Source organism: Nicotiana tomentosiformis, chromosome 4 (genome assembly GCF_000390325.3).
Source record: "Nicotiana tomentosiformis chromosome 4, ASM39032v3, whole genome shotgun sequence".
Lineage (NCBI taxonomy): Eukaryota > Viridiplantae > Streptophyta > Magnoliopsida > Solanales > Solanaceae > Nicotiana > Nicotiana tomentosiformis.
The window spans coordinates 101,211,614-101,283,702 of record NC_090815.1 but is presented as its reverse complement, the minus strand read 5'-3'; the positions used below and the strand labels follow the sequence as shown (position 1 = coordinate 101,283,702).

At 41.0% G+C, this 72,089-nt stretch overlaps 1 long non-coding RNA gene across 1 annotated transcript in view; it reads right to left on the bottom strand.

Moving 5' to 3' along the window:
* Window positions 1-70,109: 70,109 nt before the first annotated feature.
* Window positions 70,110-72,089, bottom strand: part of LOC138910669 (uncharacterized) — a 2,503-nt gene continuing 523 nt past the window's right edge. Inside the window, exons 1-3 of the long non-coding RNA XR_011415816.1 lie at window positions 71,873-72,089; window positions 71,470-71,538; window positions 70,110-70,288 (exon numbers count right to left, since the gene is read on the bottom strand). The exon at window positions 71,873-72,089 is cut by the window's right edge and continues 523 nt beyond it. This is a non-coding gene — a long non-coding RNA (uncharacterized lncRNA). The remainder of the gene's footprint in view (window positions 70,289-71,469; window positions 71,539-71,872) is intronic.

Sequence of the window (72,089 nt, the reverse complement as noted above, 5' to 3'; positions counted from 1 at the left end):
TAGTGACGAGGTCATGTCAAGGCCCTACCAGAGTAAATATAAAAAATTAAACAGTAAAAGATATAAGTAGAATTTACGATAACACAGTTAAAGAAATTCTCGAAAATTTAACAGTTAAGGGAGCCCTCGGCTCAAAACAAGGTAAACACAGTAGGAAATCTCTTGGGATACCGTCCCGTAGTTTCAAATGAATATGCAGTACAGGGGGATCTCCCGGAATACGTCCGTAGTCCCAAAGTAAATATGCAGTGCTGGGGGATCTCCCGAAATACGTCCGTAGTCTCAAAGTAAATATGCAGTACAGGAGGATCTCCCGGAATACGTCCGTAGTCCCAAAGTAAATATGCAGTACAGGAGAATCTCCCGGAATACGTTCGTAGTCCCAAAGTAAATATACAGTACAGGGGGATCTCCCAAAATACGTCCGTAGTCCCAAAGTAAATATGCAGTACAGGAGGGTCTCCCGGAATACGTCCGTAGTCCCAAAGTAAATATGCAACGCAAGATGAAATGACAGGTATGACATCGAGTTATACAGTTTATACTGGACACAGATAAGGCAAATAAGGACTTAACTGAACATGACACACAGAATGTCAATTAAGCAGTTAAAACACGTAAGCATGCTTTTCTAGTCTAAATTACATAACTAAACATATTAGTACAATTAATAAGAGAAGCAATTTATGATTTAAAAAGGTTAAACATGATTTTTGCAATAATAGCCCGTGTACGTACTCGTCACCTCACGTACACGACGCCCACACACCAAATAATATCAAGATATCCTAAGAGGAAAGTCCCCAACACAAGGTTAGGCAAGCCACTTACCTCGAACCGCTCAAATCAACTTGATATCACGTTCTTGCCATGAGTATCCGACTCCAAAGGGCCCGAATCTATTCAAAACAGTACAATACCATCAATACGCGCTAATAGAATGAATCCCACAAGAAAAACTATAAAATTAGGCCAAAACCCGAAATTGGCTCAAACCCAGCCCCCAGGGCCCACGTCTCAAAACCCAACAAAATTCACGAAACTAGAAAGCTCATTCACTTACGAGTCTAACCATATCAAATTTACTAAAATCTGACACAAAATGGTCCTCCAATCCACAATTCAAACTGCCAAATCCCTAGTCTCCAACTTCCAATTTTTACCTTAAATACACATTAACTAGGTGGAAAAATATATGGCAAGGCAAGATTATTGACCAAAAATAAGCACAAGGAACTTATTTCAAGAAATGCCTCGAAAATACTCTCAAAAATCGCCCCAACCCGAGTTTGCAAAGCCAAAAATGATAAATAATCGCGAAGCCCTTCGGTTTTAATCACTGTCCAGGTATTTCCGCACCTGCGGAACCTAGGCTCGCACGTGCGGGTGCGCTTGTGCGGAAAACTTGCGCATCTGCGCAACTCACTTGCCCCCTCTGCCTTCGTACCTGCGACGAAAGGACCACATCTGCGCCCTCGCGAACGCGGAGTCCCTTCCGCTTCTGCGCATGTGCGAACATCCTTGCGCATTTGCGGGCATCGCAGATGCGGAAACTTCCTCGCACCTGCGACCCCAGGCCAACTCTCGATTTATCGCATCTGCGCTTTCATCTCCGCATGTGCGGCTCGCGCACCTGCGGTCTTTTTTTCGCAGGTGAGAAAACACCAGAACCAGCAGAGTTCAGAAATTCCTCTAAGTCCAAGTTTTCACCCGTTAAGCATCCGAAATACACCCGAGGCCCCCGGGACCTCAACCAAACATACCAACCAATCCTAAAACACCTTACGAACTTAGTAGAGCCTTTAAACCACGTCGAACAACACCAAAATCATGAATTAATCACGGATTCAAACCTAAGAATTTAAAGTTTTCCAAATTCTACAAACGACGTCGAACCACATCAAATCTAGTCCGAATGACCTCGAATTTTACACACAGGTCACATATGAAATTACAAACCTACAGCCACTTTCAGAATTCCATTCCGAGCTCGATATAAAAATTTCCACTATCAGTCAAAATCGCCGAAAAACTAGCTTCCGCCAATTCAAGCCTAAATCTACTACAGACCCCCAAAACACATTCCGGACATGCTCCTAAACCCAAAATCACCTAACGGAGCTAACGGAACTGACGGAATTCTATTCCGGTATCGTCTTCACATAGTTCCGACTATGGTCCAAATCCTAAGGCTTAAGCTCTCATTTAGGGACTAAGTGTCCCAACACACTCCGAAACTCAAAACCAATCATCCCAGCAAGTCACAATAGCAGAAAAAAATTTGGGGAAAGTATCTAATAGGGGATCGGGGCTATTACTCTCAAAACGACCGGCCGAGTCGTTACATAATTAAATCTTTAAATATTAGGAAATTAATTATATGCTTATTCCTAAATATTAGGCAAATCATTAAATGATTGTCCCTAAATATTAGAAAAATAAGTAAATGACTAACCTACATATTAGAAAAATGACTAAAATTACTACTTTGTCTAATATAAAATATATTCTTAAAGGGTATAAAAGGCGAACCATATTTCGCTAAGAGTTTTAATCTATCTATCTATCTATCTATCTATACTATATTAAAAGCATAAATTCCTTTAGCGAAATGTCGTTCGCCTTTTTTACCATTTATAAATAAATTTCACATTGGACAAATTCATAAATAAATAATTTTCCTAATTTTAAGGACTTTGAAATCAACTAAAATTTTCTTTTCTAATTTGAATTATGTAGGAACTCCTAATATTTAGGGATACAAAATCAAGAATTGTTTTACTTATATAAGTCATTTTCTTATTTAAATGGTTACCTATAGTAGGACGTAAAATAAACATAGTTCAATTACGACATAACAATTATTAGTTAATTGTTTTAGCTAGGGCACGTAAAAAAAGTGCATGCAGTACATATTTGTAACGACCCGATCGGTCGTTTTGAGAATAATAGCCTCAATCCCTTATTAACTGCTTTCCCCATATCTATTTCTGCTATTGTGACTTGCCGGGATGATTGGTTTTGAGTTTCGGAGTGTTTTGAGACACTTAGTCCCTAAATGAGAGCTTAAGCCTTAGGATTTGGACCGTAGTCGGAACTGTGTGAAGATTACTCCGGAATGGAATTCTGCCGATTTCGTTATCTCCGTTAGGTGATTTTGGGTTTAGGGGCATGTCCGGATTGTGTTTTGGAGGTCCGTAGCTCATTTAGACTTAAAATGGCGAAAGTCGAATTTTGGGAGTTTTGGGCCGGTAGTGGAAATTTTGATATCGAGGTCGGAATCCGATTCCGAAAGTTGGAATAAGTCCATAATATTGAATATGACTTGCGTGCAAAATTTGGGGTCAATCGGACGTGGTTTGATAGGTTTTCGGCATCAGTTGTAGAATTTTAAAGTTTCAAGTTCTTTAAGTTTGAATTGGAAGGTGATTCGTGATTTTAGCATTTTTTTTATGTGATTTGAGAGCTCGAATAAGTTCGCATGGTGTTTTAGGACTTGTTGGTATATTTGGTTGAGGTCTTGGGGGCCTCAGGTGAGTTTCGGATGCTTAACGGATCACTTTTGGACTTTGCAAGATAGCAGATTTCTGGTGTTCTGTTGCAGGCATTTTCTTCATTGCGTTCGCGAGGGAGTCCTCGCATTCGCGTAAGGTATCTGGGAAGGGCAGCTGAATTACTCTTCGCGTCCACGATGTCTCTCTCACGTTCGCGAAGGTGTGGAACCTCGAAGCTATGCATTCGCGACATGGTCCTCGCGTTTGCGAAGAAGAACTGGAGGCAGGCGAGATTTCGTGCTTCGCGTTCGCGATGGAGATCCCGCGTTCGCGAAGGGTCAAGCTGAGTGGTCTTCGCGTTCGCGACATGTGAATCGCGTTCGCAATGGAGGATTTTTGGGCCGAAGTAAATTGTACTTCGCGAATGCGAGGGTGTGGCTGCGTTCACGAAAAGGAAGTGTCTGGGCAGTATTAAAGTTTCCAAAAACGGGGGTTATGCCATTTTTATAAAAAACTTGAGTTGGGAGCTCAGATTTTGGACGAGGGATTTTCAGAGATATCGATTGAGTAATGATTCTTAACTCTTTTATGGTTATATTCCACTAATCTATTATCACAACCCGAAATTCCCACCTTCGGACCGTGATGGCGCCTAACATTTCACTTGCTAGGCAAGCCAACGTTAGAATAATATTAACCAATTTTTAAACAATCTTTAAATTATTAATAATGAAAGAAACAAATGCGGAAGCAAAGTTTGAAATATAGTGAAATAATCCATAAAAATGACGGTGTCTAAATACCATCCCAGAGTTGGTGTCAAAGGTGCACGATCTTCTAGAATAAATACAAATAAAGGTCTGAATAATATAGAGCTGTCTGAAAATAAACACACAGCTTAAGTAAAATAGAAGGGGACTTCAGAACTGCGGACGCCATGCAGTTATACCTAAAGTCTCCTTTGGTAGAAAAAATCCGAGCAAGTCTATGGTACGCCACTGGGACCAACTCCAAAATCTGCACAAGAAGTGCAGAGTGTAGTATGAGTACAACCGACCCCATGTACTGGTAAGTACTGAGCCTAACCTCGACGAAGTAGTGACGAGGCTAAGGCGGGTCACTTACATTACCTGTATGCAATATTAGTAACATCAACAATAATAGAAATAAATCAGGTAACTCATTTATAATAATTGAAGCCAACTCATCAGTCATAACCAATTATCATTTCCATCAATTCTATTGCAGTGTGCAACCCGCTCTCACAATATATTCACATTCAATTCTCTTGCAGCGTGAAACCCGCTCTCATAATATATTCACATTCTATTCTGTTGCAGCGTGCAACCCGCTCTCACAATATATTCATTTTAATCAAGTCTGTTGCGGCGTGTAACCCGATCCTCCAATATGGACTTTTAATAAGTCTGTTGCGGCGTGCAACCCGATCCTCCCGATCCTCCAATATGGACTTTTAGTAAGTCTGTTGCGGCGTGCAACCCGATCCTCCAATATATTCATTATAATCAATCCTGTTGCGGCGTGCAACCCATGCCTCCAACATTTCTATTTACCAATTCTTATAGAAGAAATTTTTCCAATAAATGTAACAATTAATATAAAATTATAAGACAACAAGCATACAGTAATTATGATTTAATCATGATACAAACAATGACAAATAGCAAATTATTATGGAAATCAGGGAGAAAATAGGCAATTTAATATTTAATATGCTAAATGTCAAATAACAATTAAAACACATAATTCAAATGACATGTAACAATTAATGCAGGAATTCAAGAATTAATATTTGACAAAGAATAAGAGAGAAACAATTATTATAATAATTAATTTATGATTTAAAATAATTTAGGATTTTTCAAGTAAGCATGCAGACAATTAATTTGACGATGTATAAACACTCGTCACCTCGCCTATACGTCGTTCACATGCAATTCATATAATAAATAATTTAAGGGTTCTATTCCCTCAAGTTAAGGTTAACTACCACACTTACCTCGCTTTGCAAATTCCAATCAATTATTCAACCACAGCTTTTCCTTTTAAAATTGTCTCTGAAAGCTTCAAATCTATTCACAAACAATTCGATATATTCAATACTAATCATAGGAATTAATTCCATATGAATTTATAAATTTTTCGGATAAAAATCCGAAATTCATTTAAATATTTGATAGTGGGACCCATGTCTCAAATTTCGAAAAAAACTCGCGAAATCCGAACACCCGTTCCGATACGAGTTCAAAATACAAAAATTATCCAATTCCGATGTCAAATGGACCTTCAAATCTTAAATTTTCATTTTTGGAAGATTTTAGAAAATTTTGATTTTTCTTCCATAAATTCACGGATTCGTGATATAAATGAGTATGAAATCATGAAATATAATCAATATAGGATAAGGAACACATACCCCAATGTTTTCCCGTGAAAATCGCCCAAAATTCGCCTTACCCGAGCTCAAAATGGAAAAGGGTTGAAAATGGGACGAATCCCATTTTTCAGAACTTAAGTTCTGTTTCTCGAACTTTTACCCTTCACGAACGCGGTCAGTGCCTCGTGTTCGCGAAGCACAAATTCCTACTGCCCAAATTTTACTCTTCGCGAACGCGAAACTTGTCTGGCTTGGCCTTCGCGAACGCGAGATGCCCTTCGCGAACGCGAAGCTTCGCATCCCAAGCCTCCGCGAACGCATTCTTTCTGTCACGAACGTGAAGCACAAAATGTGCCAGTCCCAATTTGCTCTTCGCGAACGCGAGACTCCACTCGCGAACACGAAGAAGGAAACCAGAAGCAGGTTCTGCAGTTTTCTCAAGTCCAAAAATGATCCGTTAACCACCCGAAACCAACCCGAGCCTTCGGGGCTCCAAACCAAATATGCACTCAAGTCCTAAAACATCATACGAACTTGCTCGCGCGATCAAATAGCCAAAATAACACCAAGAACTATGAATCAGACACCAAATCAAAGAAAATTTTCAAGAAAACTTTAAAACTTATATTTTTACAATCGGGCGTCCGAATCACGTCAAATCAACTCCGATTCTCACCAAATTTGGCAGACAAGTCATAAATATTATAGTGGACCTATACCGTGCTCCGGAACCAAAATACGGACCCGAGGTCAATAAATCCAACATCAGTAATATCTTAGAAATTATTAAGCTTTCAAGCTTTTAAATTTTCATCAAAATTCCATATCTCGAGCTAGGGACCTCGGAATTCGATTGAGTTTTAAAGCTCTATTTCACATTTTAATCCATTTTTCACATAAAAACTTACCGAAAAATTGTACGGACTATGCATGCAAGTCGAGGAATGATAAATGGTGCTTTTAGAGGTCTTAGAACACAGAATTACTTATTAAATTTAAAGATGACATTTTGGATCATCACATTCTCCACCTCTAAAACAAACGTCCGTCCTCGAACGGAGTTAGAAAAAGTACCTGAGCTGGAGAAAAGGTGTGGATATTTACTCCGCATGTCCGACTCGGACTCCCAGGTAGATGCCTCTACCAGCTGACCTCTCCATTGCACTCTAACTGAAGGATAACTCTTAGACCTCAACTGTCGTACCTGCCGGGCTAGAATAGCCACCGGCTCCTCCTCGTAAGTCAAATCTTTGTCCAATTGGACTGAGCTGAAATCTAACACATGGGACGGATCACCATGATATTTCTGGAGCATAGACACATGGAACACCGGATGAACCACTGATAAACTAGGTGGTAATGCAAGCATGTAGGCTACTTCACCCACCCTTTCAAGAATTTCAAAGGGTCCGATATACCTAGGGCTCAACTTGCCCTTCTTTCCGAACCTCGTTACACCTTTCATAGGTGAAACCCGGAGCAATATTCTTTCTCCAACCATGAATGCAATATCACGAACTTTATGGTCGGCATAACTCTTTTGCCTAGACTGAGCTGTGCGAAGTCGATCCTAAATAATCTTGACCTTATCCAAGGCATCCTGTACCAAATCGGTACCCAATAACCGAGCCTCTCCCGGTTCAAACCAACCAACTGGCGATCGTCATCGCCTTCCATATAATGCCTCATATGGAGCCATTTGAATGCTCGACTGGTAGCTATTATTATAAGAAACTCCGCAAGTGGCAAGAAATGATCCCAAGAACCTCCAAAGTCTATAACACAAGCGCAAAGCATATCTTCTAATATATGAATAGTGCGCTCTAACTGTCCGTCTGTCTGTGGATGAAATGTTGTACTCAACTCCACCCGCATGCCTAACTCACGCTGTACAGCCCTCCAGAAATGTGATGTAAACTGCGTACCTCGATCTGAAATAATAGACACGGGCACCGTGAAGGCGGACAATCTCACGAATGTAAATTTCAGCTAACCTCTCTGAAGAATAGGTAACTGCCACTGGAATGAAATGTGCTGACTTGGTCAACCTTTCCACAATGACCCAAACTATGTCAAATTTTCTCTGAGTCTGTGGGAGCCCAACAACAAAATCCATAGTGATACGCTCCCACTTCCACTCAGGAATTTCTAACTTATGAAGTAAACCACCAGGTCTCTGATGCTCATACTTAACTTGCTGACAATTCAGACACCGAGCTACATATGCAACTATATCCTTTTTCATTCTCCTCCACCAATAATGTTGCCGCAAATCTTGATAAATTTTAGCGGTACCTGGATGAATAGAATACCTGGAACTGTGTGCCTCTTCAAGAATTAATTCACGAAGCCCATCCACATTAGGCACACAAATACGGACCTGTATTCGCAAAACACCATCTTCCCCTACAGTAACCTGTTTGGCATCACCGTGCTGCACCGTGTCCTTAAGGACAAGTAAATGAGGATCATCATACTGCCTCTCTCTGATGCGCTCATATAAAGAAGACCGATCGGCTATGCAAGCTAGAACCCGACTGGGTTTTAAAACATATAACCTCACGAACTGATTAGCCAAAGTCTGAACATCTGCAGTTAATGGCCTCTCACCAACCGGAATATACGCAAGACTGCCCCATACTCACACCTTTTCTACTCAAAGCATCGGCCACCACATTGGCCTTTCCGGGGTGATACAAAATGGTGATATCTCAACAACTCCAACCATCTTTTCTGCCTCAAATTAAGATCTTTTTGTTTGAACAGATACTGAAGGCTACGATGATCAGTAAATACCTCACACGAGACACCGTAGAGGTAATGCCTCCAAATCTTCAGCGCATGAACAATGGCTGCCAATTCTAAGTCATGAACAGGATAATTCTTCTCGTGAACTTTCAACTGCCGCGACGCATATGCAATTACCTTGCCATCTTGCATTAATACTACACCAAGCCCAATGTGAGATGCGTCACAATATACCATATATGATCCTGAACCTGTGGGTAATACCAATACTGGCACCGTAGTCAAAGCGATCTTGAGCTTCTGAAAGCTCAACTCACACTCGTCTGACCATCTGAATGGGACACCTTTCTGGGTCAATCTGGTCAATGGGCTTGCTATAGATGAAAATCCTTCCACGAACCGACGATAATAACCTGCTAAACCCAGGAAACTCCGGATCTTTGTAACTGAAGTAGGTCTAGGCCAATTCTGAACAGTCTCAATCTTCTAAGGATCCATCTTTATGCCTTTTGCCGATACAACATGCCCCAAAAAGGCAACTGAGTCTAACCAAAACTCACATTTTGAAAACTTGGCATATAACTGATTATTCTTCAAGGTGTGAAGTACACTTCGAAGATGCTGCTCATGATCCTCTCTAATGCAGGAATAAATCAAGATATCATCAATGAATACAACCACAAAAGAATCCAAATAAAGCTTGAACACCCGATTCATCAAATCCATAAATGTTGCTGGGGCATTTGTCAAACCAAATGACATCACTAGGAATTCGTAATACCCATACCGAGTTCAAAAAGTTGTTTTAGGGATATCAGATGCCCTAATCTTAAACTGATGGTAGCCAGACCTTAAATCGATCTTCGAAAATACCTTGGCACCCTGAAGCTGATCAAATAAGTCATCAATTCTTGGTAGCAGATATTTGTTTTTGATAGTGGCCTTGTTTAACTGCCGATAATCTATACACATCCGCATAGAACCATCTTTCTTCTTCACAAATAATACTGGTGCACCCAAGGGTGAGACACTGGGTCTAATAAATCCTTGATCAAGCAAGTCTTGTAACTGCTCTTTCAATTCTTTCAACTCCGCCGGGGCCATACGATATGGTGGAATAGAAATGGGCTGAGTGCCCGGGGCCAAATCAATACAGAAGTCAATATCTCTGTCGGGTGGCATCCCCGACATATCTGCAGGAAATAATTCTAGAAATTCACGAACAACTTGTACTGAGTCCATGGAAGGGACATCCGCACTAGGATCGTGAATATAAGCCAAATATGCTAGACACCCTTTCTCTACCATACGACGAGCTTTCATATAAGAAATAACCCTGCTGGCAGAATGACCAGGAGTTCCTTTCCACTCTAACCGAGATAACCCCGGCATAGCTAGGGTCACTGTCTTGGCATGACAATCCAATATAGCATGATAAGGGGATAGCCAATCCATACCCAAGATGACATCAAAATCTACCATATCAAGAAGTAGAAGATCCACACTAGTCTCAAGGTTACCAATAGTAACCACACAAGAATGATAGACATGATCTACTACAATAGAGTCTCCCACCGGTGTAGATACACACACAGAAGCACTCAGAGAATCACAAGGCACAATCAAATATGAAGCAAAATAGGACACATAGGAATAAGTAGATCCTGGATCAAATAGAACTGAAGCATCTCTATGGAAAACTGGAATAATACCTGTGATCACAGCATCAGATAACTCGGCCTCAGGCCTAGCTGGAAAAGCATAAAATCGGGACTGGGCCCCACCACTCTGAACTGCATCCCTAGGACGGCCTCTGACTGGCTGGCTTCCACCTCTAACAGCCTGACCTCCACCTCTAATGGCCTGACCTCCACCCCTAATAGCCCGACCTCTACCTTTAGCTGCCTGACCCCTACCTCTAGCTGGCTGGGCAGGCGGTGAAGCAACCGGTGCCGGTATGATGGCACGAGAATCTTGCCGAGATCTGTTACTCGCCAATCTAGGGCAATACCTCCTGATGTGACCAATGTTACCACACACATACTGATACCGTGGCTGCTGAAGCTGAAGCTGACACAGATGGGTCGGATAACCACTGTAGTAACTCTGGAGTGGTGGTGCACTGATAGGAGCTGAATGTGCACTGAATGCTGGCTGCCTAGAGTAAGGCATAATAGGACCGTGACTCCTTGAAGCACTGGGAGATACATGAATTGCTAAACGGTCTAGGAGGATGACCCTTACCAAAATTACCTCTGCCTCCAGACGAGGCACCACTAAAACCACCGAATTGACGAGGCCTCTTATCGGACCTCTGCCCTCTTTCTTGTGCAAGAACCATCTCGATCCTCCTTGCGACTTTAGCAGCCGCCTAAAAAGAAATTTCACTTCTGGTCTCCTTGGACATCTGAAGTCTGATAGGGTGAGTGAGTCCCTCAATAAAACTCCTCACTCTCTCTCCCTCCGTAGGTAGTAAAAGAAGAGCATGACGGGCCAAATCCACAAAACGGGACTCATACTGAGTAACAATCATACTGCCCTGCTATAGACAATCAAATTGCTTGCGGAATTCCTCCCTCAGTGTGATAGGAAGGAACTTCTCCAGAAATAGCTGAGAGACTTGCTCCCAGGTAAGTGCAGGTGATCCGACTGGTTGGGTCAATGTACAATCTCTCCACCACCTCTTGGAGGAACCCGTCATCTGAAATACAGAAAAATCAACCCCATTGGTCTCAACTATACCCACAGCGTTCAAGATAATCCTGTGGGTCCTCAGAAGGTGTACCACTGAAGTGAACTGGAAAGAGCTTAGTAAACTTATCTAGTCTCAATAAGGCCTTAAAAGACATGGCGGGCCTATCACCGGTCTGTGCCGCAACAACTGGCTGAACTATCCCATCTGGTGGGGCTGCTGGAGCCTGATTTTGGGGAGCCATCTGCTCCGGAGCGGGAGTAGTGGGAGTTTGTGCTCCTCCCCCAGCCTGTGAAATGGCTGGTGCCACTGGAAATGTACAATTCTGGGCCACGCCCTCCATAAGACTCACCAATCGGACTAGAGCGTCCTGAAGCACTGGAGTGGCTATGAATCCCTCCGGGACCTGAACTGGTCCAGCTGGTACATTCTGAACTGGGACCTCCTCCTGAAGGTCTACCTGAGGTTCTACAACAGGTGCAGCTGCTCGAGCTATGGACTGAGCTCTACCTGGGCCTCTAGCACGTCCTCGGCCTCGACCTCTACCCATGGCCATAATTGTCACCAGGGGTTCTGGTCCCTGTCAATCGGTAGAGGTATTACGTGGTCTCACCATCTGCGAGAGAATAAGAGTAGAATGGTTCAATCATCGATGACAGAATAAAATCGCACGACATAATAAGAAAGAAGTGATATTGTTCCTAAACTTCATAGCCTCTAAGAGATAATTACAGATGTCTCCGTACCGATCCTTCAGACTCTACTAAGCTTACTTGTGACTCGTGAGACCTATGTAACCTAGTGCTCTGATACCAACTGTCATGACCCGAAATTCCCAGTTTCGGACCGTGATGGCGCCTAACATTTCACTTGCTAGGCAAGCCAATGTTAGAATAATATTAACCAATTTTTAAATTATTAATAATCAAAGAAACAAATGCGGAAGCAAAGTTTGAAATATAGTGAAATAATCCATAAACACGACGGTGTCTAAATACCATCCCAAAATTGGTGTCATAAGTGCACGAGCTTCTAGAATAAATACAAATAAAGGTCTGAATAAAATAAAGTTGTCTGGAAATAAACACACAGCTGAAGTAAAATAGAAGGGGACTTCAGAACTACGGACGCCATGCAATTATACCTCAAGTCTCCTCTGGTAGCTGAAATCCGAGCAAATCTATGGTACGCCGCTGGGACCAACTCCAAAATCTGCACAAGAAGTGCAGAGTGTAGTATCAGTATAACCGACCCCATGTACTGGGAAGTGCTGAGCCTAACCTCGACGAAGTAGTGACGAGGATAAGGCGGGTCACTTACATTACCTGTACGCAATATTAGTAACAGCAACAATAATAGAAATAAATCAGGTAACTCATTTATAATAATTGAAGCCAACTCAGCAGTCATAACCAATTATCATTTCCATCAATTCTGTTGCAGCGTGCAACCCGCTCTCACAATATATTCACATTCAATTCTGTTGCAGCGTGCAACCCGCTCTCACAATATATTCACATTCGATTCTGTTGCAGCATGCAACTCGCTCTCACAATATATTCATTTTAATCAAGTCTGTTGCGGCGTGTAACCCGATCCTCCAATATGGACTTTTAATAAGTATGTTGCGGCGTGCAACCCGATCCTCCAATATGGACTTTTAGTAAGTCTGTTGCGGCGTGCAACCCGATCCTCCAATATATTCATTATAATCAATCATGTTGCGGCGTGCAACCCACTCCTCCAAAATTTCCATTTACCAATTCTTATAGAAGAAATTTTTCCAATAAATGTAACAATTAATATAAAATTATAAGATAACAAGCATACAGTAATTATGATTTAATCATGAAACAAACAATGACAAATAGCAAATTATTATGGAAATCTGGGAGAAAATAGGCAGTTTAATATTTAATATGCTAAATGTCAAATAACTATTAAAACACATAATTCAAATAGCATGTAATAATTAATGCAGGAATTCAAGAATTAATATTTGACAAAGAATAGGAGAGAAATAATTATTATATTAATTAATTTATGATTTAAAATAATTTATGATTTTCAAGTAAGCAGGCAAACAATTAATTTGACGACGTATAGACACTTGTCACCTCGCCTATACATCGTTCACATGCAATTCACATAACAAATAATTTAAGGGTTCTATTCCCTCAAGTCAAAGTTAACCACGACACTTACCTCGCTTTGTAAATTTCAATCAATTATTCAACCACAGCTTTTGCTTTTAAATTTGTCTCCGAAAGCTTCTAATCTATTCACAAACAATTCGATATATTCAATACTAATCATAGGAATTAATTCCATATGCATTTACAAATTTTCCGGATAAAAATACGAAATTCATTTAAATATTTGACAGTGGGACCCACATCTCAAATCCCGGAAAAACTCATGAAATCCAAACACCCGTTCCGATACGAGTTCAACCACACAATAATTATCCAATTCCAATGTCAAATGGACCTTCAAATATTAAATTTTCGTTTTTGGAAGATTTTAGAAAAATCTGATTTTTTTCCATAAATTCATGGATTCATGATAAAAATGATTATGAAGTCATGAAATATAATTAATATAGGATAAGGAACACTTACCCCAATATTTTTCCGTGAAAATCGCCCAAAATTCGCCTTACCCGAGCTCAAAATGGAAAAGGGTTGAAAATGGGACGAATCCCATTTTTCAGAACTTAAGTTCTGTTTCTGGGACTTTTACCCTTCGCGAACGCGGTCAGTGCCTCGCGTTCGCGAAGCACAAATTCCTACTGCCCAAATTTTACTCTTCGTGAACACGAGGGCTACTTCGCAAACGCGAAGCTTGCCTAGCGTGGCCTTCGCGAACGCGAGATGCCCTTCGCGAACGCGAAACTTCGCATCCCAAGCCTTAGCGAACGCGTTCTCTCTGTCGGGAACGCGAAGCACAAAATGTGCCAGCCCCAATTTTCTCTTCGCGAACGCGAGACTCCACTCGCGAACGAGAAGAAGGAAACCAGAAGCAGGTTCTACAGTTTCCTCAAGTCCAAAAATGATCCGTTAACCACCCGAAACCAACCCGAGCCCTCGGGGCTCAAAACCAAACATGCACCTAAGTCCTAAAATATCATACGAACTTGCTCGCATGATCAAATCACCAAAATAACACCAAGAACTACGAATCGGACACCAAATCAAAGGAAATTTTCAAGAAAACTTTAAAACTTATATTTTTACAACCGGGCGTCCGAATCACGTCAAATCAACTCCGATTCTCACTAAATTTCTTAGACAAGTCATAAATATTATAGTGGACCTATACCGGGCTCCGAAACCAAAATACGGACCCGAGGTCAATAAATACAACATCAGTAATATCTTAGAAATTATTAAGCTTTCAAGCTTTTAATTTTTCATCAAAATTCCATATGTAGAGCTAGGGACCTCGGAATTCGATTCTGGGAATACGCCCAAGTCCCAAATCACGATACGGACCTACCGGAATTGTTAAAACACTGATCTGGGTCCGTTTCTCAAAATATTGACCAAAGTCAACTTAGTTGAGTTTTAAAACTCTATTTCACATTTTAATCCATTTTTCACATAAAAACTTTCCGGAAAATTGTACGGACTGCGCACGCAAGTCGAGAAATGATAAATGGTACTTTTCGAGGACTTAGAACATAGAATTACTTATTAAATTTAAAGATGACATTTTGGGTCATCACATCTATGCTTGAATTCATCGTTTAATTTCGGATTTGGGGTGAAAAATTGAGAAAACTTCTTAGGCCGAATTTTGGGGTTTTGATCGAGATTTTGGTATCGGATTTGAACAATTTTGGTACGAGTAAACTCAGGAGTGAATGGGTGTTCATATTTTGTGACGTTTACTCAATTTTCGAGACATGGGCCCCCACAGGCAAGTTTTGAGCTAATTTCGGAATTTTTGTTAAAATGTTTATTTCATTAATTAGATGAGTCTATTATGGTTGTATTTATGATATGTAATTGCTTTTGGCTAGATTTGGGCCATTCGGAGCTGAATATTTGTGGGAAAGGCATTGTGACCGATTGATTGAGCTTGGTTCGAGGTAAGTGGCTTGCCTAACTTTGTGTGGAGGGAAATCCCCTTAAGATTTGAAACTATTGTGATATGTGAGCACCGTGTACGTGAGGTGACGAGTACGTACAAGGGCTAGTTGTGGTAAAGCTCGATTTTCTTACTGAGCAGCAACATGCTTTCTTGTTATTTTGAGTTATACCATTTTAATGAGTACAAATCTATTTTATTCTTAATTAGGTTATTCCAATATGTGTAGCTATCATGTTTAGTCTATTACAACATGTCTACATGTCTTAATTGTTTATGTGAATTATGTGCATCATGCTTAGTGAATTTCCCGCTTCTTCCCTGACTGGTACCTAGCCTAAATTGTAAACGTTTTGTGATGTAGTTGTATTTCTATCTTTCGCGCTGCATATTTACTTTGGGACTACGAAACGGTATTCCGGGAGATTCCCCTGTCTTGCATATTTAAATTGGGACTACGGACGTATTCTGGGAGATCTCCCTATCTTGCATATTTATTTTGGGACTACGGACGTATTCCGGGAGATCCCCCAGCACTGCGTATTTACTTTGGGACTACGGACGTATTTCGGGAGATCCCCATTTACTACATATTCATTCGGGACTACGGGACGCTATCCCGGGAGATTCCACATTGTGTATACCTTGTTCTGAGCCGAGGGTTCCCTTGACTGTTAAATTTTTTTGAAAATTTTCTTTAATTGTTTACCGTAAAACTTACTTATATCTTTTTACTGTTTAATTTATTATATTTATTCCGGTAGGGCCTTGACCTGACCACGTCACTACTCAACCGAGGTTAGGCTTCGCACTTACTGGGTACCGATTGTGGTGTACTCATGCTACTCTCTGCACATGTTTTCGTGTGCAGATCCAGGTGCACCTTATTAGCCGCACTATCAGTGAGTCGGGATAGCTTTAGATACTTCAAGGTATATCTGCCGCGTGCGCAGACCTCGGAGTCCCCTTCTACTCTTTCTCATGTCCATTATTTTCTGTATCTTCCTTGTTAGATTATGATGTAGAGAGATACTAGACTTTTCCTTCTGTAGTTTGTGATTCACGATATTTCGGGTTTTGGGGACTGTTGTGTATTTTGAATAGTTGGTTAAATTTATATTTTTATTTCATTATTCCACAAAGTGTTAGGCTTACCTAGTTGTAGAGACTAGGTGCCGTCACGACGTCACACGGAGGGAAAATTGGGTCGTGATAAGTTGGTATCAAAGCTCTAGGTTTGTAGGTGTCGTGAGTCACAAACCGGTTTATTAGAGTATCGTGGATCGGTACGGAGACGTCTGTACTTATCTTCAGGAGGCTATGGAACTGTTAGGAAAATTTCACTACTTTGATTCCCTGTCGTGCAAAAATTGTTGACTTCAAAGATTCTAAACTTCTGTATTTTATTCTCTCACAGATGGTGAGGACACGTACAAGCGGATCTGATGACCAGGCACCCGCGCCCCCTGCTAGAGCCGCGAGAGGCCGGGGCCAGGGTAGAGGCCAAGGACGTCCACGTGGTGCAGTCAGAGCACTCGCACGAGCTGCTACAGAAGAGCCCCCAGTAGCTCAAGCTGGAAGGCAGACACCTGAGATACTTGTTGCTGTACCAGCCCTCCAGGAGACTCTAGCCCAGTTTCTGAGCATGTTCAGCACCTTAGCTCAGGCTGGATTGATTCCACTTGCTCCTGCCACATCTCAGGCCGGGGGAGGAGCACAGACTCTCGTCGCCGATACTCCAGAGCAGTGGGTTCAGGTCGACCAGGTTCCAGAGGTTGTACCAATGTAGCCGGTAGCTCCAGCTTAGCCCGAGATTAGGGCAGCAGCTTCTGAGGTGGAGCAGCTTAGACTTGAGAGGTACAAGAAGTACCACCCACCTACTTTCAGTGGACTAGCTTCAGATGATGCTTTGGGTTTTCTTGAGGAGTGTCATCGTATTCTTCGCACTATGGACATTGTGGAGACGAGTGGGGTTTCTTTCACCGCTTTCCAGCTAAGGGGAGCGACATATTAGTGGTGGCGTGCCTATGAGCTGAGTAGTCTGGACGAGGCAGCCTCACTCACTTGGACTCAATTTTTAGAGATGTTCTTGCGTGAGTATGTTCCCTAGAGCCTCAGGGATGCTTGGCGTGCAGAGTTTGAGCAGCTGTGCCATGGTGCTATGACTGTGTCAGAGTATGCAGTCCACTTCAGTGATTTGTCCTGACATGCACCGGCCTTGGTTGCCACAGTTTGAGAGAGGTTCGATGATTTATTGAGGGACTCTACCCCAGTATCAAGATTAGTATGGCCAGGGAGTTGGAGATGGATATTTATTATCAGCAAGTTATGAGTATCGCTAGGAGATTGGAGGGGATGCTTGCCCGGGACAGAGAGGAGAGAGAGGCCAAAAGGTCTCGAGAGACTGGTCATTTATGATGACCCAAAATGTCATCTTTAAATTTAATAAGTAATTCTGTGTTCTAAGACCTCGAAAAGCACCATTTATTATTCCTCGACTTGCGTGCACAGTCCGTAAACTTTTCCGGAAAATTTTCATCTGAAAAATGAATTAAAATATGAAATAGAGCTTTAAAACTCAAGTGAGTTGACTTTCATCAACATTTTTAGCAAACGGACCCGGATTAGTATTTTGATAGTTCCGGTAGCTCCGTAACGTGATTTGGGACTTGGGCGTATGCCCGGAATTTAATTTGGAGGTCCCTAGCTCAAGTTATGACCATTTAACGGAACTAGCAATTTAAAGGTTAAAGATTTCAAGTTTGACCACGGGGTTGACTTTTTGATATCGGAGAGGGAATCCGATTCTGAAAATTTGAACAGCTCCGTTATGTCATTTATGACTTATGTGCCTAATTTGAAGTCATTCCGGATTCATTTAATATGTTTTGGCACGAGATTTGCAAATTGAAAGTTTAAAACTCAATGTTTGAATCGGGGTGTGAATTATAATTTCAGCGTTGTTTGACGTGATACGAGACCCCGAATAAGTCCGTATTATGTTACTGGACTTGTTGGTATATTCGTACGGGGTCCCGAGTACCCCGAGAGTGATACGGATTGAAATCGAATCAAGAACTAGACAAAAGCAAAATCTGTATTTTTCCTTCTGCTGTAATCGCACCTGCAGATTTTTCTCGAAGGTGCGAGTCCGCAGAAGCGAGTCTTCAATCGCAGATGCGCCCGGGTGTGGCTGGGCAAAAGTCCGCAGGTTCGAAAACCTGCACGCACCCGCGCGTCCGCAGAAGCGGACCAAATGATCGCAGAAGCGAAGGCAGCGCAGGTGCGCATTTTTCCTCCGCAGGTTCGAGGCCTCGCCTGGCAGCCCCATTTCACAGATGCAAGATTTTTCTCGCAGATGCGAGCTCGCATGTGCGAGCCCAGGCACCGCAAGTGCGTAAATGCCTGGGCAGTGTATATATCGAAGAGTCCGACATTTTTACTCATTTTGAGCTCGGTTAAGGCGAAGTTTAGGGCGATGTTCACGGGAAACATTGGGATAAGTATTAATTATCCTATATTGATTATATTTCATGATTTCATACTCGTTTTTATTATGAATCCGTGAATTTATGGAAGAAAAATCTTCCAATCCGTGAATTGGACAATTTTTGTATGGTTGAACTCATATCGGAACGGGTGTTTGGATTTCGCGAGTTTTTCCGAGATTTGAGATATGGGTCCCACTGTCGAATATTTAAATAAATTTTAGATTTTTATCAGGAAAATTTGTAAATTCATATGGAATTAATTCCTATGATTAGTATTGAATATATCGAATTGTTTGTGAATAGATTTGAACCTTTCAGAGACAAATTTAAAAGGAAAAGTTGTGGTTGAATAATTGATTGGAATTTTCAAAGCGAGGTAAGTGTCGTGATTAACCTTGACTTGAGGGAATAGAACCCTTAAATTATTTGTTATGTGAATTGCTTGTGAACGACGTATATGCGATGTGACGAGTGTCTATACGTCGTCAAATTAAATGTTTGCCTGCTTACTTGAAAAATCATAAATTAATTATTATAATATTTGTTTCTCTCCTATTCTTTGTCAAATATTAATTCTTGAATTCATGCATTAATTGTTACATGCTATTTGAATTATGTGTTTTAATTGTTATTTAACATTTAGCATATTAAATATTAAACTACCAAATTTCTCTGTGATTTTCATAATAAATTGTTATTTGTCATTGTTTGGTTCATAAATAAATTATAATTATTGGGTGCCTTGATGCTTAATAATTTCTCATTGGACATGGTATCTATTGGAGTAAGTTTTATTACATTTATGAGTTGTTTAAAATTATATTGGGGGAACGGGTTGCACGCCGCAACGGGAATGAAAGTGTGTATATATATATATTGGGGGATCGGATTGCACGCCGCAATAGACTTGTTTAAAACTCAATATTGGGGGATCGGATTGCACGCCGCAATAGACTTATTTAAAAGTCAATATTGGGGGATCGGATTGCACGCCACAACAGACTTATTTAAAAGTCTATATATATACTTGATTGAAATAAATATATGACAGACTTGATTAAAAGGAATATATTGGGAGAGCGGATTGCACGCTGCAACAGAATTGAATGTGAATATATTGTGAGAGCGGGTTGCACGCTTCAACAGATTTGGGTGAAATAATAATGGATTATGACTGCTGAGTTGGCTTCAATTATTATAAATTAGTTACCTAATTTATTTTTATTATTTGTTGTTGTTATTAATATTGCGTACAGGTTAATGTAAGTGAACCGCCTTAGCCTCGTCACTACTTCGTCGAGGTTAGGCTCAACACTTACCAGTACATGGGGTCGGTTGTACTGCTACTACACTCTGCACTTCTTGTACAGATTTCGGAGTTGGTCCCAGCGGCGTGCCATAGACTTGCTCGGATTTCAGCTACTCGGAGGAGACTTGAGGTATAACTGCATGGCGTCTACAGTTCTGAAGTCTCTGTCTATTTTACTTTAGCTGTGTGTTTATTTCCAGACAGTTTTATTTTATTCAGACCTTTATTTGTATTATTCTAGAAGCTCGTGCACTTGTGAGACCAATTCTGGGATGGTATTTAGACACCGTTGTTTTTATGGATTATTCACTAGATTTCAAACTTTGATTCCGCATTTGTTTCTTTGTTATTAATAAATTTAAAATTTTTTTAAAAACGGATAATATTATTCTAACATTGGCTTGCCTAGCAAGTGAAATGTTAGGCGCCATCATGGTCCGAAGGAAATTTTGGGTCGTGACTGTTGGTGTCAGAGCACTAGGTTACATAGGTCTCACGAGTCACGAGCAAGTTTAGTAGAGTCTGAAGGATCGGTACGGAGACGTCTGTACTTATCTCTCAGAGGCTATGAAGTTTAGGAACAATATCACTTCTTTCTTATTCTGTCGTGCGATTTTATTATATCATCAATAATTGAACCATTCTACTCTTATTCTCTCGCAGATGGTGAGAACACGTAATACCTCTACCGATGGATAGGGACCAGAACCCTCGGTGGCAAATATGGCCAGGGGTAGAGGTTGAGGCCGAAGTCGTGCTAGAGGCTGAGGTAGAGCTCTGTCCAGAGCTCGAGCAGCTGCACCTGTTGTAGAACCTCAGGTAGACCTTCAGGAGGAGGTCCCAGTTCAGAATGTACTAGTTGGACCAGTTCAGGTCCCGGAAGGATTCATAGCCACTCCAGTGCTTCAGGACGCTCTAGTACGATTAGTGAGTCTTATGGAGGGTGTGGCCCAGAATGTTACATTTCCAGTGGCACCAGCCGTCTCACAGGCTGTGGGAGGAGCGCAAACTCCCACTACTCCCGCCCCAAAGCAGATGGCTCCTCAGAATCAGGCTCCAGCAACCCGCCAGTTGGGGTAGTTCAGCCAGTTGTTGCGGCACAGACTGGTGATAAGCCCGCCATGTCTTTTGAGGCCTTATTGAGACTGGATAAATTCACTAAGCTCTTTCCAGTTCACTTAAGTGGTACAACTTCTGAGGACCCACAGGATTATCTTGAACGCTGCCACGAGGTGCTGTGGAACATGGGTATAGTTGAGACCAATGGGGTAGATTTCGCTGTATTTCAGATGACGGGTTCCGCCAAGAGGTGGTGGAGAGATTATACATTGAACCGACCAGTCAGATCACTTGCACTTACCTGAGAGAGGAATTCCGCAAGCAATTTAAGTGTTTACAGCAGGGCAGTATGACTGTTACTCAGTATGAGTCCCATTTTTTGGATTTGTCCCGTCATGCTCTCCTTTTACTACCTACGGAGGGAGAGAGAGTGAGGAGGTTCTCACCCTATCAGACTTCAGATGGCCAAGGAGACCGGAAGTGAGATTTCTTTTCAGGCAGCTGCTAATGTCGCAAGGAGGATCGAGATGGTTCTTGCATAGGAAAGAGGGCAGAGGTCCGATAAGAGGCCTCGTCAGTTCGGTGGTTTCAGTGGTGCCTCGTCTGGAGGCAGAGGTAATTTTGGTAAGGGTCATCCTCCCAGACCATTTCATTGAGCACTTCATGTATCTGCCAGTGCTTCAGGGAGTCACGATCCTATTATGCCTTACTCTGGGCAGCTAGCATTCAGTGCACATTCAGCTCCTATCAGTGCACCACCACTCCAGAGTTACTACAGCGGTTATCCGGCCCATTTGGGTCAGCTTCAGCTTCAGCAGCCACGACATCAGGATGGGTGTTATGAGTGTGGAAACATTGGTCACATCAGGAGGTATTGCCCTAGATTGGCGAGTAACAGATCTCGGCAAGATTCTCGTGCCATCAGGAGGTGTTGCTTCACTGCCTGCTCAGCCCGCTAGAGGTAGGGGTCAGGCAGCTAGAGGTGGAGGTCAGGCTATTAGAGGTGGAGGTCAAACAGTTAGAGGTGGAGGCCAGCCAGTTAGAGGCCGTCGTAGAGACGCAATTCAGAGTGGTGGGGCCGAGACCCGATTTTATGCTTTTCCAGCTAAGCCTGAGGCCGAGTCATCTGATGTTGTGATCACAGGTATTATTCTAGTTTTCCATAGAGATGCTTCAGTTCTATTTGATCCAGGATCTACTTATTCCTATGTGTCCTCCTATTTTGCTTCATATTTGGTTGTGCCTTGTGATTCTCTGAGTGCTTCTGTGTGTGTATCTACACTGATGGGAGACTCTATTATAGTAGATCATGTTTATCGTTCGTGTGTGGTTACTATTGGTAATCTTGAGACTAGTGTGGATCTTCTATTTCTTGATATGGTAGATTTTGATGTCATCTTGGGTATGGATTGGATGTCTCCTTATCATGCTATATTGGATTGTCATGCTAAGACAGTGACCCTAGCTATGCCGGGGTTACCTTGGTTAGAGTGGAAAGGAACTCCTGGTCATTCTGTCAGCAGGGTTATTTCTTATATGAAAGCTCGACGTATGGTAGAGAAAGGGTGTCTAGCCTATTTGGCTTATATTCGTGATCCCAGTACGGATGTTCCTTCTATGGACTCAGTACCAGTTGTTCGTGAATTTTCAGAAGTATTTCATGCAGATTTGCTGGGGATACCACCCGACAGAGATATTGACTTCTGTATTGATTTGGCTCCGGGCACTCAGCCCATTTCTATTCCACCATACCGAATGGCCCTGCTAGAGTTGAAAGAATTGAAAGAGCAGTTACAAGACTTGCTTGATCATGGATTCATTAGACCTAGTGTCTCGCCCTGGGGTGTACCAGTATTATTTGTAAAGAAGAAAGATGGCTCTATGCAGATGTGTATAGATTATCGGTAGTTGAACAAGGCCACTATCAAAAACAAATATCCGCTGCCAAGAATTGATGACTTATTTGATCAGTTTCAGGGTTCCAAGGTATTTCCGAAGATCGATTTGAGGTCTGGTTACCATCAGTTGAAGATTAGGGCATCTAATGTCCCTAAAATAGCTTTTCGAACTCGGTATGGGCATTACGAATTCCTAGTGATATCATTTGGGTTACCAAATGCCCCAGCAGCATTTATGGATTTGATGAATCGGGTGTTAAAGCCTTATTTGGATTCTTTTGTGGTTGTATTCATTGATGATATCTTGATTTATTCCAGCTGTCGAGAGGAACATGAGTAGCATCTTCGAAGTGTGCTTCACACCTCGACGAATAATCAGTTATATGCCAAGTTTTTAAAATGTGAGTTTTGGTTAGACTCAGTTGCCTTTTTGGGGCATGTTGTATCCGCAGAAGGCATAAAGGTGGATCCTAAGAAGATTGAGGCTGTTCAGAATTGGCCTAGACCTACTTCAGGTACAGAGATCCGGAGTTTCCTAGGTTTAGCAGGTTATTATCGTTGGTTCGTGGAAGGGTTTTCATCTATAGCAAGCCCATTGACTAGATTGACCCAGAAAGGTGTCCCATTCAGATGGTCAGGCGAGTGTGAGAAGAGCTTTCAGAAGCTCAATACTGCTTTGACTACGGTGCAAGTATTGGTATTACCCACAAGTTCAGGATCGTATACGGTATATTGTGACGCATCTCACATTGGGCTTGGTGCAGTATTAATGCAAGATGGCAAGGTAATTGCATATGTGTCGCGGCAGTTGAAAGTTCACGAGAAGAATTATTCTGTTCATGACTTAGAATTGGTAGCCATTGTTCATGCGCTGAAGATTTGGAGGTATTACCTCTACGGTGTCTCGTGTGAGGTATTTACTGATCATCGTAGCCTTCAGTATCTGTTCAAACAAAAAGATCTTAATTTGAGGCAGAGAAGATGGTTGGAGTTGTTGAAAGACTATGATATCACCATTTTGTATCACCCCGAAAAGGCCAATGTGGTGGCCGATGCTTTGAGTAGAAAGGCTGTGAGTATGGGCAGTCTTGCATATATTCCGGTTGGTGAGAGGCCTTTAGCTACAGATGTTCAGATTTTGGCTAATCAGTTCGTGAGGTTAGATGTTTCAGAACCCAGTCGGGTTCTAGCTTGCACAGTCGCTCGGTCTTCTTTATATGAGCGCATCAGAGAGAGGCAGTATGATGATCCTTATTTACTTGTCCTTAAGGACACGGTGCGGCATGGTGATGCCAAACAGGTTGCTGTGGGGGAAGATAGGGTTCTGCGAATGCACGGTCGTATTTGTGTGCCTAATGTGGATGAACTTCGTGAATTAATTCTTGAAGAAGCACACAGTTCCAGGTATTTTATTCATCCAAGTACCACCAAAATGTATCAAGATTTGCAGCAACATTATTGGTGGAGGAGAATGAAAAAGGATATAGTTGCATATGTAGCTCAGTGTCTGAATTGTCAGCAAGTTAAGTACGAGCATCAGAGACTTGGTGGTTTACTTCATAAGTTAGTAATTCCTGAGTGGAAGTGGGAGCGTATCACTATGGATTTTGTTGTTGGGCTCCCACGGACTCAGAGAAAATTTGACACAGTTTGGGTCATTATGGAAAGGTTGACCAAGTCAGCGCATTTCATTCCAGTGGCAGTTACCTATTCTTCAGAGAGGTTAGCTGAAATTTACATTCGTGAGATTGTTCGCCTTCACGGTGTGCCCGCGTATATTATTTCAGATCGAGGCACGCAGTTTACCTCACATTTCTAGAGGGTTGTACAATGTGAGTTAGGCACGCGGGTGGACTTGAGTACAACATTTCATCCACAGACAAACGGACAGTCAGAGCGCACTATTCAGATATTGGAAGATATGCTCTGTGCTTGTGTTATAGACTTTGGAGGTTCTTGTAATCATTTCTTGCCACTTGCGGAGTTTGCTTATAATAATAGCTACCAGTCGAGCATTCAGATGGCTCCATATGAGGCATTATATGGAAGGCGATGCCGATCGCCAGTTGGTTGGTTTGAACCGGGAGAGGCTCGGTTGTTGGGTACCGATTTGGTATAGGATGCCTTGGATAAGGTCAAGATTATTCAGGATCGACTTTGCACAGCTCAGTCTAGGCAAAAGAGTTATGCCGACCATAAAGTTCGTGATATTGCATTCATGGTTGGAGAAAGAATATTGCTCTGGGTTTCACCTATGAACGGTGTAATGAGGTTCGGAAAGAAGGGCAAGTTGAGCCCTAAGTATATCGGACCCTTTGAAATTCTGGAAAGGGTGGGTGAAGTAGCCCACAGGATTGCATTACCACCTAGTTTATCAGCGGTTCATCTAGTGTTCCATGTGTCTATGCTCCCAAAATATCATGGTGATCCGTCCCATGTGTTAGATTTCAGCTCAGTCCAATTGGACAAAGATTTGACTTACGAGGAAGAGCATGTGGTTATTCTAACCTGGCAGGTCCGACAGTTGAGGTCTAAGAGTTATTCTTCAGTTCGGGTGCAATGGAGAGGTCAGCCGGTAGAGGCATATACCTGGGAGTTCGAGTCGGACATGCGGAGTAAATATCCACACCTTTTCTCCAGCTCAGGTACTTTTTCTAACTCCGTTCGAGGACGGACGTTTGTTTTAGAGGTGAAAAATGTGATGATCCAAAATGTCATCTTTAAATTTAATAAGTAATTCTGTGTTCTAAGACCTCAAAAAGCACCATTTATCATTCCTTGACTTGCGTGCATAGTTCGTAAAATTATTCAGAAAGTTTTCATGTGAAAAATGAATTAAAATGTGAAATAGAGCTTTAAAACTCAAGTGAGTTGACTTTGGTCAACATTTTTAGTAAACGGACCCGGATCAGTGTTTTGACAGTTCTGGTAGCTCCGTATCGTGATTTGGGACTTGGGCGTATGGCCGAAATTTAATTTGGAGGTCCCTAGCTCAAGTTATGTCCATTTAACGGAACTAGCAATTTAAAGGCTAAAGATTTTAAGTTTGACCACGGGGTTGACTTTTTGATATCCGAGCCGGAATCCGATTCTGGAAATTTGAACAACTCCATTATGTCATTTATGACTAATGTGCCAAATTTGAAGTCATTCCGGATTCATTTAATATGTTTTGGCATGAGATTTGCAAATTGAAAGTTTAAAACTCAAAGTTTGAATCGGGGTGTGAATTGTAATTTCAGCATTGTTTGACGTGATACGAGACCCCGAGTAAGTCCGTATTATGTTATTGGACTTGTTGGTATATTCGTAAGGGGTCCCGAGTACCCTGAGAGTGATACGGATTGAAATCGGATCAAGAACTAGACTTAAGCAAAATCTGTATTTTTCCTTCTGCTGTAATCGCACCTGCGGATTTTTCTCGTAGGTGCGAGCCCGCAGAAGCGAGCCTTCGATCGCAGATGCACCCGGGCGTGGCTGGGCAAAAGTCCGCAGGTGCGGAAACCTGCACGCACCCGCGCGTCCGCAAAAGCGGACCAAATGATCGCAGAAGCGAAGGCAGCGCAGGTGCGCATTTTTCCTCCGCAGGTGCGAGGCCTCGCCTGGCAGCCCCATTTCGCAGATGCGAGATTTTTCTCACAAGTGCAAGCTCGCATGTGCGAGCCCAGGCACCGCAGGTGCGGAAATGCCTGAGCAGTGTATATATCAAAGAGTCCGACATTTTTACTCATTTTGGTCATTTTGAGCTCGGTTAAGGCAAAGTTTTGGATGATTTTCACGGGAAACATTGGGGTAAGTGTTTCTTATCCTATATTGATTATATTTCATGATTCCATACTCATTTATATCATGAATCCGTGAATTTATGGAAGAAAAATTAGATTTTTCAAAAATCTCACGAGAAATTTAGATTTGAAGGTCCATTTGATATCGGAATTGGACAATTTATGTGTGGTTGAACTCGTATCGGAACGGGTATTCGAATTTTGCGAGATTTTCCAGGATTTGAGATGTAGGTCCCACTGTCGAATATTTAAATGAATTTTGGATTTTTATCCAGAAAATTTATAAATTCATATGGAATTAATTCCTATGATTAGTGTTGAATATATCGAATTATTTGTGAATCGATTTGAAGCTTTCAGAGACAAATTTAAAAGGAAAAGTTGCGGTTGAATAATTGATTGGAATTTGCAAAGCGAGGTAAGTGTCGTGGTTAACCTTGACTTGAGGGAATAGAACCCTTAAATTATTTGTTATGTGAATTGCATGTGAACGACGCATAGGCGAGGTGACGAGTGTCTATACGTCAGCAAATTAATTGTTTGCCTTCTTACTTGAAAAATCATAAATTATTTTAAATCATAAATTAATTATTATAACAATTGTTTCTCTCCTATTGTTTGTCAAATATTAATTCTTGAATTCCTGCATTAATTGTTACATGCTATTTGAATTATGTGTTTTAATTGTTATTTAACATTTAGCGTATTAAATATTAAACTACCTAATTTCTCTATGATTTTCATAATAAATTGTTATTTGTCATTGTTTGGTTCATAAATAAATTATAATTATTGTGTGCCTTGATGCTTAATAATTTCTCATTGGACGTGGTATCTATTGGAGTAAGTTTTATTACATTTATGAGTTGTTTAAAATTATATTGGGGGAACGGGTTGTACGCCGCTCTCACAATATATTCACATTCAATTCTGTTGCAGCGTGCAACCCGCTCTCCCAATATATTTCTTTTAATCAAGTCTGTCATATATTTATTTCAATCAAGTATATATATAGACTTTTAAATAAGTCTGTTGCGGCGTGCAATCCGATCCCCCAATATTGACTTTTAAATAAGTCTATTGCGGCGTGCAATTCGATCCCCCAATCACGCCGCAATAGACTTATTTAAAAGTCAATATTGGGGGATCGGATTGCACGCCGCAACAGACTTATTTGAAAGTCTATATATATACTTGATTGAAATAAATATATGACAGACTTGATTAAAAGAAATATATTGGGATAGCGGGTTGCACGCTGCAACAGAATTGAATGTGAATATATTGTGAGAGCGGGTTGCACGCTGCAACAGATTTGGGTGAAATAATAATGGATTATGACTGCTGAGTTGGCTTCAATTATTATAAATGAGTTATCTGATTTATTTCTATTATTTGTTGTTGTTATTAATATTGCGTACAAGTTAATGTAAGTGAAGCGCCTTAGCCTCGTCACTACTTCGTCGAGGTTAGGCTCAGCACTTACTAGTACATGGGGTCGGTTGTACTGCTACTACACTCTGCACTTCTTGTGCAGATTTCGGAGTTAGTCCCAGCGGCGTGCCATAGACTTGCTCGGATTTCAGCTACTCGGAGAAGACTTGAGGTATAACTGCATGGCGTCCGCAGTTCTGAAGTCCCCGTCTATTTTACTTTAGCTGTGTGTTTATTTTCAGATAGCTTTATTTTATTCAGACCTTTATTTGTATTATTCTAGAAGCTCGTGCACTTTTGACACCAATTATGGGATAGTATTTAGACACCGTTGTTTTTATGGATTATTCACTATATTTCAAACTTTGCTTCCGCATTTGTTTCTTTGTTATTAATAAATTTAAAATTATTTTAAAAATGGATAATATTATTCTAACGTTGGCTTGCCTAGCAAGTGAAATGTTAGGCGCCATCACGGCCCGAAGGTGGGAATTTCGGGTTGTGACATCATTATTCAGGAGCTCGTGCACCAGCAACACGCTATGGTAGAGGTTTTGTGAGTCGCCATGTTCATTCAGGTCTTCCAGCAGCGAGTGGTGTTCCAGCTCTTCCTAGACCTCAGGAGCCCTATTATGCACCGCCAGTATCCAGTATGCCTCCTACTCGAGGTGCTATAACCGGCCAGTCCAGCAGGCCAGGTCCGAGTCAATCTCAGTCGCCGCGTCCCCCCGAGAGGTTGTTTTAGGTGTGGTGACACTCGTCACATGGTTAGAGATTGCCCCAGAGCCAGGAAGGGTACACCTTCACAGACTTATCAACCTTCACGTGCTCCACCGGGTCATCCGACCATTCTTCCAGCACCAGCTGCCACCCCACCTCCTCAGCCAGCTCGAGGTGGAGGTCAGGAAGGTCGAGGTCGCCCTAGAGGGGGAGTCCAGGCTAGGTACTATGCCCTTCCAGCCCGTTCATAGGCCGTTGCTTCAGATTCAGTCATCACAAGTATTGTCCCTGTCTGTCATAGGGATGCGTCAGTATTATTTGACCCAGGCTCTACGTATTCATATGTGTCTTCTTATTGTGCTCCACATTTGGGGATATCTCGGGATTTTTTGAGTTCCCCTATTTATGTATCTACTTCTGTGGGAGATTCTCTTGTTGTGGACCGTGTGTATCGGTCGTGTTTGATTGCTCTTAGTGGTATTGAGACCAGAGCCAATTTATTATTGCTCAGCATGGTGGACTTTGATATTATTTTGGGCATGGACTGGTTGTCCCCCCATTATGCTATTCTTGATTGTCATGCTAAAACTGTGACGCTGGCTATGCCAGGTTTACCACGATTAGAGTGGAGAGGTACCTTAGAGTATACTCCCAGCAGAGTTATTTCTTTTCTTAAAGCTCAACGAATGGTTGAGAAGGGGTGTGATGCGTATCTATCTTATGTGAGAGATGTCAGTATTGATACCCCTACAATTGAGTCAGTTCCAATAGTGAGGGACTTTCCAAATGTCTTTCCAGCTGAACTTCTAGGCATGCCGCCCGACAGAGATATTGATTTCGGCATTGATTTATTGCCGGGCACTCAGCCCATTTCTATTCCTCCCTACCGTATGGATCCTCTTGATTTGAAGGAGTTGAAGGAGCAGTTGCAGGAGTTGCTTGATAAGGGTTTCACCAGGCCCAGTGTATCACCTTGGGGTGCTCCGGTCTTATTTGTGAAGAAGAAGGATGGTTCTATGCGTATGTGTATTGATTACCGCCAGTTGAACAAAGTCACAGTGAAGAACATGTACCCATTACCTCGTATTGATGATTTATTTGATCGGTTACAAGGTGCCAGGGTATTTTCCAAGATTGACTTGCCTTCTGGCTATCATCAGCTGAAGATTCCGGAGCCGTACATCCCGAAGACTGCTTTCAGGACCAGATATGGTCACTATGAGTTTCTTGTCATGCCATTTGGGCTGACCAATGCCCCAGCAGCCTTTATGCATTTGATGCACAGTGTGTTCCGGCCTTATCTTGATTCCTTCATCATTGTGTTTATTGACGACATCCTGGTATATTCCCGGTCTCGGGAAGCTCATGAGCAGCACCTGAGGACCGTGCTTCAGACTTTGGGGGAGAAGAGGTTGTATGCAAAATTTTCTAAGTGTGAATTCTGGCTTGATTCAGTGGCATTCTTGGGCCACATAGTGTCTTGTGATGGGATCAAGGTAGATCCGAAGAAGGTGGAGGCAGTGCAGAATTGGCCTAGACCGTCATCAGCTACGGAGATCCGCAGTTGAGCATCTCTAAGCCTTTCTCTTTCCTTGGCCGCTTCTAGCTCGGATATGAGCTTTGTCACTGTCTCCCGCATAGCCAAGAGGCTCTCCCTATTAAGTTCCTCGCCTTGCGAGGAAGTCCCTATTCCTTTCATTCCACACCTATAACGATGGAATTTTTCAGTAGGAAGCTCGCATACCTTCCCCCATTTTTGACCACCAACAGCCTCCAACCATATTCTTTCAGCATCCTCATCCGAAGGTTGGGTTGGCTCGCCCGATTCACCAGCTAGCTGACTACAAATGAAGGCCTCCATGTTACTGTCACGCCTGAAATTTCCCACCGACGGGACCGTGATGGCACCTAACATTTCACTTGCTAGGCAAGCAACGTTAGAGAATCATTAACCAATTCCTTATTTTCATTCAGTAATTAAAAATAATTAACTAAGATGGAATATAATAAGTGCGGAATATCATAAAATTGTATTAACTACTACCACCCGGATCTGGAGTCACCATTCACGAGCATTCTAGAATTTACGACAAGTAATAGTTTGAAAGAAATACAACTGTCTGAATGAAAGAAAACAGTAGGACATAAAAGATAGATGGGGACTTCAAGGTCTGTGAACGCCGACAGATCTACCTTGAGTCTCCGGACAGTGGACCAGTAGCAAATCTCGATCAACCTGAGCCGGTATCAAAATCTGCACAGAAAGTGCAGAGTGCAACATCAGTACAACCGACCCCATGTACTGGTAAGTGTCGAGCCTAACCTCAGCGAAGTAGTGATGAGGCTAGGACAAGACACCCACATATAACCTGAACAGTATAATCATGCTAGTGGAAACAACAGTAAATAAAGCAATAACGCAGAAATAATGGGAAGGGAACATACAATGGGGAAATACAACATAAAGAGTGAGACTAATGAAAAGACAGAATTAAACAGAAAATCCCTTAAACGAATTGAGCAATTAAAACAGCAAAGGAAAACGGCACGGCATCACCCTTCGTGTTTTTACTCTCAACCTCACCAAATAACAAATAAGACTGCACGGTATCACCCTTCGTGCTTTACACTCTTCCTCACAATATAATTAAATTATGCACGACATCACCCTTCGTGCTTTACACTCTTCCTCACAATATAATTAAATTATGCACGGCATCACCCTTCGTGCTTTACACTCTTCCTCACAATATAATTAAAGTATGCATGGCATCACCCTTCGTGCTTTACACTCTTCCTCACCATTCACAAAATCAATAACAACGGATAGAGAGAAGTTTCACAAGAAATCAATATTTCATCAATGATTACTTTCACAATTTAACATCTCGACCTCGAATCAATGTTCACAATCTTATCGACCTTGGTGGAACCGGATACAAGTCTCCCAACATTTCAACAACAACAATAAGCATGGATAACAAGATTTAAGACTACAATTTGCATGAAATGGAATTTCACTCGCATACTATGACTCGACCACAATGTATAGATGCTCGTCACCTCAACTATACGTCATATTCAACAACAAAACACGTAGCAAATACTCACACAATACCTATTTCCTCAAGCCAAAGTTAGACACAACACTTACCTCGCTCCGAAGGCCACTTAATTCTCAATCACAGCTTTTCCTTTGGAATTCACGTCCAAACCACTCGTATCTATTAAAAAATGACTCAATAATATCAAATATTGCTAAAGGAATTAATTATATTTCATAAATTAAATTTCACAAATTTTCCTCCAAAAAGTCAAAAAACCGACCCCGGGCCCTCTTGGTCAAAACCCGAGGTTCAAACCAAAATCCTTTTACCCATTCATCCCCGAGCCCGAATATATAATTTGTTTTGGAATCCGACCCCAAATTGAGGTCTAAATCCCCAAATTTCCAAAATCCCTAGTTTCTACCCTAACCCCTAATTCTACCATGAAACTCTACATATTTTGGTTGAAAATTCAAGAAATGTAATGGGTAATTGAAAGAAAATGGTTTAGAATCACTTACCAACAATTTGGGGAAGAAATGACTCTCGAAAAATCACCTCTCACCGTTTGGTTTTTGAGAAAAATGAGTTTTTGGCTAAAATCCCGTTTTTGGATTCTGTTAAGTGCTAGGCGACAGTGTTCATCACGTTCACGAAGGGTACTGGCTGCCAAGCCTTCGCGTTTGCGATGATCACTCCCCTTGGCCTTCGAGTTCGCGATGAAGCAACGACCAACCACCCCCCAGGTCCCCACATGCTTCGCGTTCGTGTTGAGACAGTCGCATTCGCGTTGAGACAGTCGCGTTCGAGACCAGGCCTTCATGTTCGCAAAGAAGAAAACTTTAGCTGCCCAGTTTACTCTTCGCGTTCGCGATAGTACCTTCGCGAACGCGAAGAAGGACATGCCAGAACACAGACTCTGCAGAAAAATCAGATTTCCAAAGTCCAAAACATCCCGTGGCCTATCCGAAACTCACCCGAGCCCTCGGGGCTCCAAACCAAACATGCACACAGGTCTAAAAACATCATATGAACTTGCTCGTGTAATCAAACTGCCAAAATAACACCTAGAACTACGAATTTAGCACCAAATCGAATGAAATCCTCAAGAACACTTTAAAATTACTATTTTCTCAACCGAAGGTCCGAATCACGTCAAATCAACTCTGTTTCTCACCAAATTTCTCAGACATGTCTTAAACACAATTAATTAAACCAGGATCCAGAACCAAAATACGGACCCGGTATTAACAATGCCCAACATCAATCAATTCTTAAACACAATTAATTTTCAGACTTTTAATTTTTATCAAAAATTCATAATTTGAGCTAGGGACCTCCGAATTCGATTTCGGGCATACGCCCATGTCCCACAATTCGATACGGACCCACCAGGACCGTCAAAATACAGATCCGAGCCTGTTTACTAAAAATATTGACCGTAGTGAACTAAAATCAACTTTTAAAGCAAAAATTCTTATTTTCATTAGTTTTCAACATAAAAGCTTTCCGGAAACCTGCCCGTACAGTGCTCGCAAATCGAGGATGGTAAAATTGAGATTTTTAAGGCTTAAGAGCACAGATTCGAGTTCTAAAATATAAGATAACCTTTTGGGTCATCACATTCTCCACCTCTAAAACAATCGTTCGTCCTCGAACGGAAATAGAAAAGTACCTGGGCTGGTGAAAAGGTGGGGATATCTACTACACATATCATACTCGGACTCCCAAGTAGCTGCCTCAATAGGCTGACCTCACCACTGCACTCGAACTGAAGGGTAGCTCTTTGATCTCAACTGGTGAACTTGCCGGGCTAGAATTGCCACCGGCTCCTCCTCATAAGTCAAATCCTTGTCCAAGTGGACAGAGCTGAAATCTAATACATGGGACGGATCACCGTGATACTTTCGAAGCATGGACACATGGAATACAGGATGAACAGTTGATAAACTAGGTGGCAACGAAAGCCTGTAAGCCACCTCTCCCGCTCTCTCCAGAATCTCGAAAGGTCCGATATACCTAGGGCTCAACTTGCCCTTCTTTTCGAACCTCATTACACCCTTCATGGGTGATACCCGAAGTAACACTCTCTCTCCGACCATGAATGCAACATCACGAACTCTACGGTCGGCATAACTCTTCTGCCTAGACTGAGCTGTGCGAAGTCGATCCTGAATAATCTTGACCTTATCCAAGGCATCCTGTACTGGTAGCCTACAACTGGCGACCGGCACCACCTACCATATAATGCCTCAAAGGGAGCCATTTAAATGCTCGACTGGTAGCTTTTGTTGTAGGCGAACTCTGCAAGGGGCAAGAACTGATCCCACGATCCTCCGAAGTCTATAACACAAGCGCGGAGCATATCCTCCAAGATCTGAATAGTACGTTTGGACTGCCCGTCCGTCTGAGGATGAAATGTTGTGCTCAACTCAACCCGCATACCCAACTCATGCTGGACTGCTCTCCAAAAGTGCGAGGTAAACTACGTACCTCGATCGAAAATGATAGACACGGGCACACCGTGAAGACGGACAATCTCCCGAATATAAATCTCTGCTAACCTCTACGAGGAATAGGTAACTGCCACAGGAATGAAATGCGCTGACTTAGTCAGCCTGTACACAATAACCCAAAGTGCATCGAACTTCCTCTGAGTCCATGGGAGTCCAACAACAAAATCCATAGTGATACGCTCCCACTTCTACTCAGGAATATCTAACCTCTGAAGGAAACCACCAGGTCTCTTATGCTCACACTTTCCCTGCTGGCAATTTAGGCACCGAGCTACATAGACAACTATGTCCTTCTTCATTTGCCTCCACCAATAATGCTGCCTCAAGTCCTGATACATCTTGGCGGTGCCCGGATGAATAGAATACCGGGAACTGTGGGACTCCTCAAGGATCAACTCACGAAGTCCATCCATATTAGGCACACAGATACGACCCTGCATCCTCAAAACTCCGTCATCTCCAACAGTAACCTACTTGGCACTACTGTGCCGCACTGTGTCTCTAAGGACAAGTAAATGAGGATCGTCATCCTGCCGATCTCTGATGTGCTCAAACAAAGAAGACCGAGCAATTGTACAAGCTAGAACATGGCTGGGCTCAGAAACATCCAACCTCACGAACTGGTTGGCCAAGTCCTGAACATCCAATGCAAACGGTCTCTCACCCACTGGAATATATGCAAGGCTACTCAAAGCATCGGCCACCATATTGGCCTTCCCGAGATGATACAATATGGTGATATCATAGTCTTTCAATAGCTCCAACCACCTTCTCTGCCTCAAATTGAGTTCCTTCTGCTTGAACAAATACTGCAAGCTTTGATGATTAGTAAATACCTCACATGGCACGCCGTAAAGATAGTGCCTCTAAATCTTTAGCGCGTGAACAATGGCTGTCAGTTCTAGATCATGAACAGGGTAATTCTTCTCATGAACCTTCAATTGTCGTGAAGCATATGCAATAACCTTGCCAACCTGTATCAATACCTATCCCAGACCAATACGAGATGCGTCACAGTATACTGTATAAGATCCTAAACTTGTGGGTAACACCAATACCGGTGTCGTAGTCAAAGCAGTCTTGAGCTTCTGAAAGCTCGCTTCACACTCGTCTGACCACCTGAACGGGGCACCCTTCTGGGTCAATCTGGTCAACGGGGCTGCTATGGATGAAAACCCCTCCGCAAATCGACGGTAATAACCTGCCAAACCCAGGAAATTACGGATCTTTGTAGCTGATATGGGTTTAGGCCAGTTCTGAACTGCCTCAATCTTCTTAGGATCCACCTGAACACCCTCTGCTGACACAACGTGACCCAAGAAAGCAACTGAACTCAACCAAAACTCGCATTTTGAGAACTTAGCATATAATTGGCTATCTTTCAGAGTCTAAAGAATGATCCGAAGGTGCTGCTCATGCTCCTCTCGACTGTGGGAGTAGATCAAGATATCATCAATAAACACAACCACAAAGGAATCCAAGTAGGGTTTGAATACCCAGTTCATCAAATCCATGAATGCTACTGGGGTATTTGTCAGCCCAAATGACATCACTAGAAACTCATAATGCCCATACCGAGTCCGAAAAGCTGTCTTAGGAACATCGGATGCCCTAATCCTCAACTGATGGTAGACAGATCTCAAATCAATCGTTGAAAACAACTTGGCACCCTGAAGCTGATCAAATAAATCATCAATCCTCGGCAATGGATATTTGTTCTTGATGGTGACTTTGTTCATCTATCGATAATCTATACACATCCTCATCGATCCATCTTTGTTCTTCACAAACAACACAGGTGCACCCCAGGGCGAGACACTAGGTCTAATGAAGCCCTTATCAAGCAAATCTTGCTACTGCTCCTTCAATTCTTTCAACTCTTGCGGGGCCATGCGATATGGCAGAATGGAAATAGGCTGAGTGCCCGGAGCCAAATCAATGCAGAAATCAATATCCCTGTCTGGTGGCATCCCCGGCAGGTCTGCAGGAAACACTTCTGGAAACTCACGAACAACCGGCACCGAATCTATGGAAGGAACCTCCACACTAGAATTGCGGACATAAGCCAAATAAGCTAAACACCCCTTCTCGACCATATGCCGAGCCTTCACATAAGAGATAACCCTGCTGGCAGAATGGCCAAGATTTCCTCTCCACTCCAATCGAGGCAACCCCTGCAAGGCTAAGGTCACGGTCTTGGCGTGACAATATAATAAAGCATGATAAGGTGACAGCCAATCCATACCTAGTATGACATCAAAATCAACCATGTTGAGAAGTAGAAGATCTACACGAGTCTCAAGACTCCCAATGGTGACCACACACGAACAATAAACACGATCTACAACAATAGCATCTCCCACTAGTATGGACACATACATAGGAGCACTCAAAGAATCACGGGGCACAACCAAATAGGAAGCAAAATAGGATGACACATAGGAGTAAGTAGATCCCGGATCAAATAGAACTGAAGCATCTCTACTGCAAACTGAAACAGTACCTGTGATAACAGCGTCAGATGACTCAGCCTCAAGCATGGCTGGGAAAGCATAACACCGGGGCTGGGCCCCACCACCTTGAACTACGTCCTTGGGACGACCTCTAGTTGGCTGGTCTCCACCTCTAACTGTCTGACCTCCACCTCTAACAGTCTGCCCTCTACCTCTGGCTGCTTGACCCCTGCCTCTGGCTGGCTGAGCAGGAGGTGCAGCAACTGGTGCCGGAACCATGGAACGAGAACTCTGATACTGTGAGCTGCCCGTTGCTCGAGGGCAAAATCTAGCAATATGCCTCGGATCACAACAAGTATAACATAACTTCGGCTGATGTGATTGCTGACCCTGAAACTGACCCTGTCGACCTGAATAACCACCCTGATGACTCTGGAGTGGAGGTGCACTAATAGGAGCTGGTGGTGCACCGTAGGCTAGCTGGTCGGAATAATGCATCTGAGGGCCACGACCACCTGAGGCACCGTGGGATGCCTGGAGCGCTGAATGAAACGGCCTGGGAGGATGGCCTCTACCAAAAGTACTCCTGCCTCTAGATGAGGCACCGCTGAACTCACCGGAATGACTAGGTCTCTTGTCAGACCCCTGACCTCCCTGAGTAAGAACCAGTTCGACTCGTTTGGCGATATTAGCAGCCGCCTGAAAAGAAATCTCACTCCCAGTCTCCTTAGCCATCTGCAATCTGATAGGCTGAGCAAGTCCATCAATAAACCTTCTCACCCCCTCTCTCTCTCGGTGGGAAGCAGGAGAATAGCATGACAGGCCAAATCCACAAAACGAGTCTCATACTGAGTAACAGTCATACTGCCCTGCTGGAGACGCTAGAACTGATGGCAACGCTCCTCTCTCAATGTGATAGGCAGAAACTTCTCTATGAGGAGCTGAGAGAACTGTTCCCAAGTAAGAGCAGGCGACTCAGTTGGTCTGGTCAACAAGTAATCTCTCCACCATTTCTTGGCGGAACCAGTCATTTGAAATGCAGCAAAATCGACCCCATTGGTCTCCACTATACCCATGTTCCGTAAAACCTCGTGACAGCTGTCAAGATACTCCTGGGGATCCTCTGAAAGAGCACCGCTGAAGTGAACAGGAAAGAGCTTGATAAACCTGTCTAATCTCCATAAGGCCTCAGAAGACATAGTTGGCCCATCTTCGACCTGTGCCGCAATAAACAGCTGAACTAATCCGATTGGCTGAGCTGCTGGAGGCTGATGCTGGGGAGCTATCTGCACTGGAGCGGGAGTGGTAGGAGTCTGGGCTCCTCCTCCAACCTGAGAGACTGTTGGTGCCAAGGGAAATGCACCAGTCTGGGCCACACTCTCCATAAGGCCCACCAAACGGACCAAAGCATCCTGAAGTACTGGGGTGGCAATGAACCCCTCCGGAACCTGAACCGGTCCGGCAGGAACAGTCTGGGCTGGAACCTCCTCATCAAGCTCTATCTGAGGCTCCACTGCTGGGGCTGCTGCTCGGGCCCTAGGCTGATCCATGCCCCTGCCTCGGCCTCTGGAACGTCCTCGGCCTTGACCTCTGCTCCGCGTAGGAGCTGTCACTGGAGGCTCTGGGTGCTGCTCAGCTGAGGAAGCGATACGTGTTCTCGCCATCTGTGAGAGAATAAGAGTAGAAGAGTTCAATCAGCATTGAGAAAGAAAAATCACATGACAGAGAAGAAAAGAAGTGAAACTTGCTCCTAAACTTTATAGCCTCTGGAAAATAAGCACAAATGTCTCTGTACCGATCCTCCAGACTCTACTAAGCTTGCTCGTGAATCGTGAGACCTAAGCAACCTAGTGCTATGATACCAACTGTCACGGCCCAAAATTTCCCACCGACGGGACTGTGATGGCGCCTAACATTTCACTTGCTAGGCAAGCCAACGTTAGAGAATCATTAATCAATTTCTTTATTTCTATTCAGTAATTAAAAATAATTAACTAAGATGGAATATAATAAGTGTGGAATATCATAAAATTGTATTAACTACTACCACCGGTGTCTATTCAAAAATGACTCAATAATATCAAATATTGATAAAGGAATTAATTATATTTCATAAATTAAATTTTACAAATTTTCCTCCAAAAAGTCGAAAAATCGACCCCGGGCTCGCTTGGTCAAAACCCTAGTTTCGGACCAAAATCTTTTTACCCATTCATCCCCGAGCCCGAATATATAATTGGTTTTGGAATCCGACCCCAAATTGAGGTCTAAATCCCCAAATTTCCGAAATCCCTAGTTTCTACCCTAACCCCTAATTCTACCATGAAACTCTAGATTTGTTTGGTTGAAAATTCAAGAAATGTAATGGGTAATTGAAATAAAATGGTTTAGAATCACTTACCAACAATTTGGGGAAGAAATGACTCTTAAAAGATTGCCTCTCACTGTTTGGCTTTTGAGAAAAATGAGTTTTTGGCTAAAATTCCGTTTTTGGATTCTGTTAAGTGCTAGGCGACAGTGTTCATCGCGTTCGCGGGAGCACTGTCGAGTTCGCGAAGGGTACTGGCTGCCAAGCCTTCGCATTCGCGAGACCCAACTCGTGTTCACGATGATCACTCCCCCCTGGCCTTCGTGTTTGTGAGACATGGATCGCATTCGCGATAAAGCAACGACCAACCACCCCCAGGTCCCCACATGCTTCGCGTTCGCGTAGAGACAGTCGCGTTCGGGAAGGGCAAGTTCCCCATCACTTCGCGTTCGCGACCAGGACTTCGCATTCGCGAAGAAGAAAACTTCAGCTGCCCGGTTTACTCTTCGCGTTCGCGAGAGTACCTTTGCGAACGCGAAGAAGGACATGCCAGAACACAGACTCTGCAGAAAAATCAGATTTCCAAAGTCCAAAACATCATGTGGCCTATCCGAAACTAACCCGAGCACTCGGGGCTCCAAACCAAACATGCACACAGGTCTAAAATATCATACGAACTTGCTCGCGCGATCAAATTGCCCAAATAACACTTAGAACTACGAATTTAGCACCAAATCGAATGAAATCCTCAAGAACACTTAAAAATTATTATTTTCTCAACCGAAGGTCCGAATCACGTCAAATCAACTCTGTTTCTCACCAAATTTCTCAGACATGTCTTAAATACCATAATGAACCTGTACCGGGCTCCGGAACTAAAATACGGACCCGGTACTAACAATGCCCACATAAATCAATTCTTAAAAATAATTAATTTTCAGACTTTTAATCTTCATCAAAAATTCATAATTTGAGCTAAGGACCTCCGAATTTGATTTCGGGCATACGCCCAGGTCCCATAATTCGATACGGACCCACCGGGACCGTCAAAATATGGATTCGGGCCCATTTACCGAAAATGTTGACCGATATCAACTAAAATTAACTTTTAAAGCAAAAATTCTTATTTTTATTAGTTTTCAACATAAAAGCTTTTCGGAAACCTGCCGGACTGCGCACGCAAATCGAAGAGGGTAAAAATGAGATTTTTAAGGCTTAAGAGCACATATTCGAGTTTTAAAATATAAGATGATCTTTTGGGTCATCACAGTTACTTTGGTAGCGAACCTACATTATTTTAAATTAAATTAGTATTTAAAATTTTTTATAAAAGTAAATTATAACACTTAAAGAAAATTAAAAGCTTACATATGCAGTCGAGGCTCGGTCCTCGACCCACCTATCTCCATCCCTCTCTTTCTTTCTCTTTACAATATGTGTCTCCTTGAATAGTTCATCATGGCTCATTGGACGCACATACTTCTTTTCCTGAAAATAAATTAATTTAGTTAATAAATAGAATTGATATACTTAGAAAAGTAAAATAATTTAATTAAGCAATTACCAATCTTCTTTTTATTGTCCCCAGGCTGATAGCACCCCGAGTGTGCAAGGAGCCTCCCTTCTCGGATGAGCGAGCTTTCTTTCCTTTTTCGCTCCTCTCTAAGAAATCCTTATTCTCCACCGACCTAATACTTTCACCAACAACCATGTTATGAAATATTTCACGGTTACCATCGATCTCTCCATGGTTAGTCCACACAAAGTAATTCTCTATAAACCCCTTCCTATAAAGATGAAGCTTAACTTTCCCCGATTTTTAAAACTTCACACAATCGCATGTGACACAAGGGCACCTAATTACTCCTTCAATTTGGTATGGTGAAAGTGACATTGCATGTCTAATAAAGTCATCAACCTCTTCTACAAAATCCTCCCGCGATCCTCGCCGATTAGGATAATTCCGATTGTACATCCAAGTACGATGTTCCATCTACACAAATAAAACAAGAACAAATTAATTTATTCTACAATTATAAATTAATTAATTCTTTTTTAGTTAATTAAGATAATTAATATTTTCTAATTACACCAAAATTAAATTATAGTAAATATAATTAATTATAAACTATAAGTTCAATTCATATCCTAAGAGATTAAACATAAACTAAAAGTTCAATTTATATCCTAAAAGTTCAATTCATATCCAAAAAGTTCAATTAATATCCTAAAAGTTCAATTCATATCCAAAAAGTTCAATTCATATCCTAAAAGTTCAACTCATACCCTAAAAGTTCAATTCACAAGAACAATTCCTAAAAACTCAATTCAATTCATATCCTAAGAGTTTAAACCTAAACTAAAAGTTCAATTTATATCCTAAAAGTTCAATTCATATCCAAAAAGTTCAATTCATATCCTAAAAATCCAACCCATACCCTAAAAGTTCAATTCACAAGAACAAATCCTAAAAACTAAATTCAATTCAAAGATAATAATTCAATTATAACTAAACTATTCTAAACAATGCAAACTTAAACATTCAATTTACACCATATGTAATCAATTCAATTAAAACAAGACCTAAACCCTAGATTTCAATAAAATGCAAAGTTAAACAATCAATTGAAACACTAATTAACTAATTCATAACTAATTAACAAAATATTAAATTTATACACAAAAGAAATAAATTGTAATTCAAACCTAGAATTTTTAGGAGATGGAGAAGGAGGGGCGGTAGCTGGGCAGTGGCAGCGGCAACGGCGGGGGAGTGGCGACGCGGGGCAGTGGCTACGTGGGGTGGGGAATGGGATTTGTGTGAGGGAAATAGAGAATGAGAGGGGAAGGGTATTGAGTGAGGAGTATGAAAATTTAGAGAAGAGAGGTAAGACAAATGAGGGGGAATCCCGTATTTCAGATCTAATATTAGAATTACCGACCAAAGTTGGTCGGTAATTTTGGTCGGTACATTAAGTGTTGACCGTTTGACTATTAACCGACCAACTTTGGTCGGTTATATTTTTTTTTAAAAAAACTAAATTATTTTTTTGTGTTTTTATTTCTTAAAATATTATAAACTATAAAAAAATTATTATAAACTATAAGCAATTATTTTATTCACATATACAATTATTATAATTAATTATAAATTATAAGCATAATCTTTATAAATAATTATATTAACTAATTACTTTTAATAAATTATAATAGCATCTATCTAAGTAAATTTTCTAAGTTATAATTAAGTATATGAGTAATTTCACACACACACATATTGTAATTGATGATCAATCGCATACATTACTACGTACGAAAAATTTATCAATTGATAAACCAATATTATTCTATTTTTTAAATATGTTTAGTCGTTAATTTGACCTATTAACTCGTTTACTTAATGCTAATAACTTCTTTCGTTTCTTTAATTTGTAATCCATATATATATATATATACATGTCAAAGATATTTAGTATTAATTCTTCTATATTTCATTAATATACATGTCAAAGATGTTTAGTATTAATTTTTCTATATTTCATTAATACATCACTAATAATACATAACACCGATTAATCTAACAGATGAGGGGCAAATATGATCCTAAAGTATAATTGTAAGGATAAATATGTCAAGAAAGTATAACGAAGGGCAAATGTAACCCCTTTTGAAGAGTAGAGGGATGAATATGATCCTAAAGTATAACGAATGGCAAATGTAACTTGTTTTAACGTGTAAGGGGTAAATATGAACCTAATGTATAATTGTAGGGATATTTTTAATAGAAAACTTAAACGGAAGGTAAATAAGGCCTATTTAAGATAGTAGAGGGGCAAATCAGACCCTTATCTGTTTTAATATTCATCGATATAGGTGGAAATATTTTGTTTTTAATATTCATCGATGCATCTAAGTAAGTTATAAGTCGATGAATCAATTTATAAATAGATATATTTGATGATGATCAATTATATATATTAATTAGATTATTGCTTCTTCACAAGTCTATCCCCAAATGAACCCGACCCTGTGGTCCTAGCGCTTCGTGTTCTTATATATATATACGGCTATATATATATATATATATACACACACACACACACACACACACACACACACACACACACACACACATCGTTGTACTACTTTAACTATATATACCTTGTTATAGTATATGTTAGTGTATTCATTATTTGTATTACAAAATAAAGTGTTAACGGATTATATTTATATTATTTAGATAGTAAATATTAAAGTGATTCAAAAATTTGACCATGTTTGACCTAATAACTGACCAACTTTGGTCGGTTATTTTTCAGGAAATAAAATATACCGACCAAAGTTGGTCGGTAAATGCTTCCCCTGCAATAACCGACCAACTTTGGTCGGTAATCTTAAATATAAATTTTCTAAATTTTATAAAATATTTTAAATAATAAATTATCTTGGGTGTTTCTGTTATAGCAAATCAAGAAAGTAAATTTCCCCTAAAGAGCTTGTAAAACTAAAAGTGGAAAAAGAAAAGGACAACAAGGACTCTTATACAAAAAAATTTACAACAAAAAAATAATATTCGTAAACTTATAAAATACTTCTAACTTTAAACAAATTTGATAGTAAAGGACTCCTAGAACAAGAAAAAAATTAAAAGAACTCGAATTAAATAATTATAATTTTTCATATCAAAGTTATCAACATTAGGCAAATAATTAAATGATTGTCTTTAAATATTAGGAAAATAATTATATGCTTATTCCTAAATATTAGGCAAATCATTAAATGATTGTCCCTAAATATTAGAAAAATAAGTAAATGACTATTCCAACATATTAGCAAAATGACTAAAATTACTGCTTTGTCTAATATAAAATATATTCTTAAAGGATATAAAAGGCGAATCATATTTCGCTAAGAGTTTTAATCTATCTATCTATCTATCTATAATATATTAAAAGCACAAATCCTTTTAGCGAAATGTCATTCGCCTTTTTTACCCTTTATAAATAAGTTTCACATTGGACAAATTCGTAATTAAATAATTTTTTAAATTTTAAGGACTTTGAAATCAACTAAAATTTTCTTTTCTAATTTGAATTATGTAGGAACTCCTAATATTTAGGGATACAAAATCAAGAATTTTTTTACTTATATAAGTCATTTTCTTATTTAAATGGTTAACTATAGTAGGACGTAAAATAAACATAGTTCAATTACGATCTAACAATTATTAGTTAATTGTTTTAGCTAGGGCATGTAAAAAAAGTGCATGCAGTACATATTAGAAAAATATTATCGGTAAAATAAGATAATTGTTGAGCTAAAAATTTATAAGAACAAATAATAATAATCGAGTTTGGATGCCTATGTGATTACTTAGGTATAAATAAAATAAGGTTATAGTTTAGAGGTCCCATTAAAATAAGTAAAATATGGGTAAAGAAATTTTTATTTTTTGTAAACTATCTAACACAAATTGTGTAGTAAATAACATGAAATATACATGTAATGCACCTATGCAAGTGCTCAAATAAAGTTGAATGATTTTTTTACATTTCAATGTGTAACGATCCGGCCGCGGTTGTTTTGAGTATTATAACCTTGTTCCCCTATTTACTGCTCAATTTATGTTTTATAGTTGTTTTATGACTTACCGGGGTAGTTGGTTCTCGTCTGGAAGGAATTCGGAGTGAAATGAGACACTTAGTCTCATAATTAAAAATTTTAAGTTAGAAAAATGGACCGGATATGGACCTATATGTAAATGACTTCGGATTTAAATTTTGATGATTCTAATAGCTCCGTATGGTGATTTTGGATAAAGGAGCGTGTCCGAAAAATTATTTGAAGGTCCATAGTGGAATTAGGCTTGAAATGCCGAAAGTTGAATTTTTTGAAAGTTTGACCAGGCGGTTGACTTTTTGATATCGGGGTCGGAATCAGATTCTGAAAATTTGAATACCTCTGTTATGTCATTTATGACTTGTGTGCAAAATTTGAGGTCAATCGGACATGATTTGACAGGTTCCGGAGTTATTTGTAGAAATTAGAAATTTCAAAGTACAATAGGCTTGAATTGGGGTGTAATTCATTGTTTTAGCATTGTTTGAGGTGATTTGAGGATTCGACTAAGTTCGTATGATGTTTTAGGACTTGTTGGTATATTTGGTTGAGGTCCCGAGGGCCTCGGGTGAGTTTCGGATCGTTAACGGATCAAAAATTGAACTACAACAGCTGCTGCAATTTCCTTATGCTGGAAATTTCTTCTGCCAAAATCGAGCCACGATCGAGCCCAGGGTCGAGGGCCACGATCGAAGCCAGGGTCGAGGATCAGGATCGAAGCCACGATCGAGCACAGGGTCGAGGGCCACGATCGAAGACTAGGGTCGAGGGCATGATCGAAGGCCAGGGTCGAAGACATGATCGAAGGCCATGGTCGAGAGCCATAATCGAGGCCCAGGATCGAGGCCCATAATCGAGACCCAGGATCGAGGACCTCGATCGAAGGCCAAGATCGAGACAGAACCGAGGCTGTCTGGGCAGTATTATAACACAGGACTTCATCCCATTTGCCATTATTGACAAATTGGAGCTTAGGGAGAGGCGATTTTGATAGATTTTCAAGGAAAATTTGAGGTAAGTCCCTTGTGATCATTTCTACTCCATAATATTGAATTATCATCGAATAATCCGACTAGATTACATGATTTTGAGGTGTAAATCGGAGATTGGAACTTAGAAATTTGGAAATAAGATTTATAGATTTGAGGGTCGAGTTGAGGTCAGATTTTGGTAAAATTGGTATGGGTAGACTCGTGGTTGAATGGGCTTTCGTATTTTATAACTTTTGTCAGGTTCCGAGATGTGGGCCCCACGGGCGATATTTGAGCTAAAATTCGGACTTTTATGGAAATTAGCATTTTCTTATGAAATTAATTTCAATGAATTTCATTGACTGAAACAAATTATTTATGGCTAGATTCGAGGCGTTTGGAGGCCAATTCACGAGGAAAGGACATTGCAGAATAAGAATTTCATGGCTTGAGGTAAGTAACCATTATAAATCTGGTCATAAGGGTATGAAACCCAGAAATTTTGTTTCATGTGAATATTTTGGAGGTGACGCACATGCTAGGTGACGGGCGTGTGGGCATGCACCGAGGGGATTGTGACTTGGTCCGTCCTGTGGAAAGTGTATAGTTGAATAATTTATTATTAACTATATGCTCTCTATGTGTTGAAGAAATTTAACTGTAAATCATGTTAGAAATCATGCTTAGGCTATGTTATAGTACTGTTGGGACCCGCAGAGGTCGCGTACTTGTTGAATTATTTGCTAATTATTGTCTTGTACTCAGTCATAATTTTTCTTGCGTATTATACCTCAGTCTTTCTGGATATTTATTGATACACTATGTTATCTTTGTTTGGGCTGATCTTTGTGATTTTTGAGAGCCCGAGAGACTAGAGAGGTTAAGGACTGAGTAAGGCCGAGTGTATGTCGGTGAGGTAAGGATATTATGGCACGTGAGTTGTCCCTGCAAGATATTATAGCACGTGAGTTGTCCGTGCGACACGTGAGTTGTCCGTGCGGTACGTGAGTTATCCGTGCAGATTATGGCGCTTGGGCTGTAGGAGCCCCTCCGGAGTCTGTACACCCCCAGTGAGCGCGAGTACCCATTGAGTGTGAATGCTGAGGGCTGAGAGCCGAGTGGTTGAGTTGTTGTGATGAGTTGAGTGATTGTTACCTGAGAGGCTGTACTTGCTTTGCATTTGTTGTTGCACTTAGTTGCTATCTGTCATTGTTGTGAAATCTTTGAAAAATTTTATATCCGGATTACATGAACTTGAACTGTATAAAATTGATTTGACTAAAACTGCCGGATTTGAAAGCATATCTATTCTTTGCTAGAATTACTGAAAGTGAACTATAATTGTGTAGCTCGTCATTATCTTCAATTCCTTAGTTATTATTGTTACTTACTGAGTTGGTTGTACTCATACTATACCTTGCACTTCGTGTGCAGATCCAGGTGTTCCCGGACATAGGGGGTATTGATCATTTTGCGCAGTTGATTTTCAGGAGATTTTGAGGTAGCTGCCGTGTTCCGCAGACCTTTTCTGTCCTTCTCTATCTCTTTGTTTACTATATTTGGTCTCAGACTATTATAGATCGTATTTTCCAGACATGTATTCATATTAGATGCTCATGTACTCAGTGACACCAGGTTTTGGGGAGTGTTCGTGTTAGTATTTATGAAATTTTGTATTGTATTAAATTATTGTATTTTCAAACTTAAGAGAAATTGTGGTTTATCGAGATTATCGGCTTGCCTAGTATCGAGATAGGCGCTATCACGACAGGTTGGGATTTTGGGTCGTGACACAATCAACCCTACTTCTATGACTTTTTTGTAGAATGAAGCAAGTAAGAGAACAAACTGAAAGAAGAAGAACTACAGTAGATCAAACTCCCGAATATGATTAATATTTATCATTTTGAAACTTAATTTTATGTTAACTTTTATGTTATAATGCAAACACATCTTTTGAATATTATTTACTGTCACGATCCAAAATTCCGTCACATGCGTCGTGATGGCACCTAGTCTCTAAGACTAGGTAAGCCTATTTCAATTACATTTTGAAGTCATTTTTTTTATTTTGAATTAAATAAGTAATCAAAATTATCAGTGGAACAAATATGAATATACAACCTCCCAGAACTGGTAGTACTGAGTCACGAACTCTAACTGAATACATGGGATGATCACGAGGATCGAATATACAATATTGTTTGATTAAAATTTAATAGTACAATAAAATGAAAAGACTCCAAGGGACTGCGACGACCAAGCAGTTCTGCCTTGAATCCTTACGATCCCGCTTAAACTCTGCCCAAGTCCGATATCTCCAATACCTGGCTCTGCATAAAAAAATATATAGAAGTGTAGTATGAGTACACCACGCTCGGTACCCAGTAAGTATCAAGACTAACCTCAATGGAGTAGAGACGAGGTACCGTCAAGACACTCACTAGTCTAATAACCCGTGCAATATAATATACAAAATAATAGAAAACAAATAACAATAAGGGCAACATAAAACAACCAGTGATATGCACAACAGAACAACAAGAATACCATTAATATCGCTCAACAAATAATAAATACAAGTGCACCCAATTAAATCAAGTTTTTCAATTAAATATCTTTCATATATAATTCTTACGAATAAAACTCTTTTTCAAATATAATTTCGTCAAATAAATATCTTTCAAATACAATTCTTCCATATAATTCTTTTTGAATAAAAATCCTTCCAAATAAATATTTTGAATATAACTCTTTCAATTAAAAAGTCACCATGTGACACCTCATTTTATAATCATAAAAAAAATACGGGTCTCAACCTATTTTTATATTTTTTGTAAACACGGATCTAAGCCCATTTTCATATTTCCATACCACTTCGTGCCCATAATAAAAGCATCATATTTCCTCGGCATCTCGTGCCCCATTTTCATATCACAATTGCACGGACAGTTCACGTGCCAATATTATTATCAATTAATCACAGCACCTCGTGCCCACATTTCATATCACAACTGCACGGACAATTCACATTCCAATATCCCCATTATTTACTTACGGCACCTTGTGCTCACATTTCATTTTATAATCCGCTTGGCCATAGTCACAGGCTCCCAATTTCAACATAAATCAGATTATTATCAATTTTCCAACAACAAGACAAATTACACGAGGTATAAAAATAAACACAAAAAAAATCACAAAATCACATGAAAATCACCAATATCACAACTCCACATCATCACATATCATCCCTGACAATAGCCGCCCTTATCGCTCCTATTGCCACCCTTATCGCTCCTATAGCCACCCTTATCGCTCCACCCAGACAATATCACTAGCCACCCTTATCGCTCTGCCCAGACAATATTCCAACAAACACAACAACAGTAAAATGCCACCCTTATACCCACATCATATCAATGGTGAAATGCCGCCCTTATCTTCCCAAAATAATAACTCACACAACACAACAATTTACACGGAAAATTACCACGACATCATAATAAAATCAATTCATATCACAATTTGCCAAATGGCCACAATCAAAGTTCCAAAGATACAACCAAATAAATCGATTTCACAACAAATAGCCGAAGGCTCCACACAATGTGTATATCACCACAAAAATAATCCACCGAGATAGAAATTATTCAACATAAAGCAAAGCCTTCATTAATCTAAATTTAGATAATTATATTAATACGTCTTGTTAAGCTTGCTAAATTTATTATTTGCAGAGAAAAAATCCATAATAAAATTAAATCCCAAGAAATATCAAATCATCAAATTCACGGAATCCACATAATTATACAAGAAATAATCACCTCAAATTGTCATACGAAAATAAATTCAATAAATGCAAATTGAAGCATGGAAAACAAATGATTAGATAAATGCCGACCAATATCCAATTTACTACAAAATATGTCTAAGACTTTAACCTAATATATTTTGCACATATAAGCCCGAGTACGCACTCGTCACCTCGCGTACACGGCTTTTCACATTTCACAAATAACACATAAGACTCAATGCCTAAGGGGTAATTCCCCACTCGAGGTTATGCAAGACACTTACCTTTTTGAAGTTAGGCCGATATTCCACAAATTAATTGTATAACATCATTAAAATTCATCGGAAACAATTCCGAATAATAACCCGTTGACTTAAAAATTTATTCCAAAAAGTCAACAAAAGTCAACGCGGGACCCTCTTCTCGGAACCAGACATAATTTTCATGAAATCCGAACACCCATTCCGATACGAGTTCAACTATACCAATTTTATCGAATTCCAATAACAGCTCGACCTCCAATTCTTAAATTTTCGTTTTTGGAAGATTTTACAAAAATCTTGATTTCCTCCATTTAAATCTGAATTAAATGATGGATTCAAAGGCATAATCATGAAAATTAATCAAAACTGGATAAGAATCACTTACCCCAAACACCCACGCAAGAATCTCTCCAATAATCGCCTTCTACCGAGCTCCCAATTGATTTTTGTGTTATGAACTCAAAACCACCGCTTTGGAACTTTTAATTCTGCCCAGATATGCCTTCTTCGCGTTTGCGATATCCACGTCACGTTCGCGATGCCTTCCGACCTCTGCCCTTTGCGTTCGCGAGACACGAGCCGCATTCGCAAAGGCTTAACGCCAGGCAGGCCCCAGCTCCCTTTCCTCTTCGCGCTCGCGTCAGCCCACTCACGTTCGCGTAGGTTTCCCCAGTCTATTCTTCGCGTTCGCATCTCCTTGCTCGCGTGCGCGATGAGTAAATTCCAGCAGTCCAAATTCTTTCTTCGCGAACGCGAGAGACCCTTCTCGTTCGCGAAGAACAATACCAGATATCAGTTCCAGTAGTTGCAAAACAAGGAAAAAATGATCTGAAACTATCTCGAAACTCACCTGAGACCCCCGGGAACTCAACCAAATATACCAACAAGTCCTAAAATACCATACGAACTTAGTCGAACCTTCAAATCACCTCAAACAACGCTAAAATGACGAATCGTACCTCAAATCCAAATATATGAACTTTGAACTTTCAAATTCTATATCTTGTGCCGAAACACATCAAATCAATCCAGAATGACTTTAAATTTTGCACACAAGTCATAATTGATATTATGAAGCTATTTAAATTTTCAGAATCGGATTCCGACAACGATATCAAAAAGTCAACCAAACTTTCCAAAAATCAACTTTCGCCATTTCAAGCTTGATTCCACTACGGACCCCCAAAAAATTTTCCGGACACGCTCCTAAGTCCAAAATTACCATACGGAGCTAACGGAACTGGCAGAACTCCATTCCGAAGTCGTCTTCACACAGTTCCCACTACGGTCAAAATCCTAAAACTTAAACTTCCGTTTTAGGGATCAAGTATCCCAAATCACTCTGAATCATCCGGTAACTGAATTCAACCACGCACGCAAGTCAATACACGTAATACGAAGCTGCTTAGGGCCTTATGCCATCGAACGGGACTTAAATTCTTGAAACGACAAGTCGGGTAGTTACATTTATGTTATTTTTAAAAATCTAATTTCATTAACACAAGGGACACGCGTGTACGCTAAGACTAGTATTATATTAAAAGCATGAAGGCCCTTACAAAATACCGTTCGCCTTTTTCATCCTTTTAAATATAGAATTCACACTAGACAAAATTGTCATTTGGGTATAATTTCTAATATTTAGGAATTGTCATTTATGTAGAAATCCCTAATTTAGCAATTTAATTTTTTCTTTATATAAATTTCATTTATTTAAATCCTTTCTTATTTCAACTAGCCATGTATCACATCATAATAATTACTATAACTTTAACTTAAACTAGGATTCTTCAGCAGTAGAGTTTACATCTTGAAAGATTAGGTTCTCCTTTTTTTCCCCTTTCCGGTGTTTACTTATTTTAGGAACACAAATTGCTTCCTTCTCGAGGAATGAATAGACTATGCCTCTCAATGACTACCTAAAGGAGCGATTATAGATAAGTTGGTTTAAAATTAAAATTTATGTACGAAACAAACGAAGGATCGAACAAAGAACATAAACATCAAAAGTTCAAATAGAAAATATCACCTTTGATGACTCTTCGAGGAAGATTGTTGCTGGCCGTATACCATTAAATTGAGGGTTCTTTTAATTTTCATCCATTTAATTTTCTTTTCCCTTTTGGATCTTTGAGAACAAAGCATAATAATGTAACGACCTGGCCGGTCGTTTTGCGATCTAGCGCGTCGTTCGGCGGTTTGAGGCATTGAGTAATTTCACCTCAGGTATTATGACTTATACATGTGGTCGGAATTGAATTTCGAAAAGTTCGGAGTTGATTTGGAAAAAATATTCTAATTTTGGAAGCTCTAAGTTCTAAGTTGAAAGAATTGACTAAGGTTTGACTTTTGAGTAGACGACCTCGGAATCGGGATTTGAAGGTTCCAATAGGTTCGTATAATGATTTCGGATTTGAAATATCAAAAATGTTGACCACAATTTTCTTAAAAGATACTCCCTCTGTTTCAATTTAGATGAGTTAGTTGACTCGGTACAGAGTTTAAGAAAAAAAAGATTTTTAAAACTTGGACTCTTAAAAGTTTAAGGGGTAAATGTGATGACCCAAAATGTCATCTTTAAATTTAATAAGTAATTCTGTGTTCTAAGAACTCGAAAAATACCATTTATCATTCCTCGACTTGCGTGCGCAGTCCGTACATTTTTTCGGAAAGTGTTTATGTGAAAAATGGATTAAAATGGGAAATAGAGCTTTAAAACTCAACTAAGTTGACTTTGGTCAATATTTTGGCGAGACCTATACCGGGCTCCGAAACCCGAATTTGGCGAGAATCGAAGTTGATTTGACGTGATTCGGACGTCCGGTTGTAAAAATATAAGTTTTAAAGTTTTCTTGAAAACTTCCTTTGATTTGGTATCCGATTCGTAATTCTAGGTGTTATTTTAGCGATTCGATCACGCGAGCAAGTTTGTATAATATTTTAGAACTTGTGTGCATGTTTGGTTTGGAGCCTCGAGGGCTCGGGTGAGTTTCGGATAGGCTACGGGATGATTTCAGACTTAGGAAATCTGCTTTTCTGCAGACTTCAGGCTTCTGGTGTGTTCTTCTTCGCGTTCGCGAAGGTACTCTCGCGAACACGAAGAGCAAATTGGGCTGGCACGTGCTGTGCTTCGCGTTCGTGACATAGTGACCGCGTTCGCGAAGGCTTGAGATTCAAAGCTTCGCCTTCGCGATAGAAGCCTCGCGTTCGCGAAGGGAAAGAGACTGTCCAGGAAAATTAGCTTTCGCGTTCGCGAAGGGCATCTCGCGTTTGCGAAGGCCAAGCAAGGCAAGCTTCGCGTTCGCGAAGAGTAAAATTTGACAGCACATAATTGTGCTTCGCGAACCCGAGGCACTGATCGCGTTTGCGAAGGGTAAAAATCCCAGAAACAGAACTTAAGTTCTGGAAATGGGGTTTCGACCCATTTTCAATTCTTTCCCATTTTTGAGCTCGGGTAAGGCGATTTTTGGGTGATTTTAACTGAAAAACATTGGGGTAAGTGTTCCTTATTCTATATTGATTATATTTCATGATTTTATACTCATTTATATCATGAATCCGTGAATTTATGGAAGAAAAATTAGATTTTTATAAAATCTTCCAAAAATAAAAGTTTAAGATTTGAAGGTCCATTTGATATCGGAATTGGACAAATTTGGTATGGTTGAACTCGTATCGGAACGGGTGTTCGGATTTTGTGAGTTTTTTCGAGATTTGAGACATGGGTCCCACTGCCAAATATTTTAATGAATTTCGGATTTTTATCCGGAAAATTTGTAAATTCATATGGAATTAATTCCTATGTTTAGTATTGAATATATTGAATTGTTTGTGAATAGATTTGAAGCTTTCGGAGGTAAATTTAAAAGGAAAAGATGTGGTTGAATAATTGATTGGAAATTGCAAAGCGAGGTAAGTATCGGGGTTAACCTTGACTTGAGGAAATAGAACCCTTAAATTGTTTGTTATGTGAATTGCATGTAAACGATGTATAGGCGAGGTGACGAGTATCTATACGTCGTCAAATTAATTGTTTGCCTGCTTACTTGAAAAATCACAAATTATTTTTAATCATAAATTAATTATTATAATAATTGTTTCTCTCTTATTCTTTGCAAATATAAATTCTTGAATTCCTACATTAATCGTTACATGCTATTTGAATTATGTGCCTTAATTGTTATTTGACATTTAGCATAATAAATATTAAACTGCCTATTTGCTTCCTGATTTCCATAATAATTTGCTATTTGTCATTGTTTGCTCCATAATTAAACCATAATTATTGTATGCTTGTTGTCTTGAAATTTTATATTAATTGTTACATTTATTGGGAAAATTTCTTCTATAAGAATTGGTAAATGAAAATGTTGGAGGAGCGGGTTGCACGCCGCAACATGATTAATTATAATGAATATATTGGAGGATCGGGTTGCACGCCGCAACAGACTTATTAAAAGTCTATATTGGAGAATAGGGTTGCACACCGTAACAGACTTATTAAAAGTCAATATTGGAGGATCGGGTTGCACGCCGCAATAGACTTGATTAAAATGAATATGTTGGAGGAGCGGGTTGCATGCCGCAACAGAACTGAATGTGAATATATTGTGAGAGCGGGTTGCACGCTGCAACAGAATTAAATGTGAATATATTGTGAGAGCGGGTTGCACGGTGCAACAGCCATCTCACAGGCTGGGGGAGGAGCACAAACTCCCACTACTCCCGCTCCGGAGCAAATGGCTCCCTAGAATCAGGCTCCAGCAACCCCGCCAATTGGGGTAGTTCAGCCGGTTGTTGCGGCACAGACCGGTGTTAGGCCCGCCATGTCTTTTGAGGCCTTATTGAGACTGGATAAGTTCACTAAGCTCTTTCCAGTTCACTTAAGTGGTACACCTTCTGAGGACCCACAAGATTATCTTGAACGCTGCCATGAGGTGCTGCGAAACATGGGTATAGTTGAGACCAATGGAGTTGATTTTGTTGTATTCCAGATGACGGGTTCTGCCAAGAGGTGGTGGAGAGATTACACATTGACCCGACCAGTCATATCACCTGCACTTACCTGGGAGCAGTTCTCTCAGCTATTTCTAGAGAAGTTCCTCCCTATCACATTGAGAAAGGAATTCCGCAAGCAATTCGAGCGTCTACAGCAGGGCAGTATGACTGTTACTCAGTATGAGTCCTGTTTTGTGGATTTGGCCCGTCATGCTCTCCTTTTACTACCTACGGAGGGAGAGAGAGTGAGGAGGTTCATTGAGGGACTCACTCACCCTATTAGACTTTAGATGGCCAAGGAGACCGAAAGTGAGATTTCTTTTCAGGTGGCTGCTAATGTCGCAAGGAGGGTCGAAATGGTTCTTGCACAGGAAAGAGGGCAGAGGTCCGATAAAAGGCCTCGTCAGTTCGGTGGTTACAGTGGTGCCTCGTCTGGAGGCTGGGGTAATTTTGGTAGGGGTCATCCTCCCAGACCATTTCATTCACACTTCATGTATCTCCCGGTGCTTCAGGGAGTCACGGTCCTATTATGCCTTACTCTGGGCAGCTAGTATTCAGTGCACATTAAGCTCCTATCAGTGCACCACCACTCCAAAGTTACTACAGTGGTTATCCGGCCCATCTGGGTCAGCTTCAGCTTCAGCAGCCACGGCATCAGGATGGGTGTTATGAGTGTGGGAACATTGGTCACATCAGGAGGTATTGCCCTAGATTGGCGAGTAACAGATCTCGGCAAGATTCTCGTGCCATCATACCGGCACCGGTTGCTTCACCGCCTGCTCAGCCAGCTAGAGGTGGAGGTCAGGCCATTAGAGGTGGAGGTCAAACCGTTAGAGGTGGAAGCCAGCCAGTTAGAGGCCGTCCCAGAGACGCAGTTTATAGTGGTGGGGCCCAGTTCCGGTTTTATGCTTTTCCAGCTAGGCCTGAGGCCGAGTCATCTGATGCTGTGATCACAGGTATTATTCCAGTTTGCCATAGAGATGCTTCAGTTCTATTTGATCCAGGATCTACTTATTCCTATGTGTCCTCCTATTTTGCTTCATATTTGGTTGTGCCTTGTGATTCTCTAAGTGCTTCTGTGTGTGTATCTACACCGGTGAGAGACTCTGTGGTAGTAGATCATGTCCATCGTTCGTGTGTGGTTACTATTGGTAATCTTGAAACTAGTGTGGATCTTCTACTCCTTGATATGGTAGATTTTGATGTCATCTTGGGTATGGATTGGTTGTTTCCTTATCATGCTATATTGGACTGTCATGCCAAGATAGTGACCCTAGCTATGTCGGGGTTACCTCAATTAGAGTGGAAAGGAACTCCTGGCCATTCTGCCAGCAGGGTTATTTCTTATATGAAAGCTCGGCCTATGGTAGAGAAAGGATGTCTAGCCTATTTGGCTTATATTCGTGATCCCAGTGCGGATGTCCCTTCAATGGACTCAGTACCAGTTGTTCATGAATTTTCAGAAGTATTTCATGTAGATCTGTCGGGGATGCCACCCGACAGAGATATTGACTTCTGTATTGATTTGGCTCCGGGCACTCAGCCCATTTCTATTCCACCATACTGTATGGCCCCGCCAGAGTTGAAAGAATTGAAAGAGCAGTTACAAGACTTGCTTGATCAGGGATTCATTAGACCCAGTGTCTCGCCCTGGGGTGCACCAGTATTATTTGTAAAGAAGAAAGATGGCTCGATACGGATGTGTATAGACTATCGGCAGTTGAACAAGGCCACTATCAAAAACAAATATCCGCTATCAAGAATTGATGACTTATTTGATCAGCTTCAGGGTGCCAAGGTATTTTTGAAAATTGATTTGAGATCTGGTTACCATCAGTTGACGATTAGGGCATCTAATGTCCCTAAGATAGCTTTTCGGACTCGAAACGGGGATTACGAGTTCCTAGTGATGTCATTTGGGTTGACAAATGCTCCAGCAGCATTTATGGATTTGATGAATCGGGTTCTCAAGCCTTATTTGGATTCTTTTGTGGTTATATTCATTGATGATATCTCGATTTACTCAAGCAGTCGAGAGGAGCATGAGCAGAATCTTCGAAGTGTGCTTCACACCTTGAAGAATAATCAGTTATATGCCAAATTTTCAAAATGTGAGTTTTGGTTAGACTCAGTTGCCTTTTTGGGACATGTTGTATCGGCAAAAGGCATAAAGGTGGAGGATCCTAAGAAGATTGAGGCTATTCAGAATTGGCCTAGACCTACTTCGGTTATAGAGATCCGGAGTTTCCTGGGTTTGGCAGGTTATTATAGCAAGTCCATTGAACAGATTGACCCAGAAAGGTGTTCCATTCAAATGGTCAGACGAGTGTGAGTTGAGCTTTCAGAAGCTCAAGGCCGCTTTGACTACGGCGCCAGTATTGGTATTACCCACAGTCTCAGGATCATATATGGTATATTGTGACGCATCTCACATTGGGCTTGGTGCAGTATTAATGCAAGATGGCAAGGTAATTGCATATGCGTCGCGGTAGTTGAAAGTTCACGAGAAGAATTATCATGTTCATGACTTAGAATTGGCAGCCATTGTTCATGCGTTGAAGATTTGGATGCACTACCTCTATGGTGTCTCGTATGAGGTATTTACTGATCATCGTAGCCTTCAGTATCTGTTCAAACAAAAAGATCTTAATTTGAGGCAGAGAAGATGGTTGGAGTTATTGAAAGTCTATGATATCACCATTTTGTATCACCTCGGAAAGGCCAATGTGGTGGCTGATGCTTTGAGTAGAAAGGCTGTGAGTATGGGCAGTCTTGCGTATATTCCGGTTGGTGAGAGGCCATTAGCTGCAGATGTTCAGACTTTAGCTAATCAGTTCGTGAGGTTAGATGTTTCAAAACCCAGTCGGGTTCTAGCTTGTACGGTCGCTCGGTCTTCTTTATATGAGTGCATCAGAGAGAGGCAGTATGATGATCCTTATTTACTTGTCCTTAAGGACACGGTGCGGCACGGTGATGCCAAACAGGTTGATGTGGGGGAAGATGGAGTTCTGCGAATGTAGGGCCGTATTTGTTTGCCTAATGTGGATGGGCTTTGTGAATTAATTCTTGAAGAAGCACACAGTTCCAGGTATTCTATTCATCCAGGTACCGCTAAAATGTATTAAGATTTGCGGCAATATTATTGGTGGAGGAGAATGAAAAATGATATAGTTGCACATGTAGCTCGGTGTCTGAATTGTCAGCAAGTTATGTACGAGCATCAAAGACCTGGTGGTTTGCTTCAGAAGTTAGAAATTCCTGAGTGGAAGTGAGAGCGTATCACTATGGATTTTGTTGTTGGGATCCCACGGACACAGAGAAAATTTGACGCAGTTTGGGTCATTGTGGGCAGGTTGACCAAGTCAGCCCATTTCATTCCAGTGGCAGTTACCTATTTTTCAGAGAGGTTAGATGAAATTTACATTCGTGAGATTGTCCGCCTTCACGGCGTGCCCGTGTCTATTATTTCAGATCGAGGTACGCAGTTTACCTCACATTTTTGGAGGGCTGTACAGCGTGAGTTAGGCACGCAGGTGGAGTTGAGTACAACATTTCATCCACAGACAGACGGACAGTCAGAACGCACTATTTAGATATTGGAAGATATGCTTCGCGCTTGTGTTATAAACTTTGGAGGTTCTTGGGATCATTTCTTACCACTTGCGGAGTTTGCTTATAATAATAGCTACCAGTCGAGCATTCAGATGGCTCCATATGAGGCATTATACGGAAGGCGATGCCGATCGCCAGTTGGTTGGTTTGAACCGGGAGAGGCTCGGTTGTTGGGTACCGATTTGGTACAGGATGCCTTGGATAAGGTCAAGATTATTCAGGATCGACTTCGCACAGCTCAGTCTAGGCAAAAGAGTTATGCCGACCGTAAAGTTCGTGATATTGCATTCATGGTTGGAGAACGAATATTGCTCTGAATTACACCTATGAAAGGTGTAATGAGGTTCGGAAAGAAGGGCAAGTTGAGCCCTAGGTATATCGGACCCTTTGAAATTCTTGAAAGGGTGGGTGAAGTAGCCTATAGGCTTGCATTTGTCACGACCCCAAATTCCTTCCGTAGGATGTCGTGATGGCACCTAGTCTCTAAGACTAGGTAAGCCTATCAATGCGGAATAATAATAAATATCTGAAATAAATAAACTACAATTCAAACAATTTCAACTCCCAAAACCCGGTAGAAATAAATCACAAGCTTCTAAGAATTTATTCTCAATGTCTCTATATGTCAAGGTCTAAATAAAATATAAGGAAGCAACATAAAATGATAGAAGGGGACTCCGGAGTCTGCGGACGCTGGCAGATATACCTCGAAGTCTCCGTGCGCAGGTAACTCACTGACGTCTAGGCTGGTAAAATGTACCTGGATCTGCACAAAAAGATGTGCAGAAGCGTAGTATGAGTACACCACAGCGGTACCCAGTAAGTGCCAAGCCTAACCTCGGTAGAGTAGTGACGAGGTCAGGTGAGGCCCTACTGGAATATAATAATGGCATGGTAAAATGTTTATCAATATAGTAAAATAAAATGACATTGAAAATGAATCAAATAGTATGTCACATTTAATGACACCAAATAATTACAAATAATATCTCGTGGAATCAAAACAGAATTTTCTTCAACTTTATGAAAATCACAACAATTAATCGAAAGCAACTATGGCCATAAATCAATATCAATAAGGGCACTACCGAGGTACCGCCTCGTAGTCCCAAATTATAAATAATTTCACAATATCTCATTTTCTTATATCACCACGGGAGCCTTCACAATTTATTTAAAGAAAATATTTTTTTTCCCGAAATAGCATCCCGCGTTTTAGCCACCCTTATCACACCGCATGACTTCTAGACCCCTACTAGCCACGTGTATCAGGCCACCCTTATCTCACCGCATGCGCTTCAATACCCAGACCTTATACCACCGCATGCGTATCAATATCACAATATATCACAATTTGCATCTCAAGTGCCCAATATTTTAATTTTCCACAAAAAAAAAATCAACAACAATATTTTTCAATAATAAAGAGCTCACGGCTCATCCAGAATAATCCAAAAAATAAAATCTTACGAAAATATTCAAGAATAAATAATTCAGGAAAATAATATTTCAAATTTTTAATACGTTGCTTCAATATCAAATTTAAAAATGTCAAATACTTCATATTAATAATATTTAATTTAAAGAAAATCAACCTTCAATAATGCACAGTATAAAGAAAACCAAGTTTCAATTAAACAAGTAAAACAATTAGCAGGAAAAGGCAAACAAATTTAAAATATATATATATATATATATATATATATATCACAGATCAATGATGAAGAATATAACAAGATAAAATAATTTAATAAATGCGCAACAATGATCTACACAATTTAAAAATATAATCTTTTACATTTAGCCCGTGTACTCTCTCGTCACCTCGTATACACGACTTTCAACACATTTCAATAATCACATTAATATCAATTCTAGGAAAAATTTCCCCCACACAAGGTTAGACAAGTCACTTACCTCGACTTGCTCCAATTTAATCAAGTATTATGTTTTTTCCTCGATTTTCCGACTCCGATCGACTCATATCTAGTCATAATCAATTCGATACAATCAACAAAAATTATAGTAATCAATTTCATAAGAAAATATTATATTTTTCAATAAAATCCGAAATTAGCTCAAAATTTTCCCGTAGGGCCCACATCTCGGAATCCGGCGAAAGTTACGAAATATGAACGCCCATTCAACCACAAGTCTAACCATACCAAAATGACTAAATTCCAATAACGATTCGACCCTCAAATCCACAAATCTATCCAAGAGGGTTTTCGAATTTTTTCCAACTTAAATCACCAATTAAATGTTAAAAACAGTGATGGATTCGGGTAATCTAACTAAGATTGAGATAAGAACACTTACCCCAATGTTTTTCCTTGAAGATATATCAAAAATTGCCTATGCTCAAGCTCCAAGTTGTTAAAAATGGCAAATGGGACGAAGCCCCCCTATTTTTATAACTTACGGATCTGACCAGGCTGACCTCGATCGTGGGGTCCGATCCTGGACCTCGATCATGGGATCATGGGGAGTCCGATTAAGGGGAGTCCGATCTTGGTCCTCGATCATGGACCTCGGTCATGGCCTTCGATCATAGCTTCGATCATGGCCCTCGACCCTGGGGCTCGATCACAGCCATCAATCCTCGCTATCGATCATGACTTCGATCTTTATGGCCTTCGATCACTGGCCTTGGTCATAGCTCTCGATCCCGGGCCTTCGATCAGTGGCCTTCGATCATGGCTCTCGAGCCTGCCATCGATCATGGATCTCGAGCCTGCCATCGATCATGGATCTCGAGCCTGCCTTCGATCCTCAGGAAGTTTGATTTTTTGACAGCATTTCCAACAGAAAATTGCAGCAGCTTTTATAGCAGCTGTTTAAGTCCCGTTTGATCCGTTAACCATCCGAAACTCACCCGAGGCCCTCGGGACCTCAACCCAATACACCAACAAGTCCTAAAACATCATACGAACTTATTTGAAACCTCAAATCACATCAAACAACGCTAAAATCACGAATCACACATAGATTCAAGTCTAATGAACTTTGAAACTTTCAATTTCTACAAACAACACCGGAACTTATCAAATCCAGTCCAAATGACCTCAAATTTTGCACGCAAGTCATAAATGACATAACGGAGCTATAAAAATTTTCAGAATCAGATTTTGACCCCGATATCAAAAAGTCAACCCCTCGGTCAAACTTTCCAAAAATTCAACTTTCGGCATTTCAAGCCTAATTCTACTATGGACTTCCATATAAAATTCCGATCACGCTGCTAAGTCCAAAATTACCATAAGAAGCTGTTGGAATCATCAAAATTCTATTCCGGGGTCATTTGCACATAATTCGACATCCAGTCACTATTTGAACTTAAACTTTAAATTTTTCATCAAAATTCCATATCTCGGGCTAGGGACCTCGGAATTTGATTCTGGGCATACGCCCAAGTCTCAATTCACGATACGGACCTACCTGAACTGTCAAAACACTGATCCAAGTCCGTTTGCTCAAAATGTTAACCAAAGTCAAATCAGTTGTGTTTTAAACATCTAATTCACATTTTAATCCATTTTTTCACCTGAAAACTTTTCGGAAAATTTTTACGGACTGCACACGCAAGTGGAGTAATGGTAAATAGTGCTTAGATCACATAATTAATCATTAAATTTAAAGATGACATTTTTGGTCATCGCATTCTCCACCTCTAAAACAAACGTTCGTCCTCGAACGGAGTTAGAAAAAGTACCTGAACTGGTGAATAAGTGTGGATAATAGCTGCGTATATCATGCTCGGCCTCCCAAGTTGCCTCCTCGACCGGATGACCCCTCCACTGAACCTTTACGGAAGCAATGTTCTTTGACCTCAGCTTTCGAACCTGCCTATCTAAAATAGCCACTGGTTTCTCAACATAAGATAGATCCTTGTCCAACTGAACCGAACTGAAGCCTAACACATGAGACGGATCGCCGTGATATTTCCGAAGCATAGAAACATGGAATACCGGATGAACCGTAGAAAGACTAGGTGGTAGTGCAAGTCTGTAAGCCACCTCTCTAACTCTCTCAAGAATCTCAAAAGGCCCAATATACCTAGGGCTCAACTTTCCCTTCTTCCCGAACCTCATCACACACTTCATAGGCAAAACCCAGAGCAATACCCTCTCACCAACCATGAATGCAACATCGCGAACCTTCCGACACGCATAACTCTTCTATCTAGATTGGGCTGTACGAAGTCGATCCTGAATCATCTTAACCTTTTCCAGGGCATCCTGAACCAAGTCTGTACCCAATAGTCTAGCCTCGCCCAGTTTGAACCAGCCCACTGGAGACCGGCATCGCCTACCATACAAGGCCTCATACGGAGCCATCTGAATGCTTGACTGGTAACTGTTGTTGTAAGCAAACTCCTCAAGTGGTAAGAACTGATACCAAGTACCCCCAAAATCTATCACACACGCACGAAGAATATCCTCCAGTATCTGAATAGTGCGTTCGGACTGCCCGTCCGTCTGAGGGTGAAATGATGTACTCAACTCTACCCGAGTACCCAACTCACGTTGTACTGCCCTCCAAAATCGTGAGGTAAACTGCGTACCCCGATCAGAGATGATAGATACCGGTACACCGTGAAGTCTGATAATCTCGCAAATATATACCTGAGCCAGCTGTTCTGAAGAGTAAGTAGTAATCACAGGAATGAAATGAGCTGATTTGGTTAGCCTATCCACAATCACCCAAACTGCATCAAACTTCCGCTGAGTCCGTGGGAGCCCAACAACGAAATCCATAGTGATTCGCTCCCATTTTCATTCTGGAATCTCTAACTTCTGAAGTAATCCACCCGGTCGCTGATTCTCATATTTCACCTGTTGACAATTTAGATACCGAGATACATACCCCATTATGTCTTTCTTCATCCGCCTCCACTAATAGTGTTGTCTCAAGTTCTGATATATCTTTGCAGCACCCGGATGAATGGAGTACCGCAAACTGTGAGCCTCCAGGAGAATCAACTCACGCAAGCCATGCACATTAGGTACACATAGCCTGCCCCGTATCCGTAATACATCGTCATCTACAATAGTGACTTCCTTGGCATCACCGTGTTGAACTGTATCCTTAAGGACAAGCAGATGGGGGTCATCATACTGGCGTTCCCTGATACGATCATAAAGAGAAGACTGAGAAACCACACAAGCCAAAACTTGACGGCTCGGAAACATCCAATCTAACAAACTGGTTGGCCAAGGCCTGAACATCCAAGGCCAAAGGCCTCTCTGCTACCGGTAAATATGCTAAGCTGCCCAAACTCTCCGCCTTACGACTCAAGGCATCGGCCACCACATTGTCCTTCCCAGGATGATAGAGAATAGTGATATCATAATCCTTAAGCAACTCCAACCACCTCCGCTGCCGCAAGTTAAGATCCTTCTATTTAAACAGATGCTGTAGACTCCGATGATCGGTGTAGATCTCATAATGGACACCGTACAAATAATGCCGCCAAATTTTTAAGGCATGAACAATAGCTGCTAATTCCAGGTCATGTACAGCATAATTCTTCTCATGCACCTTTAATTGTCTGGACGCATAGGCAATCACCCTACCGTCTTGCATAGACACTGCGCCGAGACCAATACACGACGCGTCACAATACACAGTATAAGATCTTGTACCTGTAGGTAATACCAATACTGGGGCTATAGTCAAAGCTGTTTTGAGCTTTTGGAAGCTCTCCTCACATTCCTCGGTCCACCTGAACGGAGTACCCTTCTGGGTCAATTTAGTCATAGATGCAGCAATAGAAGAGAAACCCTTTACAAATCAGCGGTAATACCCAGCCAAACCAAGGAAACTCCTGATTTCCGTAACTGAGGACGGTCTGGACCAACTCTGCACTACTTCAATCTTCTTTGGATCTACCTTGATCCCCTCACACAAAACTATATGACCCAAAAATCCCACTGAATCAAGCCAGAATTCACACTTTGAAAATTTTGCATATAACTTCCTTTCTCTCAAAATCTGAAGCACAGTCCTCAGGTGTGGTTCATGATCTTCCCGACTCTGGGAATACACCAGAATGTCATCAATAAACACAATGATGAATGAATCAAGATAGGGTTGAAATACATTATTCATTAAGTGCATAAATATTGTTGTGGCGTTGGTCAGCCCAAAAGACATCACAAGGAACTCGTAATGACCGTACCGAGTCCTGAAAGCAGTCTTCGAAATATCTGGCTCCCGAATCTTCAACTGATGATAGCCTGAACATAAGTCAATTTTAGAGAATACCCTGGCACCCTGAAGTTGATCAAATAAGTCATCAATACATGGCAATGGATAAATGTTCTTCACTGTAACCTTGTTCAACTGGCAATAATCAATACACATCCATATAGAACCATCCTTCTTCTTTACAAATAAGACATGAGCACCCCACAGTGATACACTAGGCCGAATGAAACCCTTATTAAGCAATTCCTGTAACTGTTCTTTTAATTCTTTCAACTCTGTTGGAGCCAACCGGTATGGTGGAATAGAAATGGGCTGAGTACCCGGTAATAAATCAATACCAAAAACAATATCCCTGTCGGGTGGAATACCTGGAAGATCTGCTGGAAATACATCAGGAAAATCCCTTACTACAGGAACTGACTCTACAGTAGGAGTATCAATACTAACATCTCTCACATAGGCCAGATACGCATCACACCCCTTCTCAACCATTCGTTGAGCTTTAAGAAATGAAACAACCTTGCTAGGAACATGATCTGAGGTACCTCTCCACTCTAGCTGCGGAAGACCCGGCATAGCCAATGTCACCGTCTTGGCGTAACAATCAAGAATAGCATGATAGGGAGACAACCAGTCCATGCCCAAAATAATATCGAAATCCACCATACTGAGCAATAATAAATCAGCTCTGGTCTCAAAACCATTGATAACAATTAAACACGACCGATACACATGGTCCACAATAATGGATTCACCACGGGTGTAGATACATAAACAGAAGAACTCAAGTAATCATGTGATACGCCCAAATACGGGGCAAAATAAGATGACACATAAGAATAAGTGGAGCCTGGATCAAATAAAACTACTGCATCTCTATGACAGACCGGAATAATACCTGTGATAACATAATTGGATGCAACGACATCTATCCTAGGAGGAAGGGCATAATATCTGGCCTGGCCTCTCCCTCTAGGGCGACCTCTACCTGTTCGACCTCCACCTCTAGCTGGCTGTGCAGGTGGAGTGGCAACTGGTGCAGTAATCATGGCCTGAGAAGTTTGAGGACCCTGTGGAATAGGTGGGGCCTGAGAAATTTGTGGAGGAGCACCCCTCCTAAATCTGGGGTAATCTCTCATAATATGACGAGTGTCACCATACTCAAAACAAGCCCTCGGAGGACGTGGCTATTGGGACTGGCTCGAGCCTGATCGACTAGACTGTCCGCTGAAAGCAACCCGTACAGGAGGTACAGAAGACACTGGTGGTGCATAATATGGAACTTGAGGTCTGGGAGTAGTCGGAATACCACTGGAAGGTGGAAGTGCTGAATGAATAGGATGGCTCACATAACCTCTACCATGACGGGCTGCAACTGGGGCACGAGAATTATTATATGTTCCAGAACCTCGGGGTCTCTTAGCTTCCCTCTCTTCCCTCTCCCGAGTCTGCATACCTTCCAATCTTCTAGAAATTGACACCACCTGTTGGTATGTGATGTCCATATCTAGCTCTCAGGCCATATTGCATCTGATACTAGGGTGAAGACCCTTAATAAATCTGCGAACCCGCTCTCGAACAGTAGCAACTAAGGCTGGTGCATGCCTAGCCAAATCACTGAATCGGACCGCATACTCTAACACAGTCATAGAACCCTGGCGCAACTGCTCAAACTCTGTACGCCATGCATCCCTAAGACTCTGAGGAACATACTCCCTTAAGAACATATCCGAAAATTGAGTCCAAGTGAGTGATGATGCCTCAGCGGGACTATCCAACTCATATGCCTGCTACCACTAGTAGGCTGCTCCTCTAAATTGGAATGCAGTGAAAGAAACCCCGTCGGAATCCACAATACCCATAGTATGAAGGATACGGTGACATTTCTCCAGAAAACCCTGAGCATTCTCTGAAGCTAAACCGCTGAAAGTGGGAGGGTGGTACTTATTATACCTATCGAGCCTGAGCTGCTCCCCCTCTGAAATGGCTGTCCTAATATCAGGCCGAACTAGGACAACTGGTTGCACTGGTATAACCTATGGGGCATGGTCAACTTGGGCACGTGGCTCTAGAGTACGGGCGGCGGGAGTCTGCGCTCCTCCCCCAGCCTGAGATGTAGCAGGAGCAAGTGGAATTAATCCTGTCTGAGCTAAAATGCCATACATGCTCAAAAACTGGGCAAGAGTCTCCTGAAGAGCAGCAGTAGTAACAGGCGTCTCAGGTGCCTGCTCTCCAACTGGAACTACGGTTGGCTCTGGTGCAGCAGTTCGTGCAGGTGCTCTGGCTGCACTATGTGGTCTTCCTCGGCCTCTGGCTCGGCCTCTGCCCCGACCCCGGCCTCTTGCGGCTCCAACAGGGGGCGCGGGTGTTTGATCATCAGATCCAGTTGTGCGTCTCACCATCTGTGAGAGAATAGAAAGACAATTGTTTAAAATTTTGAAGTCAACAAATACGCACGATAAGGAATCAAAGAAGTGAATATTTCCTAACAGTTCCATAGCCTCTCGAAGATAAGTACAGACGTCTCTGTACCGATCCGCAAGACTTTACTAAACCTGCTTGTGACTCATAACACCTATGAACCTAATGCTCTGATACCAACTTGTCACGACCCCAAATTCCCTCCGTAGGATATTGTGATGGCACCTAGTCTCTAAGACTAGGTAAGCCTATCAATGCGGAATAATAATAAATATCTGAAATAAATAAACTACAATTCAAACAATTTCAACTCCCAAAACCCGGTAGAAATAAATCACAAGCTTCTAAGAATTTATTCTCAATGTCTCTATATGTCAAGGTCGAAAATTGATTTGAGATCTGGTTACCATCAGTTGAAGATTAGGGCATCTGAAGTCCCTAAGACAGCTTTTCGGACTCGGTATGGGCATTACGAGTACCTAGTGATGTCATTTGGGTTGACAAATGCTCCAGCAGCATTTATGGATTTGATGAATCGGGTGTTCAAGACTTATTTGGATTCTTTTGTGGTTATATTCATTGATGATATCTTGATTTACTCCAGCAGTCGAGAGGAGCATGAGCAGCATCTTCGAAGTGTGCTTCACACCTTGAAGAATAATCGGTTATATGCCAAATTTTCAAAATGTGAGTTTTGGTTAGACTCAGTTGCCTTTTTGGGACATGTTGTATCGGCAGAAGGCATAAAGGTGGAGGATCCTAAGAAGATTGAGGCTGTTCAGAATTGGCCTAGACCTACTTCGGTTATAGAGATCCGGAGTTTCCTGGGTTTGGCAGGTTATTATAGCAAGCCCATTGACCAGATTGACCCAGAAAGGTGTTCCATTCAGATGGTCAGACGAGTGTGAGTTGAGCTTTCAGAAGCTCAAGACCGCTTTGACTGCGACGCCAGTATTGGTATTACCCACAGGCTCAGGATCGTATACAGTATATTGTGACGCATTTCACATTGGGCTTGATGCAGTATTAATGCAAGATGGCAAGGTAATTGCATATACGTCGCGGTAGTTGAAAGTTCACGAGAAGAATTATCCTGTTCATGACTTAGAATTGGCAGCCATTGTTCATGCGCTGAAGATTTGAATGCACTACCTCTACGGTGTCTCGTATGAGGTATTTACTGATCATCGTAGCCTTCAGTATCTGTTCAAACAAAAAGATCTTAATTTGAGGCAGAGAAGATGGTTGGAGTTATTGAAAGTCTATGATATCACCATTTTGTATCACCCCGGAAAGGCCAATGTGGTGGCCGATGCTTTGAGTAGAAAGGCTGTGAGTGTGGGCAGTCTTGCGTACATTCCAGTTGGTGAGAGGCCATTAGCTGCAGATGTTCAGACATTAGCTAATCAGTTCGTGAGGTTAGATATTTCAGAACCCAGTCGGGTTCTAGCTTGTACAGTCGCTCGGTCTTCTTTATATGAGTGCATCAGAGAGAGGCAGTATGATGATCCTCATTTACTTGTCCTTAAGGACACGGTGCGGCACGCTGATGCCAAACAAGTTGATGTGGGGGAAGATGGAGTTCTGCGAATGAAGGGCCATATTTGTTTGCCTAATGTGGATGGGCTTCGTGAATTAATTCTTGAAGAAGCACACAGTTCCAGGTATTCTATTCATCCAAGTACCGCTAAAATGTATTAAGATTTGAGGCAATATTATTGGTGGAGGAGAATGAAAAAGGATATAGTTGCACATGTAGCTCGGTGTCTGAATTGTCAGCAAGTTAAGTACGAGTATCAAAGACCTGGTGGTTTGCTTCAGAAGTTAGAAATTCCTGAGTGGAAGTGGGAGCGTATCACTATGGATTTTTTTGTGGGGATCCCACGGACACAGAGAAAATTTGACACAGTTTGGGTCATTGTGGACAGGTTGACCAAGTCAGCTCATTTCATTTCAGTGGCAGTTACCTATTCTTCAGAGAGGTTAGCTGAAATTTACATTCGTGAGATTGTCCGCCTTTAAGGTGTGCCCATGTCTATTATTTCAGATCTAGGTACGTAGTTTACCTCACATTTTTGGAGGGCTGTACAGCGTGAGTTAGGCACGCGGGTGGAGTTGAGTACAACATTTCATCCACAGACAGACGGACAATCAGAGCGCACTATTCAGATATTGGAAGATATGCTTCGCTCTTGTGTTATAAACTTTGGAGGTTCTTGGGATAATTTCTTACCACTTGTGGAGTTTGCTTATAATAATAGCTACCAGTCGAGCATTCAGATGGCTCCATATGAGGCATTATATGGAAGGTGATGCCGATCACCAGTTGGTTGGTTTGAACCGGGAGAGGCTCGGTTGTTGGGTACCGATTTGGTACAGGATGCCTTGGATAAGGTCACGATTATTCAGGATCGACTTTGCACATCTCAGTCTAGGAAAAAGGGTTATGCCGACCGTAAAGTTCGTGATATTGCATTCATGATTGGAGAACGAATATTGCTCCGGATTTCACCTATGAAAGGTGTAATGAGGTTCGGAAAAAAGGGCAAGTTGAGCCCTAGGTATATCGGACCCTTTGAAATTCTTGAAAGGGTGGTTGAAGTAGCCTATAGGCTTGCATTTGTCACGACCCCAAATTCCCTCTGTAGGATATCGTGATGGCACCTAGTCTCTAAGACTAGGTAAGCCTATCAATGCGGAATAATAATAAATATCTGAAATAAATAAACTACAATTAAAACAATTTCAACTCCCAAAACCGGGTAGAAATAAATCACAAGCTTCTAAGAATTTATTCTCAATGTCTCTATATGTCAAGGTCTAAATAAAATATAAGTAAGCAACATAAAATGATAGAAGGGGACTCCGGAGTCTGCGGACGCTGGCAGATATACCTCGAAGTCTCCGTGCGCAGGTAATTCACTGACGTCTAGGCTGGTAAAATGTACCTGGATCTGCACAAAAAGATGTGCAGAAGCGTAGTATGAGTACACCATAGCGGTACCCAGTAAGTGCCAAGCCTAACCTCGGTAGAGTAGTGACGAGGTCAGGTGAGGCCCTACTGGAATATAATAATGGCATGGTAAAATATTTATTAATATAGTAAAATAAAATGACATTGGAAATGAATCAAATAGTATGTCACATTTAATGACACCAAATAATTGCAAATAATATCTCGTGGAATCAAAACAGAATTTCCTTCAAGTTTATGAAAATCACAACAATTAATCGAAAGCAACTATGGCCATAAATCAATATCAACAAGGGCACTACCGAGGTACCGCCTCGTAGTCCCAAATTATAAATAATTTCACAATATCTCATTTCCTTATATCACCGCGGGAGCCTTCACAATTTATTTAAAGAAAATATTTTTTTCCGAAATAGCGTCCCGCGTTTTAGCCACCCTTATCACACCGCATGACTTCTAGTAGTCACCCCTACTAGCCACGCGTATCAAGCCACCCTTATCTCACCGCATGCGTTTCAATACCCGACATTATACCACCGCATGCGTATCAATATCACAATATATCACAATTTGCACCTCAAGTGCCCAATATTTCAATTTTTCACAAAAAAAAAAATCAACAACAATATTTTTCAATAATAAAGAGCTCACGGCTCATGCCACAATAATTCAAAAAAAAAAAAAACTTACGAAAATATTCAAGAATAAATAATTCAGGAAAATAATATTTTAAATTTTTAATACGTTGCTTCAATATCAAATTTAAAAATGTCAAATACTTCATATTAATAATATTTAATTTTAAGAAAATCAACCTTCAATAATGCACAGTATAAAAGAAATCAAGTTTCAATTAAACAAGTAAAACAATTAGCAGAAAAAGGCAAACAAATTTATATATATATATATATATATATATAGAAAAGGCAAACAAATTTAAAATATATATATATCACAGATCAATGATGAAGAATATAACAAGATAAAATAATTTAATAAATGCGCAACAATGATCTACACAATTTAAAAATATAATCTTTCACATTTAGCCCGTGTACACACTTGTCACCTCGTGTACACGACTTTCAACACATTTCAATAATCACATTAATATCAATTCTAGGGAAAATTTCCCCACACAAGGTTAGACAAGTCACTTACCTCGACTTGCTCCAATTTAATCGAGTATTATGCTTTTTCCTCAATTTTCCGACTCCGATCGACTCGTATCTAGTCATAATCAATTCGATACAATCAAAAAAAATTATAGTAATCAATTTCATAAGAAAATATTATATTTTTTCAATAAAATCCGAAATTAGCTCAAAATTTGCCCGTGGGGCCCACATCTCAGAATCCGATGAAAGTTACGAAATATGAACGCTCATTCAACCACAAGTCTAACCATACCAAAATGACTAAATTCCAATAACGATTCGACCCTCAAATCCACAAATCAATCACATAGGGTTTTCGAATTTTTTCCAACTTAAATGACCAATTAAATGTTAAAAACCGTGATGGATTCCGGTAATCTAACCAAGATTGAGTTAAGAACACTTACCCCAATGTTTTTCCTTGAAGATATATCAAAAATCGCCTCTGCTCAAGCTCCAAGTTGTTAAAAATGGCGAATGGGACGAAGCCCCCCTGTTTTTATAACTTACGGATCTGACTAGGCTGACCTCGATCGTGGGGTCCGATCCTGGACCTCGATCATGGGAGTCCGATCATGGAAAGTCCGATCATGGTCCTCGATCATGGACCTCGGTCATGGCCTT